A 72,089-nucleotide genomic window follows, 5' to 3' on the forward strand; every position below is an offset into this window, starting at 1 on the left:
CTCTTCTCGCTCTTACATCCCTCCCTATTTAGCTTCCTTTGGGGCAATCAAGAAAACAAGATGTGTCTCCGTTGCTAAGGCAACCGCTGTGCTTTCATCACTGCTTCCTCCTTCCAGCCAACCACACCCCTTTTTCTCCCCCACTTTTTGTACCATTGTTCTCTTCCACAACCTTGGTTTTGGCCACGCCTCTTCTCGCTTTGCACTCCTTCCCTCTCCTTATCCCCCCCTCCCCCTTCCACCTCCCCAAGGAAAGGAGACCCAGAGGTTGTAGGGGGTAACTAGTAAAGGGGTGAAGGCGCGAGCCTTCTCGTCTTCTCGGCGAGGTGACTGTTAACAGAAAAGTGTCAGTCGGTCGGCTGGCACTAAACCTTCAAGCGGCAGCACCGTGGTGGTGGTGGTGCAATCATGTCGGATCTGGGCTCTGAGGAATTAGAGGAAGAAAGGGAGAATTATCTTGGGGTGAGGATGAAACTTCTCAGGATGAGAGAAGAGGTCTAGGGAAGGGCGGGGACATTTGTACCAGCTCACTTTTGGACAATACCACCTCCTCTTTTCTTGGATACTCCCTTGGCTTGTTAAAGGGATAATAACGCTTTTAACTCTGGTTTGCTTTCTGCCTTTCTGACAATTTTCCCTCCTTCCTTCCTCACCTTTTCTGCAACGTTAGTTCTTGTCAGCACTCGTTTGTGAACGTACCCAAAGGATCTCTCTTTGTATCTGTATCTTTTCCCTCAGTAATCTTAACTCAAAGGGATTCAATTTTCAGTTAGGTAAAAAGTATAGTCTTGTACTTTCCCCTTAAGCTTGGAATCTGGGAACCTGAATTTTTATCAGCTACTTGAGACTTTCTTGATCTTGTTCTTTCACTTCTTTGGTTCTCGCTGTGAAAACGTATAAGACCCACTCTTTGGAAGCCCCCCTTAATCATTAGTGACAGGAGTTGGGGAGTGAGAGGGTGGTGTGTGTTGGAACGTATAAGTTTGACTTTTGATTTATCTAAAAGGCCAGTGATTACCACTGACTTCTTTCTTTTACCTTGCCCTTGTTCTCTCCCAATCCCTATTCCCCTTTCTTCCTAAACAATACCCACTTTAAGGCAAAACTTTTAAATTCTGAATTGAAAGTTTTCCCTAATGTGTTGCCAGTAATACCTTCTATTTCCTTAATACTTTAAGGCTTATAAAGTGCATTTTAAAAATAAATATTTTGTTTTCCCCCAATTACATGTAAAAGCACTTTTAATATTTCCCTCCAATTTTTGAGTTCTAAATTCACTGCCTTCTTCCCTTCTATCTCTCACCTGCATTGAAAAGGCAAGCAATTTGACATAGGTTATATATATCCGGTCACGCAAAACATATGTCCATGTAAATCAAATTGTAAAAGAAAACAGACAAGAAAACCTCACCAAAGTGAAGAAAGGGAAAAGTATGCTTCAATTTTCATTCCGACTCCAGTAGTTCTTTCTCTGGAGATGAATGTGGTTTTTCTTCAGAATTGTCCTGGATCATCGAATTGCTGGGAATAACAGAAGTTATTCACAATTGATCTGGCCCCACCCTGAATTTCCAATTCTTTGCTACCACTGAAAGAACTGCTGTAAATATCTTTTTATGTATAGATTCACATTCTCTGTCTCCCTCCCTCTTTTAAAATTTAAGTAAAGCTTTTATTTTTAAAGCATATACATATTTTAACTTTCAACATTCATTCTTGCAAAACCTTGTGTTCCAAATTTTTTTCCTTCCCTTTGCCCCACCCTTTCCTAGATGGCAAATAATACAATATATGTAAAGCATGCACAATTCTTCTATACATATTTCCACAAATATCACGTTGCACAAGAAAAATAAGATCAAAAAGGGAAAAATGAGAAAGAAAACCAAATGCAAGCAAATAACAACAAAAAAGGTGATCCATACTCAGTTCCCATAGTCCTCTCTCTGGATCTCTTTATCTGGGTCTAGTCACAAGACCATTGGAACTGGTCTGAATCAACTCATTGTTGAAGAGAGCCAGGTCCATCAGAATTGATTATTGTATAATCTTGCTGTTGCCATGTATAATGACCTCCTGGTTCTTCTCATTTCACTTAGCATCAGTTCTTGTAAATCTCTCCAGGCCTCTCTGAAATCATCCTGCTGATCATTTTTGTAGAACAATAATATTCCATAATTGTAATGTTCTGTTGTCTCCCAATTATAATCCTTCTCTGGGAGGAGATCTCTTTTCCGTATAATCTTTTCCTCTGTGTGCAAGTTTCTTGGGAGGCTTCTACAGCCTCCAGCCAGAGAGAAGGTAGAATCTCGAATCCTATTCTTCCTGAATCCTGGCTCTGAACCTCCTCAAGCTTCCATGAAGTTCTCTTCCGGAAGTCTTGTTCTTCCTCAATCCAGACTCCTCCTCCAGGCCGCCATCCTAACTCTGGCCCAGACTCGACTCACTTCTCCAGGCCCAACGTTGTCTCTTTTATCCTCCCAGAGAATGGGCGTGGGTTAACTCAGGAGCTTGTGGGAAAAATACTTCAACCAATGAACTTGCTCCTTTTAAAAGTTGTATAAACTCCTTTTCATATGTAAACTCCTCCTCAGAAGTTCAAAGGGGTAAACTCCCCTTAAAGGCCGGAACCAAAAGAGTGTGAACTAGAGAATTGTTAAGTACCAATTTAGCACTTAGTAAGAACCTAACACATAACATTCATATGCCATAGCTTATTTTGTCATTTTCCAATTGATGGGCTTCCACTCAGTTTCCAGTTCCTTGCCACTACAAAAAGGACTGCCACAAACATTTTTTGCACATGTGGGTCCCTTTCCCTCCTTTATGATCTCTTTGGGGTACATGCCTAGTAGAAACACTGTTGGATCAAAGGATACACAGTTTGATAACCCTTTGGGAATAGTTCTAAATTGCTCTCCAGAATGTCCCTCTCTGTTTTTAATCTCTATACAGACCCAGTACTGGAACTGCTGAGTCAATATTTCTATATCTAATCAATATCTAAAGCACAAAGAGTAAAGAAAAGAGAACTTTACACCAATATTGTTAATAGTCATTTTATGAATTTTAAATAAAATCTTGGCAAAAAGACTATAGCAATTTATCCAAAAAATAATTTACTATGATCAAGTTGCATATCAGAGCTGCAAAGCTGATTCATACTGCCTGGTACATTGTAGACACTTAATAAATGCTTGATGACTTCCCAATGCTTTGACCTGTCAGAGCTGGGACTTAAGCACACATTTCTTGAATCCCATGTTGGTATCATTGTTTTTTGCTATTCCCCTTCCCCCATCTTTATGCTTGAACAAATTAGATTACTTTTCTCTAAGAATATTTCCTGTTAAAAAAAAAAAAAAAAGAATATTTCCTGTTACCTGTGTGCCTTAGTTCACAATATTCCTTAGGTTTAAAATGTTCTTCATGCCTACAACTTATCTATTCTTCAAGACTAAGATCAAATGCAAAATCTTCCTGTTGTAATCTAGACAATATTATAAAATTTTAAGACTGTTTAACATGGACACAGAAGACAAGGTTAATCTCAGTCTGATTTTCCTCATTTCCTCAAATGGGAATGATTATCTTAACATTTTCCTCAAAAATTAAAGCACTGTATAAATGTGAATCATTATTTTGAGCTATTATTATTTGTATGTATCTTACCTCTTTTACTGAAAAGCAGAGACCATGTAGGAGAATTTAGTATAGTTAGTCAACATGCATTTATTAAATGCTTACTATGTTCCAGGTATGGTATTAAACATGAGAATAAAAAGAAAAGCAAAAGAGTAGCTGCCTTTCAGGAACTCACAATCCATTGTGGAGACAACATTCAAACAACCATGTACAAATGAGATATATAGCAGGATAACTTAGCAATGATCTACAGAGAGAAGGCACTAATATTAAGGAGCATCATAAAAAGATTGCTTGTAGAAGATGTGATTTTTAGTTGAAACTTATTAAACTATCCCAAACCTTCTAATTATTTGGACTTCCCCCTGATCTCTGATGATGATGGAGTGCAAAAGAGATACAAATATCATCTCTACATATTTAAATTAAACAATTATCCTTGTTTTGTCCCTTTTCATTGTCCATTATTGTTTACCTTTGTACATTTCTCTTGACTTTTGTGTTTGAATTTCACTTTCTCCAAACTTCTGATCTTTTTATCAGGAATGCTTGGAAGTCATCTATTTAATCAAAAATCCTTTTTTTTTTTTTTTTTGCCTTGTAGAATTATACTCAGCTTTACTGGCTAAATTACTATTGGTGCTAAGCCAACCCTACTGTCCATTCCTTCATAATGTTGACTGCTAAATCATGTGGGAGTCTAACTGTGTATTTTGTCTGTAAAGTTTCTGGGAGTATTCTTTCAGGAGGTAACTGATGGATTCTTTCAATTTCTACTGTGTTTTTTGATTTAAAGAAATCTGGGCAGTTTTCTTTTAAGATTTTTTGAAATATGATGTCTAGGTAGCATTCTTAATTTTTTTTTCTCCTTGATTTGTCTTTCAAGACAGTTGTTTTTGGTGCTTTTTAAAAAGTCTTTTGACTTTGGGTTTTTTTTTTATTTTTTATTTTTTGTTGTCTTTTTGGAATTATTGACTTGTTAGGTTCATTCTCATGTTTAGGGGAATTGTTGCTTGGTCAAAATTTTGTATCTCTTGTGCCAAACTATTGATTCCTTTTCCATTTCTTTCCTCTATATCTCTCATTTTAATTTTTCCCCTCTGGCACTCTCATTTCATTTATTAAAAAAATGTAAACTTAAAAGACAAACAAACAAATCTCTTGCTTCAGCTCTTCCAGGAATTCTCTGTTACTGGAGACTTTGTAGATATTCAGGAGTTATTCTCCCCCAGGTTTATATCTTGAGTGTCCCTGTCACCATGATAGCTCTTTACTATGTGTTTCTTTTTTTTTTTCTTTCTGAATTCTTTCAAACTACTTTATTACTTTAGATTTGAGATTAGGACTAGGTTTTGAACACTTCTGGAGGGAAGGTCTGGCCTGGTCATGTAAATGCTTTCCTGGGATTCTGAGTATTGTGTTACTACAGGGTCTCAGGGTCAGCTCAGTTGGATGACCTGCAGACTTTCAGTATTCCCCAAATAGTGTGATCCAGGGCAGGTTTAATGACTCCCCTCCTGATCTGTTCTTTTCAAATCCTTGACCTGGATTTGGGTCAGATATTTCTGTTAGACTCAGTCCCTGTCAATCAGTTGGTTCAGCATGATGGAACATGTAGTCTGGGATTTCCCTGATTATCTTTCTCCAGGCTTCAGACAAGGCTAGAAGCTGAAATTGAGACCCTCTAGAGGCTCCAGAGATCTGAGCCACATTTCTGATGTTTGTTTCCAAACTTTCTTCTCTCTTGGTACTTAGGGTAGGACCTTCTTATCATTTCTTATCTCTGAATACCACCCTAGGTAAGATTTTTTTCCTCAGTCTGTCCCAGATCTATCTAATGGGTGACAAAATTGCCAAATGATATTCATTCCTAGTACACAGCCTTTCCTGTTGGAATGCTTTGATCAAACCCTATTTCCAGTGAACACAAACTTTTCTGTCTGTCTTCCCATTTTGACTTGGGATTTAAAAAAATATTCATTTTGACTTTTTCTTAAAATTGTCCATCAAGATTCAGTCTGGTACATTTTCTAGATCTGTTTGGAGTAATTTTGTTGATGGGGGCTCATTGTAATTCTCCCTGTTTCTTTTAATGATTTTAATAACCTTGAAAGAAAAGCCCATTTAAAAAATACTGATATTCAATTGATTATGTTGCCAAGTCTTCTGTCTCCAAAGAAAATCATTCAAAAAGTGATAGGGATAAGCATTGTGGCAAATTATGACATGTAACAAGGAACCCTAAATAACTAGAATAAAGAATGGAATCATAAATGGTAGGAAAAAATTCAGTTAATTGGTAAGACTGAAGGATAGATAGCTTTTGTACTCCATTGATATGCTTTTTAAAATTATTTTAGTAGTATTTTATTTTCCAAATATATGCAAAGATAGTTTTCAACATTCACCTTTGCAAAACCTGTGCTCCAAATTTTTTTCTCTCTTCCCCTGCTCTCCTCTCCAAGAAAGCAAGCAATCTGATATGGGTTAAATATATGCAGTTCTTGTACAACATAATGCTGCACAAGAAAAATCAGATCAAAGCGGGGTGGGAAACCCAAGCAAACAAACAACAAAAAGGTAAAAATGCTATGCTTTGATCCACATTCAGTCTTCAAAGTTCTCTCTCTGGATGTAGATGGTACTTTCCATCATAAGTTTATTGGAATTGCCTTGAATCATCTTATCGTTGAATAGAACCAAATCCAACTGATATTCTACTTCAATAGAAAGTTGTGAAAGACCTCAGCACATTAGGCAAATCTCATTTGGCAAATGTATGGCCACTCACATACAGGGATAACAACAAATGGGCAGGGATGAATATGCTGTGCTCCGTGTCATAGGAAGAAGTATTTAGTGATCTTTCAGCAGTATGTAGAATGCATTGGAGGAGAGAAAAACTAGGTGGTTTTTCATGCTGCTCTTTTAAAATTACATTACAGAAATTCTCATGCTTAATGGATAGTGGGCTCAGTGGCCAGGTTTGTGTCTCTCTGAATGATCATCCTCAAAAAGAGCCCAAAGTGTTAGCTGTTCTATGGGTGCTCCCTGAATTGGTGTCCTCTCCTTAAATGTATATGGGAATCCATCAATTTGGAAGATTCCTCTAATATTGCAAATCCTTGGATTGATAGTAGGGTGAATAGATAGGACTTGCTTCCAGAGAATGATGCAATTGTAGAGAGTAAACCATGGTTCTAGAATAATCTTTAAATAGAGATGTTCATAGCATTCAAAAGGTGCTAAATCAAATGTTGATAGGTTCAAATGTCAAGTATAAGCTAAAATAAAGATTTCCTAAAAAATATGAATTCCTATATGTCAAAATTCAAGTTTCCACATTTCTTCCCTCAAATGTCCCTAAATTGATAGTATTTTCTAAGTCATGAGAATTTTAGGTTGAAAGTAAGTTTTGATCATTGTAAAGAGGAGATGGTCCTTTACTAGTTGTTGTTGTTTGCAATCTAGAGCCCACTGTTGGGAGTTCCAGGGACTTTTTTAGCTGGGAATTGATATTTCTGTCTGTTTTTGCCTAACTCTAGAAAGAATATAAAAGATGACTTTCATTTCTATCTAATAGCTTGAAAGACTTTTGGACAAGCTAGACCATTGGAAGAGAAATAAGTACAACTTAAAGATTCGGTTCTGGTGCTTTTTATAAATGTTAATTTTTATTGTGAATATTGAAAAAGTTCATATTTTGTAAACTCAGAGACTTAAATATTTAAAAAACTAGATTGCTGTTGTTCTTTTTCAAAGAGAACTAATCACATTATAAATTGGATTTCAGTGAGACAGAGTAATACAAAATCATCAGGCTCACTTGAGTCATCACAGTGCAGGGGCAAGATAAAAGTCAAGATGGCTGGTGATGACCTAGAATGCAATGGAAGACTTTGGTGATTTCAGTGTTTTGAAATAGCTCTCAGCACTCCATAGCACCTGCTTTAGTCATCTTCCTGGCTTTTGGAACAAATTTTCATCCACTCATTCCATTTGAGACAGTCTTCACATGCTTAGAGTAGACATTCCCTTTAATTCACTGAAGGGTTTGAGGGTCAGTTTTCCTTAATCTGGTTTTAGCTTGTTTGAAAAAATAGCTTACTGGGGTATAACTGCTATACATGCTATAGCTTCTTGGAGCCATAGATGAGAGTTGAATGTCTGGTAAACACCAAAGATGGATGAGCAGGCCAGACTCACATCAAAGGCATTCCTAACCATCACATATACCCTTAACAATCAGTAAGTAAGTGTCAAGATTAGAGCCCAGATGTTCCTAACTCCAAGTTCAGCACATAGTCTGTTACATTAAACTGTTTTTTTTTTTTTTTTTTTTTTAACACTTTTGGGGGGAGTTCTTTTGTTTATATGTCAATGGTAACCTATTCCCTTTCACATTTCAGTGGATTCCACAGAACATGTTTTGTAATGTTCCAGTTATTAGTTTGTACAATTTTATCTTTTAATGTGACTTATTTTATCCCTTTTTTTTTAATTGGTCATAGAGTAAGTAGTAGATCTGGGAATTAAATCCAGGTTCTGTGATTCCAAATTCTTTTTTTTTTAATTAATTAATTTATTTTTAACACACATTGCTTTATGAATTGGGAGAAAAAAATCAGAGCACTGTAGCTGTAAGATCTAGTGCTAAGTTTGTCTCATGGAATATTATTGTTCTCTGGAAAATGATGAGCAGGATGCTCTTAGAAAAAAAACAAAACAAAACAGACAAACCTGGAAAGTCCTCCATGAACGAAGTTAAATATACTATATACAAAGGAATAGCAGTGTTCTGGGATGATCAGCTGTGAATGACTTTGTTATTCTCAATAGTACAATCATCCACTCTCCTCAGAAGGACTTAGGAGGGAAAATCCTCTCCACAACTAGAGATCAAGTCTGAAAACAGATCTAAGCATTCTCTATTACTTTCTCTCTCTTTATTTTTGACTTATTTTTTTCTTGAGAGTATTTTCATTAGGGTGAGAGATCAATGTTTTTGTTCAGAACTTTACTTTTATGAATATGTTTTGAATAACTTCACATGTGGTTTCTTAACTATGGGTGGGAATAACTCAAAAATCTTAAAAATAAATGTAAAAAAGTTGTTTTGAATGTAACTGTGGAAAAATATTAAATAAATTAAAAAATAAAAACAGATAAATAAACAAAAATATCTAGTGTCCTAAAGCAACAGAATCCTACTCTGCTGAGCTGAGGCTGGGGCCTGGGCTATGTTGGTATGGCTTGCACTGTGATTGCACCCCTGACTTCTACCCCATTGCCACAGATTTTCTCTATTGACTTTCCAAGGCCTTCCTAGTGTCCCTGGGCTTAGAGGTGGGGCTAGGACCATATCCCAGCTGGGTCTGGGGCCAGGACAAGTCTAGTTATGGGGCTGGGGTTGTGCTGGCACAGACCTTTTCTGTTAACCTTCCAATTCCTCTTTGGTGTGAGGACCTGGGATGAGAGGTCTGGAAGCCACCATCCTGCTGTTGATTCAGAGATCAGGACCAGGGCTGAGGCTGGGATGGTATGATCTACACAAGGACTGCATACCAGGACTGAGGCAAAATACAGTTTTGAGGAGAGTCTGTTTGAGAATACTACAAGCTATTTGTGTCAAAGTTCTCTTTCTCCTACAATGCTCCCACTCTGGTGTCACAGACTTTTTCTGCTATCCTTCTAAGTTGCCTTTGGTTTGAAAATTTTCAACTCTTGGAGTGTTGTGATAATCAAAAATTTATTTAGAGTCATTATTTAAAGGAATTTGGATCAGTTTGGGGAGAGGTTGGGTAAGTTCTAATCTTTACCTCACCATCTTGGATCCACCTCCTTTATTTCTGATTATGGAATAAAATAAACCTTGTATTAATTAAAAGAAATTTCAGGTATCAATTAGCATGTAAAAAAGATATTTTGAGGAATAGGAGAGTCTTCTGAAGATCCCTGAAATTATACCCCATAAGCTACTTCTACCAGCCTTGCTAATATTTTATACAGTCAATATTTTAAAAGTGCTTTTAAATAACATACTTTTCTCTAACTCATCTATTTAATAAATCAATTCACTTTCCTTATCTTATTTCTTTAGGAATATGAAGGAGATCGCAATGAAGCAGGTGAACGACATGGAAAAGGGAAAGCAATGTTGCCCAATGGGGATGTATATGATGGACTATATGAATTTGGTAAAAGACATGGTCAGGTAAGATTAACTTTGTTATACAACTTTTTCTTTTTTAAAGAATGTTCTTTAAATTAGATTCAGAAATGACAAGAACAATATATTTCAGGGAACCTACAGATTTAAGAGTGGTGCTCGATACATTGGAGAATATCAACAAAATAAAAAACATGGTCAAGGCTTGTTTATCTATCCAGATGGATCAAAATATGAAGGTAAAATTGTATTGTTATATATTATTGTTTCAACATAAGAAAATCAGCTTCATTTTTCTTCTATGACTGAACTTATCTGTGAATATTGAAGTAGATGGGAAGCTACACATTCTTATTTCATTCAGCCAAAAATAATTTAGTGAGTGCCTGCTATATATAATATCCACTGTTGGAGATAGTAGGTAAATAAAAATATAATTCCTACCCTCAAGAACTTTGCAAGCTAATCAATAGACAAAACTTTTAAATATAAAAAGATAGCTAGGAGCAAAGGGTAACATTTAATAAAATGCCAAAAAATTGCTTTAAAAATTGATTTTGCATTTGTGTGACCAGAGAAATAAAGGGAAAAACTTGTGTCTCAAGTAAAGGGAATGGCATGAGCAAAAAGTTAGTTGGAAATATTTAAATTATATTTGGAAAGCAATATCAGTCTGACTCTTATCAGTTTGATTGTTTTGAAATAGTCAGAAGAAAAGTTTGAAAGTTAGAAATGGCCTAGAATGGGTCCTTGATTGCAGGTCTGGCACTTTCTGTAGTAGGCAGAGAGGAATAGATAAAGGATTTTGAGCAGTTGATATAATGGAGGAAGAGTTTTAGGCTGATTCTAGGCTAATAGAGGATTGAATTATGAATTTTTAACATGTCAGAAGCTGGTACTGGGGCAAAATACAGTTGTGAGGACAGTCTGAGAACATTACAAGCTACGTATGCTAACATTCTCTTTCTCCTATAAGAAAAGCATCTGGTAAATTCTTAACTTCTTTTTAAAAATTTTTATTTTATTAATTTTTTTAATTATAACTTTTTATTGACAGAATATATGTTTGGGTAATTTTTTACAACATTATCACTTGCACTCACTTCTGTTCTGACTTTTCCCTTTCCTCCTTCCACCCTCTCCCCTAGAAGGCAAGCAGTCTTATACATGTTAATTATGTTATAGTATATCCCAGATACAATATATGTGTGCAGAATTGAACAGTTCTCTTGGTAAATTCTTAACTTCATGATAATTTCCTTTTTTGTTGCAGAAGGTAGAGAAAGTTATAAGGGAAATTACATTGTAAATCTAATTATAACCTCAAAAGAGTAGTTGGTGAAGAAGAAATATCAAGAATCAAGGAAATAACTGTGCTATTTTAAAACTCAACATGATCAAAATATAACTCATTATCTTGACCCTCAACCTTATGAAGGTGCAGGTTTTCTCTTACAATCAAATTCAAGGTCACAAGTTCACAAGCTATATCCAGTCTGCCTTTGCAGTCTCCTTATATGTCATTCCCTTTAAGAGATCAATGTTCTAGCTAAAGTGGTCTTTTGGCTATTTCTTAGAGACTGTTCAACCTATCCTCTCTGCCCCTTTTATGCCTAGGATGCATGTCCTATTGATCTCCACTTCTTTCAATCCAAGGTTTGTCTTCAAAATTCAGCTCAAGCTGCACCTCTTAGATGAGCTTTTTCTTGGAACTCAGTTTCCTAATAGCTCTCATTTCTGCCTTGTATTTACTTTGTGTGTTTGTGTGCATAGTTTATACTTATATAAATGCATGTTTTTCCCTTTAAAATTTTAATTTGCATCTTCTATTTTCATAGCACTCTCATTTCTTTCTTTTTGAATTAAGAAAAATAGGATCCCATTGATTAAGGAAAGGTTAAATAAATTATATGAATGTAATGAAATAGTACTCTGCTGTGAAAATTGAAGAATATGATCAATACAGAGAAGCATGGAAAAACTTACATGAATTGATACAAAGTGAAGTAAGCAGAGCAAGGAAAACAATGTACACAGTTACTACAACAATGTAAATGGAAATAAAAATAGTCACAAAGAAGCAAAAAATAATGTTGCACAATTTTAAAATATTATCTTGGTCTCAAGAGATATAAGAAGATACCTCCTCTCTGAACTGTATCTCTTTGCAGGGGTGGGAGACGTATAAGGGTAGAACATTTTGTGTAATACCAATTTTTCTAATATAATTATTATACCTCTGTGAAGTCCAGGCTAGCTCCCTGGAGGCCTCAGGATCAGCCAGAGTCAGGATAAGTAAAAGTCCTTGGTCTTTAGGAGGAGAATTGAAAGAATCAGGCAAACTGCCACAAGGCTCACCAAAGATGTATCCTGGATTCTCGAGTCCAAAGTCACCAACTTCTCTGCTCCTGTCCTGCCGCAAAGCAAAGTCCCTCTCTCACCCTTCTCTCACCCTGCCCTCAAATCCTTGTCTACAATTATCTTAACACCATTCAGTAAGCACAAAACAGTGAGAAGAGCCATTTATTCAAAACATATGCTAATAAAATCATTGTCTCACAAAAAAGAGGTAATTAGCCTTACCTGCTCCGTTGTCTGATTTAAGCACACCGTTTTCAGAGTTCCAGCCCTTTTCATCCCTCCCTCCTTTCCTCCCTTATTTCTTCCTTCCCTTCTTTTCTCCCTCTCTCTCTCCCTTCTATACTATTTCCCTTTCCTCCTTCTCTCCCTTCCTTCCCCCCTCTCTCCCTCCCTCCCTCCCACCCTCTTTTCCTTTCTTCTTTCCTTCCTTCCCTCTCTCCTTCCCTCCATAAAGCAATCCATAAAGGAGTGCAAGAGGAAGTTGGGGAGAAGATGTGACATATGAGTAAATCCAAATGATGTAGAAAAAAGATATCAAATAAAAATTTATTAAAAAGCATACAAGACATAAGCAACCTTGCATTCCCAGTTAGTTGGAAAAGAGACTTCACTGTGTGAAAGGGATCACTAGATCTACCCTGTTCCTTGGTTGGCTCTCATGCCCAGGAGCTGAGAGTTTCTGTTGTCTTCATGCTTCAGTGTAGGTTCCTCAGGTCTTCTTGAAGAGGGGACCCCAAAACTCTAAAAATCCTTGAAGAAGAAAATCTCCTTGATTTTGAAGAAACTCATTGAATTCCAGTTCAAGCTGAAACCCAGCTTGTGCTGAGTCAACTTGGGCTATCCCAACCCCCACTGGGTCTAACCTGTACATGTTGTGTCAACCTCCATCAAGACACTCAATAGAATTGCTTCCATCAACTAAAGTCTTTGCAGATGGACTTTGGCAGCTCCCTTTGCTGCCAGGACTTTTTGTCCACTGAGAACTGCATTCTCAGTGCAAAACTCCGTTTTCCATAGATCTGCCCACTGGAATAATATTCTTTTCCAGTGTTAACCTCTTTTTACTCTCACCTATTTCCCTAATGAGACTTTATACCTCTCTGTCAGGATTTCTAACCTTACTTCCCAATCCCTATAATTAAATCTCTTTTATCAATCTAGGTTTTTGGGTCTGTAAATTCCTTTACAGAGAATCTCTGTGCTGCCAGAAGGAAATTTCCCAAAACTCCCTATCCTTGTGCTGAATCCCAATTTGGTTCCCTGAACCCCAAACCTGCCACTAGACCTTATCATTTAACTCCCTGACCACCAGAAACCCTAATCTCATTTTGGTTCCCTAAATCTAGACCTTATCACTCTAACAAACTTTTATGGCTAACATCTCTGGAAAAACTAAATTTCTCTATGTGTCTGTGCTCACATTTCTTCTTTCTTCCTTGTTTAACTCTTCTGCCTTCAGTTTCTTTCATCTTCTCCCTATACATTATTTTCCTAAAAGTGAAAGGGTAGACTTAGTAGTTAAGGTCATTATTTATACATTGGTTAGGCCATCAGATGCATATACATTGGTTAGGCCCACAGGTGCGTATAAGTACAATTTGGAGGCCTAGGGCTAGGATTAAGGTTCGGCTGTGGATGCGTTCCTAGTTAGTATTGGCTAAGTAGAATAGTATTGAGGAAGTGAGTCCCTGAACAATTATTAGTACTGTTGCTCCTATAAAGCTAAATGGAGATTGCATGAGGGCAGCAATAATTACTAAACCTATGTGGCTTACAGAGGAGTAGGTGATAGATTTAAGGCCTGTTTGTCACAGGCAAATAGAGCTTGTCATAATTATGCCTCATAGTGAGAGGATTATAAATGGATAACATAGGTTTATTGTTACTGGTTCGGTAAAGATTGTGATTTGTGTAATGTGATAGCCCCCTAGTTTTAGTAGAATGGCAGCTAAAACCAATAACAGCCCACAATAGGGGCCTCCACGTGTGCCTTGGGCAGTCAGAGGTGGAGGCCAAATAGTAGTATTTTTACTCTGAATACTGCTATGCATGCATATCAGGGTAGGGTAATTGATATAGAGGAGTCTAGGGTTGGTGAGATTAGTGACATGGTCAGTATGCGGAGGGAGCCTAGACTGTTATGTAGGTATAATAAGGCTACTAGAAGTGGGAAAGATCCAATTAGTGTATAGAATAGGAAATATAGGCCTGCTTTAAGTCATTAGTTTTTGCTTCCTCATCTTGTGATGATGATTAGGGTGGGGATTAGGGTAGTTTCAAACAGGATATAGAATATAATTAGCTCTGATGAGGTGAAGGCTATGATTAGGAATAGTTGAAGAATAAATATGGTAAGATAGATTTTTTTTCATGGGCCAGGTGATTCTTGCTTGCAGTTATTATCAGTGGAAGAAGCCAACACGATAGGACTAGGAGTGGTCCCCATAGAGAGTCTAGTGAGAAGGAGTTGTTATAATTGTAGCCTAGGTCAGAGCTATGGTAAAGAAAGAGTTAGGCTTCAGATGTTAATTAGGAAGATGTGGGTTGTAGTGTTGATTCATACTCAGGGTTTTTGGAGTGTCAGGGTAATAGGATAAGTATAGAGGTTGATACAAGGATTTTAAGCATTGTAGCAGGTTGAGGTTTTGAATATAGTCATTACCGTGAGTGCCAGAGATTTTGACCAGTAGTGCAAGGCCAACGCCTGCCTCACAAGCTGAGAAAACCAATAGGATTAGAGGGGTTGTGGATATTGAGAATATGTGGTAGTGGGTAATTAGGAGGGTTATAAGGATGAACAGAGACAACATTATATCCGCTAGACATAATTTATCAGTTTCAGATATTAGATGGAACTGATAAATTAGGACTCCTATAAGGGCCAACAGGAAAGCCATGATTAGGTTTAGGTTAATAGGAAGCATAAGATATTCATGGGGTAGAACCATGATTTATTGAGTTGAAAGCAATTATCTTAATCAGATTAAAAACCTATTTGGTTCATTCAAGACTTTTTTGGAACCATTCGTATGCTGTGAGTAGGATGATGAGGGAGTATGATAAGGCAAGCATAGTGTTGGTTGTTGGTAATTGGGTGGCTCAGGGTAGTGGTAAAAAGAGGACAATTTCTAGGTGGAATAGGAGAAATGTAATAGCAATTAGGAAGAATTTTATTGAGAATGGAAGTCTGGCAGGGCTTAGGGGGTCGAACCTGCATTCGTAGAGGCTAGATTTTTCTAGGTATAGGTAGAGTTGAGGTAATCAAAAGGCGATGAGAACTGATTATTGCTAGGGCAGAGTTGATCAGGAGAGCTAGAATCTGGTTTTACTCAGAACTTAATGATTGGAAATCAGTAGTACTAATTATACTAGAAAAATATGAGCCTCATCAGTAAATGGATACATATAGGAATAGTCAGACTATGTCTACAAAGTGTCAGTACCAGGCAGCGGCTTCAAAGCCAAAATGGTGACTAGATGTGAAGTGATAAAAGAGTTGTCGGAGTAGACATGATTAGGGAAAGTGATCTGATGACTATGTGAAGGCCAGGGAAGCCTGTTGCTACAAAGAATGTTGAGCCATAAATGCCATCTGAGATGGTAAATGGTACATCATAGTATTCTATGTCTTGAAGGGTAGTGAAATATAGAAATATAGTGTGTTTTTTGTTTATTTTGTTTTTTCTAGAGAGTCAAATTACAATTTAAAAAAAAGAGTTTTTCGGATGAAGGCTTTAAGGATAGACCATGTTGTAAAAATAAAAAGCATCAACAAAATACTTAAAAGATGCCATTATTTTACTTTCTGAGGATAATTCCTCTGTTCCTCTGTGTGTGTGTGTGTGTGTGTGTGTGTGTGTGTGAGAATACCATAATAAATTATAAACATCCAAAGACAGTCTACATTGGATTGCTTATGTTGGCATATCTTTTGAATTGTTAATTTCAGGAAGCTGGGTGGATGACCAAAGGCATGGCCATGGGGTTTATTACTACCCAAATAATGATACATATACTGGAGAATGGTTTGCTCACCAAAGGTTTGTTGTTGTTTATTTTTATGTATTTATTTATTTTACTGTTTCTTTCGTCTTTTTATTTTATTTAGGCAAGCAAAAACCCTGAGATATCTTTAGACTTATTGCTCTTATTAAGAAAGAAAATTTTGAATAATAAAATCTACAAAATTCATTTCAAGTATATTTGAATTAAAAATAAAGCATTGTGGAAAATACTCAATTCAGTATGAATCTATGGCATCTGTGTTAGAAAACCATGTTCTTGATAATTTATTAAAACATCCTTCCATAGATTTATGTGGGAGAAGTTTTCATCATACAGCTGGAGAAAAAAGCATGTGTATACTACTCTCATTATCCACCAGGCACAGAAGAATCAGTCAGTTAGTTAAGAAATACATATTAAGCACCATGTGCAAGCCACTGCTAGGTTCTGGAATAAAAAAATGTAGGCCCTGAGATTAAGGAGTTTACAATCTATTGAGGAAATATTCCATAAAAATGAGAGATAAAAGGGTAGGTATCTGGCATGAGGACATGATGGAGAAGTAAAAGAAATTCAAAATGAGTATACTTAGAGATCAAATCTAAAATGAATGGAGTGGGAAATGAGTTGTCTGAGGAAAGAAGAATATAGATGTATCATGGCATATATAGAATGCTAGACTTGGATTAAATGAACATAAATTAGGTCAGTGTGATCAGTGCTTCATATGCTAGAATTGGGAGGGTATTTATAACCCTTATATACATCAGCAATGTAGGAAAAACTGTACTTAGAAGCTGGTTCAGGAATGAATTTTAAATTCATCATCTGTAAAATAGAAATAAACAACATATAAATATATATATATAATATATGCATACATGCATATATGTAATAACTTTCTCACAGTGTTGTTTTAAGCCCTAAATAAGGCATATAAATAACTCTGTAAATCTTAGCATGCTACAAAGCATAACTATTGTTATGGAAAAGGTTGTGCAGAAACCTCAGAGAAAAATTGTAGTCCTTTGCTCTGGGGAATATATAACTTCTTTGTGTACCTTTTGGAGTAGTATGCAAAATGACTATAACTAACCATCACATATACATAGCCAGGTGTGATTCCATGTTTGATGCTTCTGTTTAAGATTAAACCCAGGGTTTTTCCTCCTCGTTGGCCAGCATACATGATTTTTGCTATTGCTATTTTGTCACATCACACTCTTTGTGATCCCAGGGATCACATGAAGAGTATGTTCATGAAGTTTTCTTGGCAAGGATACCAAGTGGTTAACTTCTCCAGTAGATTAAGGCAAACTGACTTGTTTAAGGACACACAACTGAGTCTGGATTGAACTCATATTTTCCTGACTCCATTCCCAGAGCTCTACCATTGAGCCATGTACCTGATCTATGTATATGATAGAATTGGGCAAAATATTTCTTGGTTTACAAATATGTAGTTTACCATCTGATGTATCTACACAACTCACTGACAGATTGGTATTTTATATGTTGTACTTTTCAAAAAAAATTTTAATGCATCTATTGAGATAATATATGGCTTTATATGTTTTTGTTTTTAGTATGATTAATTATATTTATTATTTTCCTAATGTTGAAACATCCTTGCATACTTGGTCATAATGTATGATTTCATGGAAGTATTATAGTTTAACAAGAATTCATTAAATTTTAAAAAATCAGTATTCATTAATATCAGTTTCTAGTTCTTCTGAGCTTTATGCTTCCCTAGTTTAACTATCAAGTCTATTTTTGAATGGCAAAAGTCTGATAGAGTTCCTTTTCCTGCCTCAATTTTTGAAAATAATTTGGGCAGAACTGGTCCTATTTTTTCTTTAAAATTTTGATAGAATTCGTGTGAATCCACCAGAATCAGGAGGTTCCTCTCCAGCACTTTTTCCCCTTTGGTAATTCTATTTCCTTTTCTGAAAAAGATCTCTATTTGTTTTTCAGTTAGTTTGGATATTTTAGAAAATATCCTTATATTTCTTATGTATCCTCAGTTTTATGTACAAACATATGAATTTTTATAAGCATGAAGCTACATAATAGATTCTGACAATTCTGGCTTTGTTGTGATTTCACCTGGTCCTTTGCTATTTTGTTGATTTGATTTTCTTCCTTTTTCATATGTGATTGGTTAAAGATATACATTTTTATTAATCTTTTCAAAGATCCAGTTTTTAGTTTTGTTTGTCATTTCTATAGTATTTTTAGTTTCCAGTTTTTCTATTTTTCCCCTCTAATTTTGATTATCTCCTCTGCTTATTTGTTGACTTTCTAATTTTAAGAATTATGTAGTTCAGTTAATTAATATTCTTTTCCATATTGTCATTATATGTTTTGGTGATATATTTTTGCCTCAAGGACTTCTTTAGCTGCATCCCAGACATTTTGGCATGTAATTTTCTTTTAGAAAATTACAAATTGTTTGTAATTTTGATTACTCATTGTTTAAGATTTTATTTTTATGTCTCCATTTGGGTCTGTGTCTTGTTTTGCTCTAAACTGAGTTCTGTTTTTCTTGTAGTAGGGTCTATAAAAATACTATTTATTTGCAATATCACTGTATTATAACATCATTTACTTTTATAAAAAGTTTTGATTTCTTAAACAAATTCAAATTGTTTTCTTCCGTATAGCTTGCTCTCTTTAATGACTTTGTAGCTCATAAGTTAGCAGGATCAGGTCCTCTACTTTTAAATTCTTTCCATATACCCCAGAGAAAAGGACCTTGCAATGGACACTTTTTTCTTAATGTACACTTTCTCTTCAGTCTCATTTTTTTGTAATTTTAACTCACTGATCTGGGCATGTGCTCCTATTCCTCAAGAAACTGTATTGTTGCGGAAATTGCCTCCATAAGAATGTATCCCTTTCAGATCTCAGATTAAGGCCACAAAGGGTAAGGATAGAAAGAACGAGATATAAGGGTGTGAATCTGTAATTTATCATGAATCAGAGATTTTCAGTAACCCATTGGTATAGGAAATAATGTTATTTTATAGATTGCCTCCTCATCTTTTCATACCACCTATTTTGGTAGGCTGACTGGAGAAACCCCAGAACTTTTTGATTATTATTGGGTAAACGACCATTGATTTCTTGGTTATAACAGAAGATTTAGGAAACCATGGTAATAGGGGACCCAGCCTAAACCAAAGAGTTTGTTAGAAACTAAGACTGAACCATTGTTTTTTCAAGTTCTTCCTGGGAGAGGGCAAACATCATAGGGAGCTGGAACCAGAAGGGTTGGTGAAGGCTACAACTGTCAATGAGCAGCAAGCAGAGCAGATAGACCTATTCAGCATAGACATTATACACTGTCTGCAAATCACCAGAGAATGGGTAGTGTTCTCAAATCCTTGATAAATTTATGTGATTTCAACAGGATCATGGGGATTTTGAGAGATTGATATTGGGAAAATGATATATTGACTCATGGAATTTTAGAAATATACAATAGTAAAAGATAGAGAGAAATTTAATTTTGGTGGCTCTCTGTTGCATGAAAAAATGGCAAAATTGGTTGAGCAATTTAAAAAAAATTATAGAAGGATGAGGTATTTTGGCTGCAAAAGTAGAATATGATATGTGTCCAATGAAGAACTCACAAAATCCACATTATGGACTCCAGGTATTTTCAAGATGAGTCATAGAAAATTACTCTTTTTGTGAAAGGTTGCTTAGCTTTCCATCTTACAGGGCATGGATGGATCAAAAAATTGGACTTCTTGGGCTTGTTCTTTGATGGCAGAATAACCTACAGCTTCAAACCAGCTGCAAATAAGTATTTTCAGAAACTGCAGAGAATGACTTTCAATTAGCTAAGGAGAGTGACTGAGAGCAGAATAGCAGCAAGGATGAAAAAAAGAATATCAGATTGAATAAAATTCATGGAAAGAAACTGCATTAAGTTAAAGGAGGAGAGGAAGAGAGACACCGATCCACAGAGAAGAGAGGGGCAGACAGACACACAAACAGGCAGACAAGAGACAGAGACAGAGACAGAAAGACAGAAAGAATGAAAATTGTATGTTTAAAAAGAGTAGCAAAAGGTTTCAGTCAGAAATGTCCAGCCTAGGAGTAAGTGATACAAAATACTTCCAGCATGCAGATCAAAGTTGTGTGCTTAGTAGCATTGTTATTAGAGATTGGATGAAGGATACCTAGAGCTTTTGGCTGTCTTACTCTGACCTTTGACTGGCATGATTTGTATCAAGAGGGCAACATTCAAACCATATTCTAGATAAGGAACTGAAAATTTTCATTTTACTTGCACTAGCTGAAATTTCTGAACACAGAACTCCACACCCATAGGAGGCAATTGTAAAATCCCCATATAAATAGTTTGAGACCAAATAAAGCACCACTAGTCTTCCAGAAGAAATTAGAATCCGGCCTTGACGCAAAGTCCTCATTAATGAAGTAAGGTTAGAAAAATAGTGAGCAGAAGAAGGTAATGACCATAAAGAGGTCATCCAGAGATGTATGAAATAAAAATCCAGGAGAAAATCCACAACATCTATAAGCAAAATCTCAAACAAAAAGATTGCTTTACTACAAGCATTAATGAAATCCCTGAAAGAAATGATGCAAGAGCTTAAAAATAATATTACAAATTAAATGAAAGCTCTAGGGAAAATAATTTAAAATGAAATGAAAGCTTTAGAGGAAAGAATAGAAAGTATAATGAATAACTTAGTATAGGAGGTACTAAAACCTAGCCAAATGCACAGCTTCCTTGATAGTTAGAAGAATGAGTCAAAAAGAAATCTGTGACTCCATGAAGAACAACAAAAAACAAAACCAGAAAGAGAAGAGATCCTTACTTAGATGTAGCAAGAGTTTTTCCCATTCTCTTTCTGAACAAAAAAACCCAAAAAACAAAACAAAACAAAACAAAGAAAAACTCTAGACTGATACATCCAGATTTTTTTTAATAGATATGGTGCAAGTTATCTATATTTTAGCAAAATATTTGACAAAAACTCTTGTATTTTTATTGTGGATTTAGGCTAGAAATTAATCTATTTGCTGGATTTTGAACTACTTGAATGACTATATTCAAAAACTGTTAAAAGCTAATGTCAAATTGGGGTAGAGCCAAGATGGGAGAGTGAAGTGTCACAACTGTCACACTTCCCCCAAAAACTCTCTTATGAAATGAGCACAGAAAACACCGAATCAAATTCTGAGCAGAAAAGTCAACAAAAAATTAGAATAAATCTCTGTTCTGGTCCAAAACAGTTTAGATAGACAGAGAAGGAAGTCTGCAGATACTAGGGTGGGCATGTAAGTTCCACCAGCTGGGGGCTTTGCAGGTAGAAGCTGCAGCATCAGAAGCAGAATTACTGGTATACCCAATGCACAGGAATGGTAAGGTGACTGATTAGCTGGTCAGAAAGAGATTCTAGGAGACCCTTGTGCTATCCCTGGGCATAGAACTTGCAACATTTAGCAGCTAAAAAGCCCATCACCCAGTTCTGAGTACCAATTTTGGGGCTAAAAGGAGTGGTCCCAATCACAAGGAAGCAGGATTCCTACCTGGGTTATCAACATACAGAGAGGGAGGGCAGTGACTAGATCTCTCCATAGATCACACTACCTGGAAGCACTGAAAACCCATAGGCTGCTCTACAGAAACTCAGGCCAGCTATCCACCTCACAAGTGATCAGAGCTCAACTCAAACATAAAGTTAAAAAAAATAGTCTGGACAAATGAATAAACAATAAAAATCCTGGCCATAAAAATCTTCTATAGTGACAGGGAAGTTTAAGACACAAATTTTAAAGAGCAAATCAAAATAGTAGAGGGGAAATTGGGGAAAGAAATGAAAACAATCAAGAAAACTATGAAAAGAGAACAGTTAAAAAGAGGTATAAAACCTTACTGAAGAAAATAACTCCTTAAATATTAGACTTATCAAGTGGAAGTTAATAATTCTGAGACATCAAGAAACAACGAAGAAAAACTTAATATTAAGTTGAATGAATGTTTCTATTACAGTATTCTAGGGATCTGACATTGTCTTTATTAAGCACATACTTTGTGCTAGTTACTATGCTAAGTCCTAGGGATATGAAAAAAAGCAAATGACTGGCCCTACTTTGAAGGCACTCATAGTTTAATAAGGGGAACGGTATTCAAACAACTGTGTCCAAAGAAAATAATGCTGAATCAATTAGAGATTATCATTTGAATGAAGGTGCTAAAATAAGAGGTTTCAGGAAAGACTTCATATAGAATAAGAAAATTTATCTGAGGTTTGATAGAAGCTAGGAGGGCTCAAATTTATTTAACATTTTTGTCAATGACTTGAATAGATAAATACATAGTCTCATTGTTAAACTTTCAGGAACCACAAAGCTGTAAGGAAAAGTTAACTAATGACTGAAAAATTCAAGATAAATTTGAAAGACTAAAATGTTGGGTCTAATTTAATAAAATGTCAAGGATTTATAATTTCTTTAGTATAGAATTTCCTCTACTGATGCAGATGCAACCTTATCTATAACTGACATTTTAAAAAAATTTCTCAGACTGAGAGGTTAATGGACTTTTCTATTTTCATACAATTAATAAATAGGTCAGAATTTGCACCAATGTAAATAATGTAAATAAATAAGCATCAGGATATTATCCATTATATATTCTATTTCTTACAAGATGAAATTTTAAAATAGGATTAAATATAGCATTTTACACTTGATTTAAACCCCCCCCCAACAATTTGAGAAGTAAAAGATGAGAGAAATATGACTAGATAATAATTCATCTGAAAAATCTCTGACAGTTTTAGTGGATTATAAACTTAAGTTTATAAGTATCCATCAAAGGGGAAGATCATCAGACAAGTCAAAGTTTTACTTGGATTTAAAGCTAGAGTACATACTGGATAGTACTGAATGTACAAACAAGCCAATTTAGTATGAGGCTATTTTTAAGAGAGTCATAGGATTAAGCTAACACTACAGAAATGATAATCCTATTGCATTCTTCCTTGGTCAGACCATATTTAGATTATAGCATTAATTCTGGGTTCCCACATTTTAGGAAGAATATTGATAAGCTAGAGAATGACCATAGCAATGTGGCTATTAGTGCCTTGAGATCATGTTTTATGAGGATCACTGAAAGGAATGAGGGATATTTATCTAGCAGAGCATAGTAGTAATGTCTTGAAGTATTAAGTATTTGCAAGAGATATTAGACTTGTTTTCTTAGTCCTAGAAGGCATAATTCTGTATCAGAAGTAGATGTTTCAAAGGCAGATTAAAATCTTGATAAAAGGAAAGGCTTCCTAATAGTATAGTGGATATTTTGTTGAAGATACTCTTGTTCAGTTCTTGGTTGGTTTAGATGCCATCTTAGAATTCTCTTCAACTCTTGAGATTCAAAGATGTTTCTAAGCCTCCAACAAAAGACTTTTAGCTATTTCATAGATTTGTTTTTATTTAAAGTTAGAAAAGACTTTAGATATTACTTGGTTCTGCTATATAAAAGTAAAGTAGAAATGGATCCATCTATGTCCTATATTGACTTAGAAAATGATCAATTAGCATCATCTATGTTGAATTATATTTTTATTTTTATTAAACAATTCCCAATTATGTTTTAATCTGATTCTCACCCTACATTGGACTTTTTCTGGTCATATCCAGATTTTGATACCTTTGATACAGTCCAATCAACTTACTTTGTAGATTTGTATAATATTCAGGCTAGCTTTCTGGAAGTCCTTTGGACAGGCCTTGGTCTCAGCGGGATAGACATTATGAGAATGGTCAGGAATACAGTCTAGTCTTTATTCTGGCCCAGTCTTGAGCTTAGTGGAGGAGTGCAGGAGGCAGGAGAGCCACCAGGAGGATGGTCAAAAATGGAATGTCTCATTTCCCGTCCTTCTCAACCCTTAAATACCCTGGTATGATTACATCATTACAGCATACTACGTAAGTGCGAACTAGAAAACCATTACATAACCATGCTAAGTACTAATTATATGTATACTAAAGAACCATCATCTTATCAATTCCACTGAGTTAACACCTTGTTGTAAGTATCCTTGTTTCAAGTATACTTCTCCAAAGTTTCTGCCCTTTACAGATTAGGAAACTGGGGTCCATAGTCTATTGCTCACATATCTACTTGCTCAAATACAAAATGAAGAGGTTGAACTAGGTGATCAACAAGGTCCCTTTGACCTTTAAATTTACAGTGATTTGCCCAAGGTCAAACAATAGGTAATAGAGTCACAAAATTAACCCAAATCATTTGACTTCTATTCCCATGCTCCTTTTCTCTAAACCTTGGAATTTAGCTTTATCTTGCTTTTTTTTTCTTTTTTCTTTTAACCTGTATATCTTTATTTCCTAATCAGGTTTTAAATTTTAAAAAATTAACTTATACCAAGTTAAAACCTTTTCAATCTTAACACAGGCAAGGGCAAGGCACATATCTCTATGCTGAGACTGGCACTAAATATGTTGGTAGTTGGTTAAATGGACAACAGGAGGGAGCAGGAGAATTCATTCATCTCAACCACAGATACCAGGGCAAGTTCGTAAATAAAATTGTAAGTAATTTTTTAAAAGTACTAATAAGTACATTAAAATACTCTCATTAAGTATTCTTTAATATATTTAAATTATAAAATAAAAATACTAAAAACTGAAAAAATTTTAAACTATTTTTTTTCAAAATAGTTTTTTTTAGTTTTCAAAATACATACAAAGATAGTTTTCAACATTCACCCTTGCAAAACCTTGTGTTCCAAATTTTTCTTTCTTTCCTTCCTTCCTCCACCCCACAGCAAATAATCAATATAGGTTAAACATGTGCAATTCTTCTAAATATATTTCCATATTTGCCATGCTGCATAAGAAAAATGAGACCAAGAAGGAAAAAATTAGAAAGATAAAAGCAAACAAATAAACAACAATAGCAAAAGTGAAAATATTATACTTTGACATTCAGTCTCTAGTATTTTCTTTGAATGCAGATGGGTCTTTCCATCACAAGCCTATTGGAATTGCCTTGAATCACCTCATTTTGAAAACAGCCAAGTCATCACAGTTGACCATCACATCATTTTGTTGTTGCTGTGTACAGTGTACTCACATTACTTAGCATCAGTTCATGTAATTTTTTCCAGGCTTTTTTCAAATCAGCTTGCTCATCATTTCTTTTAGAACAATAATATTTCATTATGCTATAACTTATTCAGCCATTCTCCAATTAATGGGCATCCACTCAATTTCTAGTTCCTTGCACATGTGTTTCTTTTCTCTTTTTTATGATCTCTTTGGAATACAGATCCAGTAAACTTAAGAATTTTTAAAAATATGGAACCACCCTGTGAAATGACAGTATGATATGATGTATGAAACATTAAGACTTTCTGCCTCATTTTGTGGATCATTATCTTGCCATTTCTATATTATTGATAGAGAAACAAGATGTGGAGTGAGACTTTATAACATCTCAATAACATTTTTCTTACTTTCCTTTTCTTTCTACTTCATTATACCACTTCAAAGACATTAGTCAAGTATTTTACTTTAAATAAATGTTTTCTTCTAAAAAATTGGGAAGTCAAATCTTTATTTTTCATAAAAGATTCTTACACATAAATAATTATAAGTAAACTTTTTAAGTAGTTATTTTATTTTTCCTAATACATGCAAAGATAGTTTTCAACTTTCATTTTTGCAAAACCTTGTGTTCCAATTTTTTTTTCCCTCTCTATCCTCTCTTTTCGCAACACAGCAAGCAATCTGATAATAGGTTAAACATGGGTAATTCTTCTCAACATATTTCCCTATTCATCATGCTTTGCAAGAAAAATCAGAACAAAAGGAGAAAAAAGAGAAAGAAAAAAACAAACAACAGCATAAAAGGTGAAAATACTATGCTTTGATCTATATTCAGTCTTTATAGTTTTCTCTTTGGATGAGGATAGCACTTTCCATTCCAGGTCTATTGGAATTGCCTGAAAATAAACTTTTTTATTTCCCTTATATTCTTTGAAAATCAGCATCTCTCAGGGATGTTCCCAATTTTGTGACAGACTGAGTGACCACAGCAAAATAAAACAAATAAAATAATCACAATAAAAAAGCTATGGAAAAAACATTCACATAAACTCAAAAAGTCTTCTGAAATAGCAGCAGAAGACTCAATGATTTCACTCCCCTTATTGCACTCAGTGCATCTGATTCTTTTAAGTTTTGGCTGAAAGTATCTTCAACCTCATTCCTCTTGACAGTAACTCAGTCTGATCCTTTCATGCCCATTCCTTAATGGAGGAAGTAGAATAAATCTGCCCAGCTTTGAAATAAAGAAAGAAACCAATTAGGGATATAAAAGAGACTGAACAGTACAACGCCAAATAGAGAAGAAGGGAATGTATATGTAGAGATGTGATCATCTTTCTCATTTGAAGTTTTTCTGTAGTATGCATCCAGATAGAATCTGTACCTACTTCATAATGAGGTCATTGCAGATGTCTACCCTCTATGATATGAGCAGGAAAAAATCAATGATAGTAGATCTGAAAGGCATCAAAGAGCAAAAGAGCCAGGCTCACTGGTGCATGAAACAGAATAGGCTCAAAGAAAAAAGAGTAAGGGTAGATAATAAATTTAGTTGTATACAGTTAAACTACTAATACAATTCACAAAGAGGGAAAAATTAGCAATCTGGATACAATCAATATGCAATGAAAGAGGAAAATCTTCAACGAAAAAAAAGTGAGAACATAATACTTTTGGAATGTCCTGAAATAATGGAGCAATAACCGGAAAAATTAATATTCCAAAGAAGAAATAAAGATGAAATTAATACAGAGAACAAAGCTATCAAAAAAGAAAGAAAATTTGAAACACAGCAAGGAGAATCTCTTCAAAAGCATAAAGGCTTTGAAAAAGAAAATGGGTAGGTTTGAAATTCAAAAATCCAGGAATGGAAGATAATTTGAACAGAATCAAAAGATAATAGGGGAAAATGTGATCTCCTTAACTATCCAGAAAAACTGACTTTGAAGGTAGAATGTATAAGGTAACCATAGATTGCCTGGAACAATACAATGAATATACTGAATATCACCCTGCAGGAAATAATAAAAGAAAATTGCTCAAAAGTGTTAGAAATGGGGCAGAAGTATAGATAAAAAGAATCTCTAGTTCACTAAAAGAGGGAAACACAAATTTGTATAAGGATTGTGTTAATTAAATGTTAGAATTTCAATGTTTAAATAATTGTGAATTTTCAGTTAGAAAATTTCATTTTTTGGGTCTCAGTTAATCAAGTCAAAGTTACTACAATGCTTTACTATTTAAAGATAATTCCTCTTCCTTTTGGATCTCATGTAAGCTCTCCTACATCACCAGGACTTTCCTCCCTTATTTTGTGTCCCATTGGAATCTAAATCTAAAGCTACTTTTGTCATTGAATGCATAATTCTGACATTTACTTGGGAAGCTCCGTGTTAGAGAGTTTTGAAGTGAGCATTTTGTTCCAATCAAACACTGAATCAGTTTTTAATAGTCAACAGACAGTAAATACAACTTGAACTTGTGTTCTATGTACCTTTCAGTGATTTGTGGCTCTAAAAATATAATCACCTCATAGAATTTCATTGTGAAAGACTGTCTGTTTTCTTCTTATATTATTATTTGTCATGAGGTATATATATATATATATATATATATATATGTGTGTGTGTGTGTGTGTGTGTGTGTGTGTGTGTGTATATATGTATGTGTGTCTATACAAACGCATATGAACATATATATCTATGTGAGTAGATTATTCTCATCAAGATTTTTTTAGAAATGAGAAAGCAGGTATGAATTAGTAATTGATTTCTATTTTGTTCCTTTCTTAAAATTGCAAAATCACCTGCAACCCCTCACCCTCATTTGCTATTTTTTTCTCTTTTACTCCTCAGCTTCTTTAACATTTAGTCACCTCAAGCATAGATTTCCCCTGTATATTTGGTTTGTTCCAGCTACTAGAATGCCATCTTTGTTTTATTTAATGCCACTGATATTATTTCATATAATACTAATAATAGCTAATATTTATATAATACTTTAAGGTATCCAAAATACTTTATACATATTATCTCATTTGATCATATTGAGCTGTGATATTAGAATTTAAAGATTGTATATTGTAACATGCCCTCCTAGCAGTTACAATTACTAGTCTATCCTATGACCAACAGAGTACCTTTGACCACTGACCTTTGCAGTGTCAACTCTACCTGGCTCACCTCATCTGAGGCCTTCAAAGGTCTCTGGCCACTATTTCTTGAACCTATAGTTTAATAACTGGTAGTACTCTCAAGAACAGCCATGTGTAATCTTAAAAGCCTTTATTATACCTACTCACATAATGCCCTGACTTGTGAGCTCCCTAGTGAACACGTGGTCTGAAGAGCCACGTGTTCACTACCAAACTCCTTACCTCTCTGGCTATCCATCAGCTTGGCTCAGCTACCCCAGGGTAGGGAGCCAGGTTAAAGAGAGCGACTGGCTGCAAGCAGTGGGCTTTAAAGGACTTGTGAGGTCACACACACAGCCAACCAGCGAGAGAGCCATTGCCCATAATGAAGCTATCTTAATATGGCCAGGATCCCACCCACAGGGCAGTCCTATATCCACAGAGATTACTTCTGGGCCATTCAAATCTCCTGTTGCACTGTGGCTGTCCATTTAAAGGACCCTTACAGTATATGTCTTCCATTGTATAGATAAAGAAAATATTGGCAGACATATTGACAGGTCTTTTATACCTTTTGGCAGGTTTATTTTTCCAATTAGTTTTATAATTAGATGTTCTTTGTATGATCTTTACTGTCTAGATCTCATGAAAATTTGGATAAAATTCTTTACAGATAATTTGTCAAATTCCTTTGCTGATTGCAAAATAAATATAAAAACATTAAGTCTATTTAATGGTTACAAAGTAGTAATGATGAGAGTTAGCATTTATGTCACTTAAAGGTTATATTATATTTATATTGTATTTTCAGAAAGACTTTGGAAGACAGGTTCTATTATTATTTTCAAAATGTTTCATAAAGAAATATTATATTGTATCATTTATTGCATGATTGTTCTTCAAGTGTCTCAAATACAGATTTGGCATTTTGCACATTTTTTTCCTTTTTCTCTAGATTTTGAACTTTAATATAAAATATAGAAATCCTTAGTAATTCTGAACCTCTTAGTCTGAAAATCATGATCTTTTAATCATGTGATAAAATTGAACTTTACAATCAGTTAGTTGCAGAAAATATTTGCTTAGAAAATCAATGGTGTCAAGATTATTTAGGACACATCTTATTTATTTGATAAAACTGTGTTTTGAAATCTTCTTAAATATATATATATATATATATATATATATATATATATACACATTTTTAAAAAGGGGTGTCTAGGTATACCAGCCCTGGAGTCAGGAGGACCTGAATTCAAATCTGACCTCAGACATTTAATGTAGTTGCTGTGTGACCCTGGGCAAGTCACTTAACCCCAATTGCCTCAGCAAAAAAAAAAAAAAAAAAAAAAAAAAAAAAAAAAAAAAAAAAAAAAAAAAGAAAAGAAAAGAAAAGAAAAGAAAAGAAAAAGATGTACATTAGTCCTATCCATTTACTTAGTAAAGAATTCAATTTTGTGACAAACATTAATTAATAAAAGTAACCAATATTTAAGATCTTACCTCTCCTAATTGTTCCAGATTGTTAAAATTGTGCTATGGTATGTTCTAGGAGAGGCAGTGTGATACAGGGAATAGAAAGGGTCAGCCTTGTAGTTATAATGTCTAGGGCTCAAGTTCTGCCTTTCACACCAAATGACTATATGAACATGGTTAAGTCACTTAATCTATTGGTGTCCCCGGCAACTCTCTAAGACCATATAGATAAGAAATTTCTACATTGAAGAAATTACAAGTCTGGGCAAAAACAATTATAAAGTATACATTATTTACGTTGTAAATTGAACCATCATAATTGTAGCTAATTTTTTTTTATCTTTTCTGCATAGCCACTAGGCCCTGGAAAGTATATTTTTGATATTGGATGTGAACAGCATGGTGAATATAAACTTTCAGATATGGTAAGTTATATAGCAGAATGTAATTAATTAATACATTTTTAGGTAACACAGAATGCCTAGGTATAGTGCTTCCATAAAATCAGAAGTGGTAAGACTAAAAACCTTAAGACAACTTTGGGAAACAGCCCACCTTTTAGTTTATTTTAATTTAGAAATAGAAAATTAAGATATTTATGATATTAACAAACACCTATAGTTTGTTGTTAAAATCCAATCTGTCTTGCATGTCAAAATTAAGCAATCAATATTTATCAGAAAAAGTTTGAGTATTAAGTCTTTGAAGATTCAAATGAAATTTTCAATTATTTATTTCACCATTATTGCTCTGTTAATTGGTACTAATCATTTCAAGACTCTAAGTGATGACATATCAAAACATCCATTTATTTTTCATAAATAGTAAGAATTAGTCAGACTGATGCAGCCAATAATTAAAATTATCCAGCTACTATATTTCAGAGTTAAATTTGTCTTGTGTATGTATTGCATGCATACTATATTTAATATAATTCATATCTATGTAGTTAATATCTATCATATCTTGGTACCATATTGATCATTTTCCCAGCCTGTTAACTTTTTTTATTTAACCAATGTCACTAAATTATTCAATCAACAACTCCTTGTATAGAGAAGGTAGTATTTACAGGGAAGATAAACCAGAAATCCTTTCAGTAAGATGAAGGGTAAAGCAATATATCTATTATTGACACATTTTTAGAGGCAGATCTAATTCAAGTAATTTCTTATAGTTCTGGTTAGAGGTTTTTTTTTTTTTTTGACAAAATGAGGCACTCATTTTGGATCATTGAACAGTAATTGAAAAAGAGATTTACTCTGTCATAATACAATAAGAATTTGAAGCAAAAATACAGGAGCAATTTGGTACATTTAGCCTCTTTTTTTCTTATGGAAAAATGTCTGGGACAATAGGACAAAGTTACTTCCGTAATCTTGAGCATCCATGAAGTCCAAGAGCACTAAGTCTCCTTATGCTCTTAGGTGACTAGAAACTATCAGGGAAACTTGGCCAATCAGGTCCTTGAAGCAACTTTGTTATCTTTTAGGAAAAGTGAATACCTGTCAAAACAAAGGAGGAAGAGTCTGGGCTTACCTCATGTTGTGGGGGAATACTGATTCACACCATTACGATATATGTAACTAGAAATGTTGGATGTAGCAATGAGATAATTGAAAGAATAAATATAGAAACAGAGAAAACAGGCAGCCACATGGCTCAATGGATAGAATGCTAGCCCTAGAGTCAGGAGAACTTGAGTTCAAATCTTGTCTCAGACACTAGCCATGTGACCTTGGCAAATCATTTAATCCAGTTTATCTTAGTCTCCTTACCTATAAAATGAATTGGAAAAGAAAATGTATCTTTGCCAAGAAAACCCAAATGGGGTTATGAAGAGTCAGACCTGACTAATCCATTAAACAATGGAAGAGTTGCTTTTTTCAGATGATAGTCTACTTAGAGAACCCTAGCAAATCAACTGAAATTTGTTGAAACAATCTTAGCATACAGATCTTTTGAGTCATTAGCATTTCTGTCTATTATATTCCATAAAATCCAGTAGGAAGAAATATGAAGAGAAATTCTATTCTAAGTAATTATAGAATGTATAATATATTTTCCAACTGACATAGAAAAACTATAAATACAACAACAGGATACTCTTTACCCAAATAAGGACAGACTTATCTAATTGAAGAAACATTAATTGCTTGTGGATAGAAGAGAATATAAAAATCATGACAATGTCACATAAATTAATTTGTTTATCCAATATCATGTCAATCAAACTGCCAAAGGACTACTTTGAAATAATAAGAAATAATAACAAAAGTAGTATGTAGAAACAAAAGATAAAGTATCTCAAAGAAAATAATGAAAAAAAAAGTTTGTAGGAAGAGATCTTAGAATACTTAGTCTCAAATAATACTACAAAGTGATAATCATCAAGATGATGTGCTGTTTAAAAAATATACAAACAAATATAGTGGCATACTGTTTGATCATTCCACATACCTCAGCTACTGCAATAGTTATTCATTTGATTAAAAACTATTAGAAAAACTGGCCTGACAGAAATTAGGTCTAGACCAATAGCTACTTCTGGACATCAAATTAAATTATAAATGCATATATAATCTAAACAGCATAAAAATTAAATAAGCAAAAGAAAAAATACCTTTCTTCTCTATGACTTGAAGAATTCATGAGCAAAAAAAGGCATAAGAGAAAATCATAGGAGATTAAATGGACAATATTAATTACATAAAATTAGCAGGTTTTCTTCAAACAGAACCATACAACTAAAATTATAAAGAAACTGTGAAATAACATTTGGAGCAGGATTTTCTGATAAAGGTTTCATTTCCAAGAAACATTTATTCAAAAATTTTAAGAGCCATTTTGGAGTCAGAAAAACATGTTAGAATCCAACCCCAGACACATATTAGCTTTGTGACCATGGACAAGATATTTAACTTGTGTCTACCATATTTTATATTCCCTTTTTCATTTGTAATATGCAGCTAATGACATCTACTTCATAGATTGTTGTGAGGATAAAATCAATATTTATAAGTGCTTTGAAAACTTTGAAGCACTATATTAATGCTAGATATTTATTATTACTGTAAAATTGAGTAATGGCCAAAGAATATGAAAAGGCAAGATTCTTTCCCAAAATTTTTTACAAAAGAAAAAACCCTCCCTTGTCCCACCCCCCAGCCAAAAGCAATACAGATCCTTACATTAGCCATGTCCAAAAAAGTTATCTGTCTTTCAACATATGGTTCCATTGCCTTTTTTGTTAGAAGGTGAGCAACATGTCTTGTTCTCTGAAGTTGTAGTTACTGTATTTTTAATAATTCTTAAGAGTTTCAGAGTTGTTTTTCTTTTTCCATTGTAATTTTATTCTCCTGGTTTTCCTCATTTCACTCTGAATCCGTTCACACTAGTATTTCTATTTCCCTGAATTCCATTCTTTTTATCTTTTCTTACTGAAAATTTCTCTACATTTATCTGCCATAATTTATTTAATAATTATCCAAATAACAGGTATCCCTTTATTTTTCCTTATTTTTAAAAAGTGCTGCTATGGATATTTTTGTGCATATGGGTCCTTTTTCCATCTTTAAACCCTTTTTTTTGGGGGGGGTATGAACCTGACAATAATAGTTAAGTCAAAGGATATATACAATGTATAATTTTTTGAGTATCATTCTAAATTGCTTTCAGAACAAATGTGCTATTTCATAGCTCCACCAACTATGCATTAGCACATGTTCTCCAACAATTTCTATTTTCCTTTGCTTAAATGATGAGTATAAAATAGGGAACTTAGAGATTTCAGGTTCTCAGCATATTTGGACTAAGATCAAGTTAAGTAAGACAAATTTATTGCCTCAAAAATTTTATTATATATTCCACAACTAAAGAAAAATAATAAGCTTTTATGGTTGCATATATTTACTTTCATAAATATTTTTCTGCCACGGTTAAATAGAATTTTCTAGAATTAAAAAAATAAGCATTTATAAAAATTGAGATTTTTTTTTTACATTTCCCTTATAATCTTCCTTCTCTTTCTTCTACCCTTTTCCTTAGAATTATCTAAATAATGTGACTTCATAACTCAGTAATGCCATAAAATCCCATGAAGTAAACTATCTAAAAGTTAACCATTTTTGTTTCCTTTTTAAGACTTTATAACTGCCCAAAGACTTTATTTCAATAAGTACTTGTTGCCATTACTTTGTTGAGCAGTGGGGAGGAGAGAACTAGTATCTTTTTCTAGATCTTATTCTTTTGTAGTTAAAATAATATATATATTTCAATTTAAATTAGGAAAGAGTAGAAGAGGAAGAAGAAGAGGAAGCTTCAATTGCTGTTCCAAAATGGAAAGCTAAAAGCATTACCCCATTAGAACTCTGGAAGCCAACACCTGTTGAAGAACCCCCACAACTTGATGTGCCACCACTACCAGAAGAGGCACATACTTTGTCAGAAGGTAATTAATGTGCCCAAATTAGTAAAGTTAGGGAAACAGTTTTCAAACTCTTCAGAAATCCATCAAAATCCTGTAGCCTGCTCTGAAAAGCAGCATAATCTGGTTTTATATCAATTATATTTTTTCTGTCATTATATTACAGTAGGTGAAACAGTTGAAGATATGCAACCTCTTACTGATTATTCGGAAACAGATGACCTTGAAACACTAATAAAACAGGGAGAAGAAATTGAAGAAACAAGGGATGAAAGCAGAGAAGAAAGTAAGAGTTGAAATAAGAAATTCTTATAGATCCTAGAAATAAAAAAAGCAGTTAGTTATCACTAGTTATTAAAGGCTAGCTATTATCACTTACATTATGATCTTAATCACTAATATTATGATCCTAATTATGATTATTAATATTATGATCTTAAAATGAAAAGAAATTCTTTTAAGCATACTATCATTGACAGATATTACATATAGTTGTTTCTTTAGTTCCATCTACTTGTATGACTTCCCTTTCCTTGTGTCCACCAGGGACTCCATTTGTCTGTTGAATGCTAGCTGTGGTCTGAAAACAGCTTTAGTCTCTCTTACTAATAGGTGATATCTTCTGAGAATGTTCATCTTTACCCAGACTTACTGTTTCCAATTCTCCCTAATTTAAATTGAAATATATATTCTCTCAAATATGGTGCCTTCTTCAGTGAGAGCTTAAAGCAGAGAAAAAGCATCCCTTCAGGAAGATTAAAAAAATGATGTGCCATTAGGCTCTTAGCAGAAACAATGGGAAGCATATTGGGAAAATTGCACAAAAAGCAAGGAGATAGTTGGAGGAAGCAAACTGAGCTACAGCTATTGTATGATTCTGTGGGAACATAAATCATGTTTAAAGGGAAGTGATAAGAAATAAAGTTGGACTAATACATTGTTGGTGGAATTGTGAACTGATTCAACCATTCTGGAGAGCAATTTGGAACTATGCCCAAAGAGTTATCAAACTCTGCATACCCTTTGATCTGGCAGTGTCTCTACTGGGCTTATATCCTAAAGAGATCTTTGAGGGAAGGGGACCCACATGTGCAAAAATGTTTGTGCCAGTCCTTTTTGTAGTGGCCAGAAACTGGAAACTGAGAGGATGGCTGAATAAATTATGGCATATGAATATTAAGAAATATTATTGTTCTACAAGAATAATCAGCAGGATGATTTCAGAGAGGCCTGGAGAGACTTACATAAATGATGCTTTGTGAAATAAGTAGAACCAGGAGATCATTATACACAGCAACAACAAGACTATATACAATGATCAATTCTGATGGACATGGCTCTTTCCAACAATGAGATAATTCAGACCAATTCCAATAATCTTGTGACAAAGAGAACCATCTGCACCCAGAGAGAGGATTGTGGGGACTGAGTGTGGATCACAACATAGGAATTTCACTCTTTTTGTTGTGATTTGTTTGAATTGTATTTTTTCTCATTTTTTCTTTTACTTTTTGATATGATTTTTCTTATGCAGCAAGATAATTGTATAAATATGTATGCATATATTGAATTTAACATATATTTTTACCATGTTTAACATATATTGGATTACATGCCATATAGGGTAGGAGGTGAGAAGGAAAAATTGGAACACAAGGTTTTTCAAGGGTCAGTATTGACAAAATTATCTTTGCATATGTTTTGAAAATAAAAAACTTCAATAATTTTTTTAAAAATTGGTAGAGTAGGCTAGAACCAGATTATGATTAATGCTAGGCTAAGGAATATGAACTTCATTCTTTAGTGGGAGAGAGCTATCAAAAGTTTTTAGATAAGGGAGAGGCTTGACCAGGAATTTTTTTTTTTTTTTTTTAATGATGTGAAAGTTGGATTAGAGAGGAGAAAGTCTTAAAGAAGAGATACATCATATTCTTGTTTCCCATGGCTGGAATGTACTCCCTCTTCTTCTCTCTGGCTTCCTTCAAGCCTTAGTTAAAAAAAAAATCACCTTTCACCAAAGCCTGTCCTGGTTTTCTTTAATGCAAGTGCCTTCTCTTTGAAATTATTTCCAATTTGTGTATAGAGGGCCCTCTCCAGGATTGCTAATCTATATATTTCCCACTAAATCCAGATGGCTTCTCTAGCCCTCCTCTCACATAAATCTAATTCACCAACAACAATTTTGCTTATATATAGTTGTTTGCATATTGCCTCCTCACTCAGCTTTAAATTCCTTGAGGAAAAGGGATTTTTTTTTTTTTGGTCTGTTAGTACTTAGCATGGTACCTGGCATAGAATAAATAATAAATGGTTAGTGATTGACAGAGATATCAATTAGAAGGCCATTAAGTAGTCCAGGAGAAAAGTAATGAAGCCTTACTAGGATTATACCTGTGAAAGTAGAGAGAAAAGATAAGTGTAAGAAAATTTTTTTGAAAGGTAATTGGGCTTAAATGACTTGCCCAAAATCACATAGCTAATAAGGATTAGGGGATTGAGGTTGGATTTAAACTCAGTTCCTCTTGACTCCAAGACCAGTGCTCTAATCACTGCATCATCTAGCTGCTCCTAGGAAATGTTTTAAGATCACATTGACAAAACTTGGCAATCACATTGTGAAAGAAAGAAAATATTTGAGGCTGCCCATAGGTTAATCCAGATTACTGGGAGGATAGAATTAGAAAAGTTGAGTATATGAGAGAAAAAGGGTGCCTAATTGTAGACATAGAGTTGTGTTAATAGAGAGCATTTACCTGGAGACATATTGCAGGGCTGAATGTATTTCTGTTCAAAGAGATTGGACATTGGAGTGAAAGGAGCTTTGTAGAACTACATTACTTTTATTTAAATTTTAAAGGCATTATTTTTGTTATAAAAACAAAACCAAAACTTTTTATTTTGTATTATCAAAACCATTCAATTTCTTTTTATAATTTTTTAATGAAAAGAAATCCACCTCTTTTTCTTCTTACCTTCACCCCTAAATTTAGAAAGAAAGAAAAGCAAAATCTTTGTTACAAACTTGCATAGTCAAATAAAGCAAAATTCTACATTGTCTATGTCTAAAAATAAATATTTCACTCTATACTCTAAATTCATTATATATCAGGATATGGGTAAGTATTTGGTCTTGAATCCTCTGGAATTGTGGTTAGACATTGCATTGATCAAAGTTAAGTCAAAGTTATTTGTATAATTTTTTTTCAAATTAGGATATGCTTTTTTCCTCTCTTACCTCTATCTTCCTATTAAGAAATCTCAAGAGAAATAAAATCTTGTTATATGTATATTCAAGCAAGATAAATTCCTGCATTTTCTATTTTTAAAATACCTTATTTTCCACCAATTATATGTAAATCATTTTTTAACATTAAAAAAAATCTCAACTTCTAAATTTCATCCTTCCCTCTCTCCCTTCCTCCCCACACTGAGAAGATAAACAATTTGATATAGGTAATATAAAAATGATCAAGAGAGACAAAGCCTGGGGGGGGGGAGAGGGAGCAGATCATAAATTAGGTTCTGACAAGTGAGGACCATAAATTCTTGAAAACTTGATAACTTAGGAGCCAGGTTATCTGAAATAGAAGATTTCCCCCTTAACTGAGATTAAACATTTACAGTTTATGGCCCTAGAGTAGCCAGCCCTAAATTATATCAGTCCAATAGTCAGGAAGGGGAAGTTGCAATCAGGGGGACTGAGGCAGAACAATTCAGGTAAACTGAAGTAGAACAATTTAGGGAAACTGAGGCAGAACAATTAAAGGAAATTGTGGCATAACAAGTATACAATATTGGTGCTACTATGTACAATGTTCTCCTAGTTCTGCTCTTTTTACTTTGTATATTTTCACATATGTCTGATTCTAGTTTTTTCTGGAACCATCCTGTGTTTCTTATGGTACAATAATATTCCATTATACTCATATACCACAGTTTGTTTAGCCATATCCCAATGTGGACATTGCTTCATTTTCCAATTTTTTGCCACCATAAAAATTGCTGTTATAAATGTTTTCTCTTCCCTTCCCCACCCCCAGCCATTTGAAAAAAATCTCTTTGGAATATAGAACTAGTACTAGTGTTTTTTTTTTTTTTTTTTTTTTAAAGGCAATTGGGGTTAAATGACTTGCCCAGGGTCATATAGCTAATAAGTGTTAAATATCTGACTCAGGGCCAGAGCTTTATCCACTATACCATCTAGTTGCCCTAGTTTTACAATCCTATAACATTTTTTTATCCTGTGTCCTACTTTGACTGTGTCTCATAAATTTTGATATGTTGTCTCATTGTTGTCATTCTCTTTAATTAAATTACTGGTTGTTTCTATGATTTATTCTTTGACCTAACTATTTTTTAGGATTAGAGTATTTAGTTTCCAAAGAATTCTTAATCTATATTTCCACTTCCCTTTATTAAATATAATTTTATTGAATTATGATATGAAAAGAATGCATTTAGTATTTCTGCTTTTCTGCACTTGATTATGAGGTTTTTGTGTCCTAATACGTGGTCAGTTTTTGCATAGGTGCCATGTACTGCTGAGATAAAGGTATATTTATTTCTTTTCCCATTCAATTTTTTTCTAGCATATCTAACTTAAAAAAAAATTCTATTCATCTTTTGTTGTTGTTGTTGTTGTTAGATTTGTCTAGTTCTGCCAGGAGGAAAGTTGAGTGGCCCCACTAATATAGCTTTATTATCTGTTTCTTCCTATAACTCATGTAACATTATCTTTTAAAATGTAGATACTATACTATTTGCTGGATATAGACTTAGTACTGATATGACTTCATGTACCTTTTATATGTGCTTTTATTTTTAGCAAGATAATCTTACCTTATCTCTTTTCCCCTCCTCTTTATCTCCTTTAATGAACTATTTTTTGCTTTTGCTTTATCAAAGATCATGGTTACTACCTGTTTTTTTTTTTTTTTTAATCTTCAACTGAACCATAATTAATACTATTCCAACCCCTTACTTTTACTCTGTATGTATCTACCTTTCAAATGTGTTTCTTGTAAACAGCATATTGTAGGATTTTGCTCCCTGCTTCTATTTTTTGGGTAAGTTCAACCTATTCACATTTATAGCTATCATAACAATCTATTTCCCTCCATCCTATTTTCCCTTTCTTCCTTCTCTCTCTTACCTTTTACCCCATTCTTTCTCACAAGTGTTTTATTTATGATCACTACTTCCCCCAATTTGCCCTCCCTTCTATCAGTAATCTCCACCTCCTATTCTTATTCCCATCCCTTTTTACTTCCCTATAGGGTAAGATTTCTATGTCCAACTGACTATACATATTATTCCCTTTTTGAGCCAATTCTGATTACAGTAAGCTTCAAGTATTGCCTGTCACCTTCACACTTTTTTCTCCATTGTAATTGTAATTTCATGTGTAAAAATTTATCCCATTCTTTCTCCCCCTGCACTCTTCTCCCAGTGCAATACTCTTTATCACACCCTATGTCTATATATACTCTTTCTAATTGTCATTGTAGTGATAAAGTCCTTAACTGGTCCTTCTCAAGGCTGCATATTTAAGCCTATTACTCTGCCCTGGAATGGAAAACAAATTCAAGAATTTGATCCTCCTCTGAGGGCCCACTGCCAGCAGGATCCCAGAAGTTCTGCTATTATACTTATCAGATATTTGCTCACTCCTTCTCCTGTATAGCTGCAGCCTGGACTGCACCTGGTTAGCACTTCTGGCCCTGGCATGCAGTGACTGGAGAGGATCCTTCAGACTTCCCCAGCTCAGCTGTCTACCCTCAAACTGTTCCTAGAGTGAAAATTTCTACTGAGGAGATTGTTGCCTATCCCCTGTTCCCTACCACCTCCCCCCTCCCCCTTGTTTTCTGTTTATTCAGCAGAGTTTATCTTTAATCAGGTCAAACTTCTGCCCTTATAGGTTGGACCTTAAGATCCTTCCCAGTTGTCTTAAGAGGACAAATGCTTTACTCTGACTTTTAATTATTTCTGTAGCTTAAAATTTTGTGGCAATATTTTTATTGTGTTTGTGGGAGAATTTTGGAGAACCTGGTTTTTCCTGTCTTACTCCACCATCTTCTCAGAATCTTTTCTCTGCCTGTTTCTTTTCTAAGTTTTTTTTCTTCACTGATTTTATTTATGTACAAATTTTTGATTTTAGATAATCCAAACTGTTTATTTTACCTTCTATGATCTTCTCTATTGTTTGTTTGGTCATGATTTCTGCTGCTATCTATAGATCTGAAAGAATTTTCCTGTCATACTCTTGATTTTTTTTTTTTTGTATGATGTTCTGTGTTTATGTCTTTTATGTCCTTCTGCTGAAGCCTATAGGTTTTAGATGTTTTCAAAGTGGTGTGATTGAGGAAGAAATCCATTCACTTTTTTGGTCTGTGACCTTCAAATTCCTGAATTATATTGGGATCTATTGGTTTGTGTGTGATTGAATTTCCATAAACTGCTACTGGATTCAGTCACAGATTGCTGGGAGGTTCTGCAGGTTTATAGTGACTGAACTGCTGGCATCCTCTTAGCCTGCCCTTAGTCTACTGTAGGTTTATGTGAACCATTAAAAGTTAGAACTGACCTCACTCTTCATCCCCTTGGGCTCAGAGCCACACAGCTAAGCTCTTTGAATTTATCTTATTCTTTACCCAGTTCTTTGTGACCAAGACTATAACTGATTCTGCCCTGGAACTGGGTAATGGGTGACAGAGCTGGGATGCTCTTTTAACCAGCCCTTACCCCATTATCTGTAGACTTTTCTGTCTGTCTAAGATACCTTGGATGGGAAAAATGACTCACTGTGGCTTTTCTTAGCTTTCCTAATCAGAATTTGGTCTGGCATCCTTTCTAGGGTTATAGTAGAGGAACTAAGGCAAAAAAAAAAAAAAAAAAAATGCTGCCTCCCACTTTATCTTGATTCTGTCCTGCTCTGGGTGATTGAAGGATCATACCAATGACTTGTAACCTAACCCCCCAATATCATGTACTATCGTCTTTATATACTCACTAGTAATCAAAAAGCCTTGTCAGTGGTTTGTGTACTAGTCTCCTAGACCAATGAGAAATTCTCAGGGACAATTTCCCTGCTTCTTAAGGAAAAATTATACTAGTTTACATAGTAGGTACCCTTGAAATTATTGCTGTTGCTACGGTGATGTATATTTAGAAACAGATTTTGTGTATGTGTATTTATCTGCCTTCAACTTTTTCTTTTGGCAAATTTGAGTTCTTTAGTTTAATGGGTAGGAGATGTTCATTTTATCTTCATGTCTCCAGCACTTAGTGCTTGGTAGTGCAATATTTTTTTAATTGAATTGAAATTCAAACTGTCCTTACTAGATGGCTGTGAGAACATAACTAACGTTCATATTTACATATACACATACATGTATACATATATGTGTATACATGTCTGCATCTGTATATATGTGTGTTCTTTTCTGTCTTTTAAAACAGCATACTATTTTATGAACTTTATACCTTGTTCCTTTTATATAGTCTTGGTAAGTAATCACCAATGTCTTGCTAAATAATTTAAGAATTTGAAACAGTTTAAAATTAAACTGTGTCTCACTTTATTTATTTTCCAGTAATAAATGAGGAGGAAGAAGAGGAAGGAAGATGATCAGCATCATCAGATTAAAATAACAGACCAACAGAAAAAGAAAGCATATATTGGACCTATATAGCAATTGAATTTTATCTAGTTTGTAAAATTGGTTTAAATAGTCTAATAAACAGTTTAATGATTAATGATCAGTTGTTTTTGAAATCTTTTTTTTTTTTTTTGCACATTCTTTAAGCTGAAATGTCTTGAATTGATTTTTACAGGCAGCCTATTATGATGATAGGAGCCAACTTGGAATCAGAAGACATGATGTTAAATCCTCTCCCTGCCACCCACAATACAATCTGTTCTCTGGGGCTTTTTGGTTGACCCTCACTTGTATATACAGATCAGGTCTTCTGCCATTTAAAAGAGAACCCTGAGATTCTGAGCTTTTCTAGTACTGGCATTCAGGAGTTTTTGTGTGTTTCCCATTGCTTATAGCAGAATTAATTAGCTTTTATTAAAGGTATTTACTAAGTAGGTATATCAAGAACAGTTACAGAAACAATTCTTCCTCTGACCTGGGAGAACACTATCTTTGTACACACAAGATCCCTGAAGAAGATGGGTTCAAATTTAAAACAGAAAAGTAGTAAGACAAAAATGCAGTGTAATATAGTAATAGAATACTGAGCCCAAAGTCAGGAAGACCTGATTTCAAATCCTTCCATAAATCTGAGGAGCTGTATGATCCCAAACAAGTCACTTACTTCTATCTGCCTTAGTTTCTACATCTATAAAATAGGGGTGATAACAATAAAATTTATCGTCCAGAATTATTGTGAGAATAAGTTGAGATATTTGTGAAGTACTTTGAAAATTTTAAAATGCTATATAAATGTGATAAAGGGGCAGAAGTGTGCTACAAAATGGTTGATAATTGGGAAAAATGTATACATGACATACTATTAAATTTTCATTATTGACATTTTCTCCAACACTTTTGAGTCTAGATAATTAACAAAACAATAGTTCAAATACAGATTTTTTTTTTCCAATACTGATTTGTAAGGTTTGCAAGTTTACAAGACAAAATGATCACATTGAAAATTTAATTGATTTTTTTGAACTAATATAAGCTGACTTCCCCACTTCCCTGTAAAGAGGTAACCCAACGGATAGTGGGCAGTGGATAGAATACTGGTCCTAAAGTTAGGAGGATCTGAATTCAAATTTGACCTCAGCTGGGCAAGGCACTTAACCCTAATTGCTTCAAAAAAAAAAAAAAAAGAAAAAAAAAAAAAAGAAAAAGGTAACTCTGATCTTGCTAACTGGAAGTCCTTTTCACTTTTTGCAGAATCTTCATGAAGAAAAATTTCCCTCATGTTTAGCTCCCTGATGGACTCCAAGGTTTGGTTCCTTCGTAGAAATCTATACTTTTCTACTCATTAAGGTCACATTTCCTGAAGTGATTTTCATCCTTGTGTCTGTTGTTGAGTTGTTCCCTAATGCCAATTCTTTGTGACCCCAAGGATCATTGTGTATCAGTACTGTCCATCTTGGCAAAGATATTGGAGTGATTTCTCATTTTTTTTCTTCAGGGGATGAAAGTAAATGGGTTAAGTCACTTGCCCAGAGTCAATCAGATATGAATACTGGTCTTCTTGACTCTAGTCTCAGAACTCTTTAGATTGAGCTGCCCCTTAGTCACCCAGTGTGTCTAGTTGGCTCTTAATGGAAGCCTTACCTCTTAACACAGATACAATCATCAGCCACTGCTATTCCTGGTACAGAGGTAACTTTCCAAGGTCATAAGAACATTGCTATCTTTCCTCATAAGTAGGAAAGGGAAGAGAGAATAAGAAATTCTTTCTACCCCTTCAGAGCATTTATCTCTGGTGTCCTTTATTACTGGTTTTGACCATTAGACTGAGCAAATCATTTAACTGTTCTGAAATGCATTTCATTTGCAAAACAGGAATAATCCTTTCTCTAATAAGCCTAGCTGACAGGATTATTATTAGACTTGCCTAACTATGGTAAAACATCCTGTAAACTTTAAAGTGCTTATTATTAGTAGTAGTGTTATTATTATGGATTTTTTTTTTCTTATTTTGTCTCATACTCTAGGAAAGTTTTCACTCAAGTTCTGTAAGATGGATGTTTCAATGTGGTGTCAAGGGGAGCTTTGGTTCTGTAGAGCTATACCAATGAAGCACAAGGTTGTCCTACCAACCTGGAAAGGCTTCAAATATGTAAAATGTGTCAGATTTTCAATTCAATCTGGAAAGTAATTAAAGATGGTCATCTTAAGACTGCACCAGGCAGTGAAGAAAGCATTCAAATTATGGAAATTGTGTATCTTTTGGAGTTGCAAAGGAAAAAGTTCAAAGTGAATCTGTAAAAGATAGGTGCCAAGAAAGGAAGTCAGAGAAATAGCTTAATAACTTGCTAGCTTAAATTATACACCAATTGTTATTTTAGAGAATTGCAATGCATAAACTAATGGTATTTTATGCTCAATTGATTATATCTTGGTCTTAATTGTTATTTTAACAGAAAATTCCTTCCTAGTTATTACCAATAAAGATATTATGATATTAAGATATCAGATATTAAGTTAAACTCATAATATCTTTAGCTTTAGTCATAATAGGGGAAGCTAGATCTTGTGCTTTCACATGTGGCATTGCCAAATAATTATATGGTCACTGTAAGTGATCAGAAAGATGGTCCTAAACTATATGTTATCTATTTAGTGCTTAGTATAATTGTTTACTTACTTTTTCAAGTAAGTGATCATTTTTACTCACCTGACTAGATAGTTTTGAATCAAAGCAAAAAGATGTATGATGATTTATTTCAGTCTGTTTAAAATTAATAGTCCTTTTTTCTCTCCTTGGAATACACCTTCCCCATAAAAAATTGCAACTGGGAAAAATTATAGTTGCATATAGAATTATGTATGGAAAATGTTTCTAAATATCTAAAACTCAATAAATTTAAAAGCAACCAAAAAATTGAGAAGAAACAGGAAAGACTAATCATAAAAGACAACTATAAAGTCGCTTCATTAATTTTATTTAGTATAATCTACATCTCATACTTAATATTATAGTTTAAAATATGTTGCATATTTATTCTAGATTTTAAATGTCAGTTAGGAAGGCATTTTTAATATTTCATATTTTTTATATCTCCCTTAATAATTAGTGCAGTGTTCTGCATGTAGAAAAATGCTTACTATTTTATTGAAGTGAATCCATGCATTATGTGATTAAGATCTTGACTAAAGTTATGGTAATGTGAGAGTAGAAAAAATGTGAAATATTTGAAGGAAAATTTAAAAAGATATGCTGAATATAAAAGATTTTGGAAACCGTTAAGTCAAAAATGGAATAATTACCTTGGAAGAAAATGGAAATAGGATTTTTTTAAGTGCAACAAACACCAAACACAAATATTTAATGTAAAGTCAGAGAGAGAAAAAAAATCTATTTTTCATGTATTTTATGGAACTTCTGAGGGAAGAATAATAAAAGGGGAAAAAAAGGAAAATGAGGAGAAACAATGAAAAAAATTTTTAAAATCTTTTAAATATTTAATAGTGGAAATATTTAATTTGATCTTGTCTTAGTCTTTTTTTCCACATCAGAGACTTGCTTCTAAGTTATTACCTCCAGAAGTTATTAACCTGAATTCATAATGATATCTTTTACATTAGACATAAAAGAGGAAGTGTTAAAAAACAGAAAATATAACATTGAAGTTTACAATATATTAGGTGTTTAAAAATATATATGTACTATTCCACTCAACATCTTTTGTTGGAATTCTAATTTAAACAGACAATTCAAATTATATATGTTTATGCTTATCTAAAATGGCAGATTCAAAACCATATTGGATAATGATATAAGAATTTCTAATTGAAATAATTATTTCAAGATACATTTATTTTAAAATAGTATATACAGCACTAAAATTAATCCTGACTTCACCACTCATTGCCTGTGTGACCTTGGAGAAATCATTTAACTTCTGAATCTCACTTTCCTTATTCATAAAATGATAGGGTTCTCTTAGGTCTATAATTTTGTCACGTATACAAGCTACAAATGCTTACTTAATAACCAAGAGGTCACATTTCTTAATCTTTCACGTCAAATTTTTGTCATCTCTCCTTTTGTAAATACATCAGCATGGCATATTAATAGTTCCCCAAAATCCTCTAAATTTAAACTAAAATTTTAGTTGCTACAAATTGTATCTATGCATTATCACATTAAGGGATAGGCAATTTAGCTGTACCTCCCTTTCCATTCCTCATTCTACCCATTACCATTTTCCAGCTCATTGGTTTGAAGAGAAAAGTTTCAGATGAGTACTCATAAATTATAAATAGTAAAATTATATTGTAATAATCTTACAAAAGAGGTGATGAGGGCCTGAACTAAGGTATGTGGTGAAACAATTAGATGAAAAAAATGCTGTGAAAATAGAAATGGTAAAATCTGACAACTGATTAGAGAGGTGGAAAGAGAGAATGTGATTCTAGCTATGTATCAATGAAAAGATTTTCTAAATTGTGGGTTGCTTACACCTGTGAAGCTACAAGTTTAATAACTCCCTTTACCTACTTTAAAAATATCTTTAGAACTAGGAAACTTGCCATCACCATTAAGTGAATACATTTTGAAATCAACCTTATATTCTGTGTCTAAACCATATCAAGCATCACAAACTATTTTGGGAAAAGATCTTTTTAAAAGTACAACCACAAACCACCTAGAAGCAGACTCCATTTACCTCATATTTGATCCTTTTGCCTGATATTTCTGGGAGGGGTGGACAAGAAGAATAATATTTAATAACAGACTTCTTTCAGGTCAACTGGATGGTAGAGTGCTGGGCCTGAAGTCTTACTGAGTTAAAATCTTGCCTCAGACACTAACGATGTGACCCTGGGCAAATCACTTCACTCTGTTTGCTTCAGTTTCCTTATCTGTAAAATGAGCTGGAGAAGAAAATGGCAAACTTTACCAAGAAAACCCCAACACAGCAAAAATGATTGAAAAATGACAACATTTCTTTAGTGACAATCTGCAAAATCAGTTTTGTCTTTTAATGAGTTCAGGCAATTTTCCTTAATTTAATTTCATTGACAAAGGCTGTCTTCCATACTCCACTGTTGACAACATATTTGGTTTGTGATATATTTACATTGATTTTCATTGATTATTCTTTCTAAAAGCACTCTATGAGCCTCTATATAAATGATAAGGAATGATGGATCTGAAGAGCTGGGTCAAGATCATGAAAGTGAATAACAATGAAGAAAAGAAAAAAGGTAGGAATAAATGCTGCAATGTTTCTATTCTGATTGTGCAACCTCTATAAAGGAAGGAAAGTAACAGAAGAGGAACATTTATTGCATTCTGAACAATGACAAAGACCCTTAATACCTGATAAATTGAAGGAGACAATGTTGTGTAATATGTAGAGTACAGGGGTGTAAGGTATATTCAGGGAAGACCATTAACTCTGGTGTGCCAGCTGATGACCCTCTTCAGGGCTGCTCACTCATCTTAGGGCCCACCTTCATTAACTCTCATCTGTGGTTCCAAGAATCTATAACCCAAACATTGGCCCCACCCTGGTAAATTGTTTTCACAGATTAAAAACCAAGTTGAAGATAACTAAAGGGGCTCAAACCCTTTGGTGAATTAGTAGAATTCCCCAGCAGAAAGGGCAAAAGAGAACAATTTGTTCCAATGGCTGTAATGTGCTGTTGTCTCCAGAAGCTGCTGATCGCTCTCTGGGAGGAGATCTGCTGTGTCAACTCAAATCTCTTGGACAGATTCTTCTTCCTGTAGAGAACTGTTGTCTCCAGACAGTTGCCGTTAACTCTGGTCCAGAGAAGTGATTTCCCTTCCTGCAGAGAGCTGCTTCAAGTCTGGTTTAGAGCAGAGACTCCCTTTTCCTCCAGAGCTGCCCTCTTTTATCCTCCCAGAGAATGGGCCTGGGGTAATGCAAGGGCTTCTGGGAAGAGTTACTTCAACCAATGAACTTGCTCCTCCTAAGCATGCAAGCTCCTCCCCAGGAATTCACAAGTCAAACTCCCAGGAAAGGCCAGAACTAGAAAATTGTTAAGTCCCGACTTAGCACTTAGTAAAAACCTAATATCTCATTATCTCATTAGCACTTAGTAAGAACCTAACAAATGGCCATGAAGGTGGCTGAAGCAGGTCCTGTGGAACACTTAGAGCTTGATCAAACATCAAGGATGCCAAAATCATTCACTGTATCCCAGGTCATTGTTAGTCATCTTGACTTTTTTTTTATTAAAAGTTTTTTTTTTATATTCAAAACATAAGCATGTATAATTTTTCAACATTAACCCTTGCAAAACCTTGTGTTCCAATTCTCCCTCCCCTTTCCTCACCCCCTCCCTTAGATCACAAGTAATCTAATATATGTTTAAAATGGTACAAATATATGTTAATCCAATATATGAATACATATTTATATAATTTTCATGTTGCACAAGACAAATCAAGTCAAACAGGGAAAAAATGAGAAAGAAAATAAAATGCAAGGAAACAACAACAAAAAGTGAAAATGTGAACCACAGTCATTTCCCATAGTCAGAAGACTGTGGGTGTAGATGTATCTCTTCATCACAATATCATTGGAACTGGTCTGAATCATCTCATTGTTGAAGAGTCAGTCATCAGAATTGATCATTGTATAATCTTGACTTTTGTTTTGCCACTGGATTTTGATGACTAGAAGAGAGAGTGAGGCTGGCAACTTTGTGCCTTACTTCAATCCAATTTGTGTTTGAAACAAAAGTTATCATTTACCATTTTACCATTTTTGCCTACCTCAAAATCCTGCGACAAGCAGCAAGTGACAAAGTAGCAAGTATGGATACAATGGGAACTATTGTCACAACAGGCAGCCCAGGGTCTGTCATTGAACTGAAACAGTAATAGAATTCAGCAGCTCTCTGAGTGTTTGAGCTGCCTTTTTAAGTAAGGCTCTTGCTGCTCACTTGCTAGCAAGAGGAAAGGACTAGAAAAGGTACCCTGAAAAATATCTGTTTCACTTAATCCTGGTCTGCTTACCATGACAGCAGTTCAAAAGAAATGTGAAATGCACAAATTTCGAGACTTCTCTATTCCAAATGTTTATATAGACTATTTGTGCTCAACCTGTGGTAGAGTCTTCTGAGTTCATATTAGTCTTATCAGCAATAGTCAGACACGCTGTTCCTTGATGACTACAACATCATGATGCCATTTTGGTCTTTTTAGACAACAAAGTTGTCTAATCAATCAACCAACCACACACACACACCACTGAATTTGAGGCCCAAAGACCTGGATTCTCATAGCAGTTCTGCATTAAATAATTGTGCCTTTATAAGCATAAATTAAATAAAATGATTTCTAATATCTCTTCTTTCTCTAAAATTAGGTGATCCTGCACAATTGGGTATAGGGAGGGAAGATGTTAAATTCCTCAGCTCCCACAGTCCCATGTATGGGGTGTTGTTCCAAGAAAAAGTTCCAAAATCTAAAATAGCTTTAGAAAGAATTAGTTCCTATTGTAGAGGAGAATAAGCTGGAAGGGATATAATAAGCTCTCATCCAGCCTTGGAAAGTTTACATTATATATGATTAAGACTACAGGTATTTTACAGTCATTTCAGGTATATGTGACTCTTCATGTCCCCATCTGGGTTTGTGTGTGTGTGTGTGTGTGTGTGTGTGTGTGTGTGTGTGTGTGTATGTATGTAAAACTGGAGTGGAATGGTTTGTTGTAATGTTCATTTTCCTTCTACTCATTTTGACAGATAAAGAAACTGAAGCAAATAGAGTTAAGTGACTTACTAGTATCTGAGGCCAGATTTGAATTCAAGAAGATAACCTTCCTGACTCCAGATCTGGCCCTCTAATTACTGCACTCCTCAGTTTCCCTTAGACAAGGATACCTGCACACAAATCACATGAACACAATTAAGAAATTCTGATTTGAGAGAACAATTTGACATCCTGATAGACTGAGAAGGATATGAGTAAATATAAACATTCCAATAAAATATGGGCAAAGCTGAAACACAAGGGAAACCCAAAACATAAGCTTGGGTGCATTCAAAATAAGACATAGATGTGAAGACCAAAAGTTTTGGGTTATTTCAGGATTTGTGGGAACCCAAAATTCCTTGTGACCTTTGCAGCATTCCTGTAAATTTCAGAATGTGGGGATTAAAATTATTCCCTCTACAATAAAAGAGAGTAAGATAGAGTTCTGAGCCAATGGCACTTTGTTGAAGGGTCCATGGTTTTCTCTAGTGAAGTAGACCTCAGATATTCTTCATGACCTGAAATGCCTCTTCCTTCCAGGGTCCTATTTTTATAGAGTTTGATGTCCAGTCATAGTGGAATAGCTATAACAAATACAGAATAATTCCACTGAATAAGCAAAATAATGTCATCAAGAACACAAATTGGGGTGAAGCGACAAATATCTCCATATAAGATGGACAGGCTTCTCCTTAATTTGGGCAGGAGGAAATGGCACCAGCTATCACATCAGTGACCTAAATGGTCATAAGATAGTCATCTGTTCCTATGGTTTGGGAGTACATAAACATTTGGGGAAGATTTTCCACATAATTATGATTTCTACTACAAAAGGCAAAACAAGGGTGGAGGATCTTTAGTTAACTTCCTATAGTTAAACAAGTAAACTTAGAATCTGCAGCTTTTATTTGATATGGTTTCTATCAAATTGATTAAAACTAATTGGAATAGAGTAGGTTCCAAATGAATTATTTCTCTCAAGAAATCCGAGTGATATTCTAGATTCAAACAAGATCTAGTTAGATTTAAACAGCATAACAAATTTTTTAAACAATATAATAAAACATTTTCCACAGTAGAGAAGCTGGAGATTGTTGATTGAGATACCCCTTCTGGAGCTACTTGAAGACATGCAGAGAGATCAGAAAAAAACACATCATATATTCCCTGCCTCTAGAATTTTGAAACAAGTAAAATCAGACTAAAGAAAACATTAAATGGGCATCTTCAAATGGAAAAAAAAAATTACAAAAGGGTAGCATGAAACTTGGCTAGGGTAGTTAACTCCACTATTTGAGGTAATCAATGGAAGGGGAGGATTTCTTCAATGGAAGGGGAGGATTTCTTACTCTACTGGCTAACTCACCTTCTTCCACCACTATTTTTTGTATTGAAATGGTAAAATGTGTATTGAATGTGCATATGTAAACTAGAAATTAATGAAGTAGTCCATGAGAGTAATGCCCATGTAAAGAAAGAGGCCTTCCCTTAGTGAGAGATTATCATGTGGGGTTCCAAAGGAGACAGAATAGATATTTTTAGCCTCTTCTTCCCACCCTTTTTGGAGGGAGATTTTCATTCCTTCCAGGACCGGAAAAGGAAGTTGGGGCCAGAGTCCAGTCTGCTCTTCTTAAGGAGAGCTGGAATTTTATCCTTCTCTTAAGTATTATTCATCTAGGGGTTATGATCAAGTTCGTTCTAACTTCTGATAGTTTTGTCATTTGGAAGGTGGGAAAGGAAGACACTAAGCTTTATATCCAGGTATTGACTCCTTTCCTATTTAATACAAGTTCTACAATGAACATACCTAGAATATAGCAAAGTAACCCATTTATCCAAATCACAGAAAACTAGAAATCAGAGAAGATATCCATAGGAGAATATAAATCAGACAATACATAGTAAAGGAATTTTCCTACTGGGATCAAAATAATCTGATGCATCTAAGAGAGAGATTTCTAGATCTCACTTAAGGAGAAATTCACCCAAAGTTCTAGTGTAGTGAGCTGGGGATAGTGACATGATGGATATTGTCAGCTCCTCCCAGGTCTTCCCAGAGTTGTTTTTTTTTTTTTTTTCCATAACTTAAAATTATGTGCCCAAAGTTACTTAGTATCAGGAAGAAGACTCCCCAAAGGAGACTAAAAGGAGAATGGCTGAAGCTTGAACTCTCTCATCTCTCAGCAACTCCAATTCTCCTATCATGCAGGCCAGGGCCTTCATCTTCACCATTCAGTAGCAATGATACCAATGGGCTTTGGGACATCAGTTATACCTATGAAGCTCAAACTTAAGGTCCAGATGATGAAAAAAGAGATCTAAATCATTCTATCAGTGAAACTTAATGATCATAAATCATTTAGTTCAATTTACTTGAAAAGTGATCAGATAATCTTTGTTATCTAATTTATAAAGTCATATTGTTTGTTAGATGCATGGCACAATGCACAAAGAACAATATTCTAGGAAGAGAACACTTAGGATCTAATGTAGACTCTGTCACTTAATATCATATTGTTTGTTAGATGCATGGTACAATGTATAAATAATACTCTAGGAAGTATACAATCTTGGGTTAGCAGACTTCTTTGCACTTTAGTTTCTTTATCAAGTAAAATGATGAAATAGACAAGAATAAATACAGAAAATATTTTAAGAAAAATAATATTTAGTATTTGCATAGCTCTTTAAGATTTGCAAAAAAACTTTGTATATATTAAATAAGTCGATGAACTAGTTGATATTATTTCCATTTTACAGATGAGGAAACTAAGGACCAAAGGAAATTGAGTGACTGTTCAGGGACACAGTGAGTGTCTGAGGCTAGTTTCTAATTCAGCTATTTCTGATTCCTGGAACTAGCACAACAACCTGGTATACACTAGAGGTATCTAGTCATCTAAACATTTTAACACAATGTCTAAGGCAGAATGATAACACTAAGAAATTACAGGCAAAATGGAATCTTGAGATCTTTCTTGCCCCCCTTTTTTTGGGGTGTTCAGGCAGGAAACAGGACTTTTGAATTAATGTGATAAAGGAAAATCCATCCATGTAGGCTGATAACTGCTGATTTTGAGGCCTTAGAGAGTTTCTTGGGTTTGAGTCAAGGAAAATCTGTTTGACCAGCATGGCCCACCTCTGTTGTTACCCCTACAGCCTCATCAGTCTTTTGTTGGAATGCTATTATAAGATTTAAGCCTCCTACTTCCCTACTCCTCATTCCCTACTCTTTAGTAGAAAATTTCAATTTAAAAAAAAATTTAATTTTTTTGTAATTTGATAAAGGGTAATTTTTAAAATATCATTTTATTGGAACTACAGATAACAGGACAGTCTCCCATTGGTATCATACTGACTCTGTCTCCAATGATATATAAGTTTGTCTTCATCTGGGGTGATATGCAGAAAACCTTCCTGAGACATAGGTAGCCCTAAGGCCCAGGGGCAGCACAGGGTCACATTTGAACCATTATAAAGACATCAAAATTATCTTCAGACTCCAGGTTTCATTTGGTGATTGACCAGGAAGTAAATGAATAACAGTTAAGAGTTAGAGCAGAGCTGCCATTTGATAAGAACAATTTTTTTCTCCCTTTTTGTGATTTTTATTTTAGAGGAATGCTAAATAGTTCTCCTTTGCAAAAGAAGCCTGGATAAATCTGTTCCCAGGAATAGTACAGTTACAAATGATTTAGAGCTTCATTTTTTGATGCAGCTGTTAAGAAACTGAGATTTTAGACCTTTGTTGGAGTAGGTGGGCTCAACTGCTCAGCAGTTTTGATTCTGTCTTTTAATTTCAAATCCATTTAGTAAGTGTACTCTAACCTAATATGGGTATTTAGTTCTTTGTGGATCCCTAGAAGCTGGGAAAGACATTAGAATCTTAATGGTGATGGGAGCAGGCAGTCCAAGTAAGTTATGATAATCTATATAATTATTCTCTCCAAAGCAAACAAAATGAGATAGAAATAGCATTGATTTCTAAGGTGGGAGATGGGGACCCAGAATGGTCTGGTCTAATCTGTGCAAAGGGAAGGAGCTACAATAGCTCAAAATTTGAGCATCATCTCGAGGCTCACATAAACATTACATTTGACACAACTACTAATATAAAAGAAGTCACTCCTGTGGAGAGTGACATATACCTATGGCTATACACCATACATTACAGTAGGGTTTGGTACATTTAAGGTGGTTAGATGGCACAGTGGATGGAGTGCTATGATTGAAGTTAAAAATATCTGAGTTCAAATCTACTCTTAGACACTTAATTGTTTGAGCCTGGGTAGATTACTTAATATTGTTGCTTCAGTTCTATTTTCTGTAAAATGAACTAGACAAGGAAGTGGCAAATCATACCAGTATCTTTGTTAAGAAAATCCCTAAAAGGAGTCACAAAGTGTGGAACACAATTGAAATGACTAAACAACAAAATGATGGCATATGTCAATCACAATCTCTCTGTTGGCTTAAATACATTTAGGAATATATTTTGTTTTTGGATACTTTGCTACAATAAAAAGAGCTGCTACTAATGTTTTTGCACATGTTGGTCCCTCCTTTATGATTCCCTTGGGATAAAGACCCAATAGTGGTACAAAGAAGTAATATTAAATGTCCTCAATATAAACAAAACAGACTGATCTTGAAGAAAGGATGTAAAACAAATACCCAGGCAGCCTCTGCAGGAGACACAATGGAAAATAGGGTCTGTATGTAGAAAATAGTCCTCCAGGCAGCCCACAGAAAAGTTATAGCAAAAGGCAAGGTCAGTAATGGGCTATTCTGGCAGTTTGCTTAGTAGGACACAAGTACCATAGTAGGATACAGGGAAGGTAATTAGGCATTCTGTGCCAGGACTGTATCAGGAGACAGGGCTTGCAGGAGACTTGCTACTGATGCACTTGATAACATCCAGCTTTGTCAGGGTCATAGCAAGGAATGGAACCAACTCTAAGTTGGGGACTACAAGAAAGACATGGACAAGAGGAAAGGGCTAAAACCCTTGTTGAGCTTCAGGAGATGGAGGCAGAAGGCAAGAATTTCCATAGAAGGTGGATTCTGTGAGACCTAAATCCTCCATATAGAATGTCAGAGGCAATAGCATTCAGACTTCAGAAGAGACACAACCAAGCAGGACTTTATCATCCAAACTAAGACACTGAGAGAAAGAAACAGAGAGAATATAGTCTGAACTGGGCACAAAATCTCAACTAGAAACTAATCCTGGAGATATGAGTAAACAGAAACAACAACAAAACACTGAACATGATTTAAAAAAAAATACTAGGAGTTGAAAAGAAGTCCAAAATACATACCCAGAAGAAAAAAGTAACCACATAAATTCAAGAAGATTCTAGATATGGGTCATAAAGAATCTTAGAATATGTAGAAGAAACTTTTAAAAAAAAATTATGTATGAGCTCTATTTAAAATTGTACATCTAAGTGGAATAGTTGATAAAGCCCTGGGCTAGGAATAAGGATGACATATTTCTGAGTTTGGCTTAAGACACAAGCTGTGTGATCTTGGGCAAGTCACTTAATCACTTAACTTTGTTGAGCTGGAGAATACGTAGTAATTCCTGAGAAATCCTAAGGCTACCAGTCCTTGGGAGTACCCCCAACTAATGCTGGCTATAAGAGAACAACTTATTGGTCAGTAAGCCATGGAATCCAATAATGGGAATTACCTCACTCCTACCATTTCTCAACAACACCTCTAAGCCATAGAATTAGCATAACAATCTAATCTTTGTTCCTCTATCCTATAAAATTAAGTTCTTATTTCTATCTCTTTGCTAGATTCCCTTGGAACTTTAGTCTGTTTTGTTGCAATCATAATAAATCTTTGCCCCTTAACTTGGAGATTAACTGAGTGTGTGAATTCTTTTACCATACTCATAACACCAACGAGGTGACCCTGATATTATTGGGGTATTTTTTTGCCTCAACAAAACTACTCCAGCATTCTTGCCAAGAAAACCCTAAATGGAATCATGAAAAAATCAGACATAATTGAAAAACTAACAAGAGGGGGGAAAAGACATTTAAAAATTTAAAGAAGAAATAACAGGAAAAAAGGGTAGAAAATCTTATAAAAGTAACAATTTAAAAAAAAGAACAGAGCAATTAGAACCAAATGACTCCCTGAATCAATAAGAAAAAAAAGATCAAAAGACTTTGTGAGAACACAGTGAGAAAGATAGACTTCAAATATCAACAAATGACAATCAAGATTACACAAGACTATTTTATAGAGAAAATCTTGGTTATTCAATATTCTAAAAGGCAAGAAACAAAGGCTTATAACTATAAAAATATTGACCTGAAAAATCTGGATATAAATCCACAGGGTAAAAAAAAAAAAAAAAAAAAAAAAAAAGGATCTTTAACAGAACAGAGAACTTTCAAATATTGCTAATACCAGTATAAGAACAAGTCAGAATTCTTGAAATGCAAACACAATAAAGAGAAAAGTAGGAAAGGTAAATATAGTTTAGCAATAAAGAAAGATGAAATTTCTCCTTCAGATACTTGACAATTACAAGCTGTGTTTTCCTGAGCAAATCTTGCCTGGCCAAAAAACAGCCAAACAAAAATAATCATGGACTTAGAAGTGGCTTGTTTCCATACTGCTGTGATGTAAATTGTGTCCCCTTTAACCTTTGGTGGGGGGCCCTAAAACTGTGTCCTCTTTAATATGTGGGAGAAGGGAGAAGGGTGATTTGGGGTCTGAAACATTCCTTTAGAAGGAACATACCATTCTGTCCATAGGGGTAACACCCAGATAAATAATCTCATTCAATTTTGAATTGAATTGAATTGAAAATCAGTCTCTTAGATTCATCTTGAGTTGGCCCCCACCCTGAGGTTAAGATATTTTCTTCTCAGTGCAAACCCATCTCTGCAATAGTCCTGACAGAACCTTGCCCACTAAGAAAACTGTCTTCTTAGCAAAACCATCCTGCCAGGATTCTTTGCCTACTAAGAAAATTCATCACTTGGTTGTAAGAGAGGTAAGAAAGGAGACAGAAAAATCTTATATACCAGGGATGAAATGAGGAAGAAAGGGTAGGAACTTTTTTCATAATTGCCATTCATAAGAATATACAAAGGTGGATGAGGAGGGGAATCATCTCTAGAATGTTAGTCTTATCTACAGTAGGAAAAGGAGAACTGGACATAGACACAAATTGTTTTGATGTGGTTGGGATAGCAATACCTTATTCAAAATAAACATATGACAAACTCACAATAGCCATTCTCTTTGACAAAAGATAGATTTATTTAGGGGAATAGGTTACAGATAAAATGAAGGAATACAATAGACACTAGAAATGATAAATATGCAATAGAGTTTGGAGAGTGTCTCGTTAGAGAGGAAAAGAATTTGGAAGAATCCAATAAAAGAATATGTCATGAGACTTAAGCATACTATTGATTGGCAGGTTAGACTGACCACAGAATTAGCCAGAGTAAGGAGGAAAGTGCTATTAGAGGTGATGAGGGGACCCCAAAACTCTCTGAAAAGTCCTTCAAGGAGAAGTTGTCCTTGAACCCTTTCTCTCTGTGAGACCTGCCCCAGGAACCAAGATAAAGTGGTTTTTCTTGGTGGGACTAGTTGAAGTAATCTCATTTAGCTAGATATCTAGATTTCTATTGACTCCTATTGTTGGCTCAAAAGCACTCCCAGTAAATGGTCTCTTCTAGGCCTAGGGCAGTGACAGCATTGAGAAAATCTCCTTCGATTGAAATTTCTGTCTCAGATTACTTTATAAAAATGGCAACTTGGGGTTCAGTCCTTGCAGAGGACCTAACATGCCATGCAATGCATAGCAGCAACCTCTGCCTGCTGGAATGATATTCTCTTTATCCTCACCCATTTCCCTAACAAGATTTTGTACTTCTCTGTCAGAATTTCTCTACTAGAAACTTTACTTCTCTGTCAGGACCTTGCCACCAAGAAATTCAGTTTTTCTATTCATGCATAGCAAAGGCTGATTTCCCAATGCCAATAATAAACTTCTTTTTATCAGTCTAGCTTTTTGGGACAGTCAATTCCTCTGTGCTTCCAGAAGGGGGCTCCTGCAACTCCCTACCCATATGCCAAATCCTAAAGGGGATTTAGGGGAGCCAAACCTCTTCATTTGATTCCCTGAACCCCAAACCTGCCATCATCTCATCATTTAACTCCCTGACCACCAGGAACCCTAATCTCATCATTTTGATTCCCTGAATCTAATCTCATCAGAGGGAAGGCACTATGAGAAAGTAGAGAGAATAACCTCATTATGGGTTCAGTCAACCTGCTCTCAAGGAACTAACAAACTGTTTACAGAAGCAATATGCAACCAATAGTGTGGAGGTGAGGCAGGATAAATTGGAGATGATCTTAGAGGGATAGCATTAGCTTTGAAAGAGTAGAGGAAAAAGCTTCCCTCTCAAAAAAGGGTAGGATTTTAGCTGGGATTTGAAGGAAGCTGGGGAACTTAGGAGATAGATATGAGGAAGTTTAGTGGTTATTTTCAAAGCTTAGTCTCTGGGGGCTATCAGAGTACACAGCTGCTCCTGAAGCAAGAAAATATCTCAGACACCATTCTTTCCCATTCCCTTTGCCTAGTTTGGAAAAAGAGGCAAATATTTAATGGGGGATGTTTTATGGATATATGGAGATAGCTATGATCTATTCTGTGGTACTCACCCTTTTATAATGACTTTAAATACCAGAAGATATGGTCTGTTCAGCTGTATTGGGCAGTACTTCCTTTCAAAATGACTTCTCCATTTAGAATGAAATGGCTACACACTGAAATGGCTAAATACCAAAGACAAAAATTTGTAGCCTGATTTTGTTAATAATAGCTGACATTTACATAACACTTACTATGAGTATGCTAAGTAAATTATATCTTATTCAATTCTCATAACAATCCTGTTATTGTCTTTATTTTACAGGTCCATACATTTAGTAAATGAGACTAGATTTGAACTCAGAACTTCCTGATTCCAATGCTACATCCACTGTGCCACTTCTTATGGAAGAGAATATTCTGTACAATGTCTTGTTGAAGCAACTTATTACAAAACAACTCCCCCCCACCAAAACAAATGATTTAAGAAAGAAACTCGGTATATAAAAAAACTTCAAATCCATGTGATCTTCATGAAGCAAACCAGCATCATCCTGTGACTTTAAGTCCACTTTTTTCTTTACTAGCCAGCTGACTGAATCCCTTCTCACCAAGAAAGGATGAGTTGTCATGGAATACAAAAGCTTTTCTATTTCAAAGATTATTAATTTTTTTAATTGAGAAGTCATCCCTTTATACCGCCCCCCTCAATGCACAGAATAGGTAATGAAAACCATCATTTTATTACTATAAGAATTGATTAGTAGAATCATTCCATGAAGACTCTTTCATGCCTGCCCCATCTCTCTCTCTCTCTCTCTCTCTCTCTCTCTCTCTCTCTCTCTCTCTCTCTCTCTCTCTCTCTCTCCCGTTTCTGTCTCTCTGTCTCTTTTTCTGTCTCTTTCCCTCTTTCCTTCCTTCCTCCCTCCCTCCCTACTTTCCTTCCTTCCTTCCTTCCTTCCTCTATCCTTTCCTCCTTCCCTCTATCCATCCTTCCTTCCTTCCTTCCTTCCTTCCCTCTATCCTTCCTTCTTTCCTTCCTTCCTTCCTTCCTTCCTTCCTTCCTTCCTTCCTTCCTTCCTTCCTTCCTTCCTTCCTTCCTTCCTTCCTTCCTTCCTTCCTTCCTTCCTTCCTTCCTTTTTTTCTTTCTTTCTTCCTTTCTTTCTTTCTTTCTTTCTTTCTTTCTTTCTTTCTTTCTTTCTTTCTTTCTTTCTTTCTTTCTTTCTTTCTTTCTTTCTTTCTTTCTTTCTTTCTTTCTTTCTTTCTTTCTTTCTTTCTTTCTTTCTTTCTTTCTTTCTTTCTTTCTTTCTTCCTTTCTTTCTTTCTTTCTTCCTTTCTTTCTTTCTTTCTTTCTTTCTTCCTTTCTTTCTTATTCCTCTGAGGGAGCCAAGGATGGTGAATAGAAAGATTACACATGAGGGGAACAGTAGGGTATAGAATAACTCTGCACACATGGGAAGAACCATCTAAAAGTGAGTAGATAGTTTTACTGGTAAATGACTCAACCCCCAGTCATTGGCAGTTCTGGGATTTAACATTTACTTTAATAGCAATGACTTTCCTTAATATAGTTGATCTAATTCTAGTTCTTTCAATTCCTCTATTTCTCTCAATGTCATTATCCATATTTTCCTCCATTGTTAAAGGAAAAAAATGACCCTCCTCATTGCCAGAAGCGATACCTCCATCTGAAGGCTTGTTTCCATTTTCTTGTCTTCTACCTTCAATCATTCCATCTATTTTTCTTTCTATTCTTCATTTTTAGTCTTTCCCTTTCTATGAGGGAGAGTTTTATTTTCTTCACCAACTAACTTGTTCATACTTCCTCTATCCAAAATTAAAATTTAGAATATTTGTGTATCCTAAATACACAAAATTCCTTCCTTTATCACTTACCCTTTCTTTTTTCCCCGTCACTAGTACTTAATCTTCCCAAATACACATAAAGATAATTTCCAAGATTAATTTTGTAAAATTTTGTGTTTCAAATTTTTCTCACTCCCATATTTACCTCCTACCTCCCCAAGAGAGCAAACAGTCTGATATTGATTAAACATATTTTTATCCTTTTAAACATATTTCCATATTTGTCATGTTATGCAAGAAAAATCAGACCAAAGAGGGAAAAAAAAAACCTAGGAGTAAGAAAAAGGAAATGAACAAACAAAAAGTGAAAATATTGGGCTTTGATCTATATCCAATAGTCATAGTTTTCTCTCTGAATGTGGATGACATTTTCCATTCTAAGTCTATTCTAAGAATCACTGCATTGCTGAGAAGACTCAAGTCTATCAGTTGAACACCACATAAAATTGCTGTTACTGTGTACAATGTTCTCTTGGTTTTGCTTACTTCACTCAGCATTAGTTCTATAAATCTTTCCAGGTTTTTCTGAAATCAGCCTGCTCATCATTTCTTATAGAATAGTTACATTCCATTCCACTCACATCGTATAACTTATTTACCCATTCTCCAGCTGATGAGTATCCACTCAATTTCCATTTCCTTGTCATTACAGAAAGAACTGCTACAGACTTTTTTGCACTTTATTTTGCATTTTACTTCTTTTATGATCTCTTTGGGATACAGATCTAGTAGTGACACTGCTGGATCAAAGGGTACGCACAATTTTACAGCCCCTTGAAAAAAGTTCAAAATTGCTCTTCAGAATGGGATCAGTATACAACTCTACCTACAAATGTACTAGTGTCCCAGTTTTCCCATCCCCCCCTCCAACGTTCACCATTATCTTTTCCTGTCATCTTAGCCAAACTGAGAGGTGTGAAGTGGCACCTCTTAATTTCTTTTTTATAGCATCATATTGAAGTCACCTTATCCCTACTCCCTCTAACTGCCCTGACAAAGATAGAATTCTCAAAAGTTACAAGTATCATCTTCCCATGTAAAGATATAAAAAGTTTACCCCTTTTTTTATTAATTTTTATAATTATAACATTTTCTTTGACAGTACATATTCATAGTTAATTTTTTTTTTTTTACAACATTATGCCTTGTATTTCCTTCTATTCTGAATTTTTCCCCTCCTTCCCTCTACCCCCCTCCCCTAGATGGCGGGCATTCCCATACATATTAAATATCTTATAGTATATCCTAGGTACAATATATATGTGCAGAACTGAATTTTGTTGTTGTTGTTGTTGTTGCAAAGGAAGGATTGTATTCTTAAGCTAAAAATAATCTGGGAAGAAAAACAAAACAAAACAAAACAAAACAAAACAAAACAAAACAAAACAAAACAGTACTCATAGTTTATACTCATTTCCCAATGTTCCTTTTCTGGATGTAGCTGATTCTGTCCATCATTGATTAATTGGAATTCGATTAGCTCTTCTCTATATTGAAGATATCCACTTCCATCAGAATACATCCTCATATAGTATCATTGTTGAAGTGTATAATGATCTCCTAGTTCTGCTCGTTTCACTTAGCATCAGTTGATGTAAGTCTCTCCAAGCCTCTCTGTATTCCTCCTGTTGGTCATTTCTTACAGAACAATAATATTCCATAACATTCATATACCATAATTTACCCAACCATTCTCCAATTGATGGACATCCATTCATTTTCCAGTTTCTAGCCACTATGAAAAGGGCTGCCACAAACATTTTGGCACATACAGGTCCCTTTCCCTTCTTTAGTATTTCCTTGGGATATAAGCCCAGTAGTAGCACTGCTGGATCAAAGGGTATGTACATTTTGATAACTTTTTGGGCATAATTCCAGATTGCTCTCCAGAATGGTTGGATTCTTTCACAACTCCACCAACAATGCATCAGTGTCCTAGTTTTCCCACAGCCCCTCCAACATTCATTGTTATTTGTTCCTGTCATCTTAGCCAATCTGACAGGTGTGTAATGGTATCTCAGAGTTGTCTTAATTTGCATTTCTCTGATCAGTAGTGATTTGGAACACTCTTTCATATGAGTGGAAATAGTTTCAATTTCATCATCTGAAAATTGTCTGTTCATATCCTTTGACCATTTATCAATTGGAGAATGGCTTGATTTCTTATAAATTAAAGTCAATTCTCTGTATATTTTGGAGATGAGGCCTTTATCAGAACCTTTAACTAAAAGTTTACCCTTTAAAAACATTTTTCACTTCATGTTTACTTTTTATGCCTTATTTACCTCTTGAATTTTCTCTTCTGCTCTGTTCTTTTCATTTGAAATGATTGAAAACCACCAATTTCATTAAATATCCATCTTTACCCCCCCCAAAAAAAAAAGTTGTCACTTTTGCTAGGTAGTTGATTTTAGTTGCAATCCAATCTCCTTTGCCCTCCCTACTCCAGGTTCTCTGATCCTTTAATGTGGAAGCTGCTAGGTCCTGGGTAATCTTGATTGTGGCTCCTCATAATATGAATTGTTTCTTTCTGGCTGTTTGCAGTATCTTCTCGTTGATTTGATAATTCTGGAATTTAGCTACAATATTCCTAGAAGTTTTCATTTTTAGGGTCTCATTCAGGAGGTGATAAGTAGATTCTTTTAGTGACTATTTTACCTTCTGGTTCTAGAATGTCAGAAAAGTTTTTCTTGATAATTTTTTGAAAGATGGTGCCCAGGCTCTTTTTGATCATGAATTTCAGGTGATCCAATAATTCTTAGACTATTTGTTCTGGATCTATGTTCTGGGTCAATTGTTTTCTCCAAGAGTTTATTTTACCTTTCCTTCTATTTTTTTCATTTTTGAAAATTTAGTTTGACTTACTTTTCATGTCTCATTGAGTCATTCACTTCCATTTATCCAATACTAGATTTTAATGAATTATTTTCTTCAGTTAGCTTTTTAAATCTCCTTTTTCACTTAGCCTATTGTACTTTTAAAGGACTTGTTTTGTTCTCTGATTATCCCCCCATTTCTCCAATTCTGTTTTTAAAGGCCTTGTTTTCTTCAGTATATATATTTCCCCCATTCTGCCAAATCTATTTTTAAGAATTTTTTTTAATCAATTTCTGTAATTCCTTTTCCAAGTTGTAGGCTCTTCCCCACCCCTGCAAGCTTTCATAATTCCCCCTCATAGCTCTCACTTCTTTTCCCCATTTTTTTTTTCTCTCTCTTTTAAAATTCTTTTTGAGTTTTTCCAAAAGTACCTTTTGAGCTTGAGAGCTGTTCACATCTCCCTTAGAGGCTTCACATGTAAGCATTTTGCCATTGATGTTCTCTTCTGGGTTTGTGTTCTGATCTCCCGTCTCCATAGTAGCTTTCTGTTATAAGGGCTCTTTTTGTTTTTGTTTTTGTTTTTTTTCTTTCTTATTTTAAAAACTTGAGCTCTGCTCTTAGTGCACAGGGAAGATTTGCCCAAGCTGTTTTTGTTTGTTTGTTTGTTTGTTTTTTGTTTGGCAAAGGAACAGGGCCTCTCTGATATAGATTTTTTCACTGTGCTGGTTGACCAAGTCTAGTTCTGCCTGTTATGCTGAGTTTTGGAGGCTCATAATGCTTTCTGTGATTGGGTTGGAGATTTCAAGCTGGTCTGCTGAATCACTGGTCCTCTGAATTGGGACAGAGTGGCCAATGCTACTATATTTTGGCTAAGAGCCTTCCATTAGATTCTCTACTCCTTGTTTCATGTGTGCTGGGCGGTGTTGCACCCCTGCCCAAGTAAGACAGATCTTTCCTGAAGTCCTTCTGCAATACTTAATCTGGAAAACTGTTTCATTCTGAATGTTTATGGGTTCTGTCACTCTAAAATCTGTTGAGAAGCTTGATCTAGCATTGATTCTGAGAAAAACTGGGGATAGTTTAGTTAATGTCCTTTGCCTATTTTGGCTCTATCACCTACCCTTTCAAACTATTCTGTGATTTCTCCTTTTCTCTTTCACTGCTAAACATCTAGGAGAAATAATTTCTTTTTACCAATTTTATTTTCTTGATACCCTCTCATTCCTTGTAAAAAGTAGCTAAGTAAAAATTATAATCAGTTATACATGTGTAGAGTGAAGGAAATGTTCATACTAAATTGCTGGGGTTGTTTGAATGAATCAAAGATATTTTATTGTAAACATATTCTTATATTACTCACAATTATAGATGAAAATGTATTTCTTCTTGTTCCCATAACTCTGTTGAAAAAGTTCCTCACACATGTTCTAATAACTTTTTTTATTGCTTAATATAACTGGATTTTTTTTGTCCTTATCCTCCTTTATCTCAGGGGCATTTGCAAGTGTAAATCACCTTTCCATATTACCCTCCCTTCTTTTCTCTCTCATTATACAATATATTCTCATGTCTCTTCTCTGACCTTTCCAATTACTTTTCTCTCCTTTTTTCTTCCTTATCCTTTATCCTTTAATGTAGATCTTTCTCAAGGATATCTTTAATTCTTTTAAAAATTTTCTATACTACCCTTTTCTCAGAGATCTTTTCTGCTAACATATCACCTCTATGAAGAAGGCTTACAAATTGATATCTCCACCCATAAACTTCTCCCCATAGTAGAAGTTTCATATTTCTAGCTGCCCCTAAATACCTTCAGCTATGTGACATAATCAGCACCACAAATTCAGCACATCCAAAAAAATCCTCAACTTTCCTCCAAAGCCCACATCTAGCCCTTGACTCTTTGACTTTTGTGACTATGACCATCATGTTTTCTGTGACCCTGAATATAAACCATAGAGCCAACTTTAATTCTTAGTCTCTCTTGCTCCCTACATCTCACCAGTTGCTAATTCTGATCAATTCTACCTTAATATTATTTCTGATAGTATTTTGATATCTTTTTTCTATTCTCACTTCTATCACCTCATTCAGGTTCTCATCTAAGTTATCCCACAATAATAATTTCCCAAATGATTTTTATTCCAGCAGTATCTCCTACCCAATTAATCCTTCACTCCACTGCTTTAGAATTTTTTCTAATGTGCTATGCTCTAATAGCTAGCCAAGTCATTTGTCTGTCTCAATGAAGATAATATGATCTATATATCTATATAATTATATAATCTAATCTCATATTAATGATTACATATTAACATAATATAATTTTATATAAATCTAAATCTTAGTTATGATGATAAAGTGAGATATTTATAAAAGTTTTTGCAAATTTTAAAGTGCCATTAAATTCTAGATATTATTAGCTATTACTATAATATATATATATATCCTTTCTGTATGTAAACATTTTCAGTGGTTCAGGAATTTAAAACTCCTGATCATAGTATAATGATTAGATTCCCCCATAATCTGTCTCTAGATTTTGAAGCCTTATTTCATACCACTCTAGATTTCAAATAACCTAGACTATTTTCCAGCCCTATGTTTCCAGATAGGGGATATAGGCTATTTCTAGGTCTGCATACAAACCCTTTCTCAGTTGGTTCAAGTGACCTGCCAGAGCTTATACTTTTCTGAAAAACACTTAGGATCATCTCCACATCATGCTGATGTATCCAAGAAGGACTCTGATAGAGCATAAGTTCAATTCATATTAATAGATGAGGGAAAAAATATTGTCATGAAATACTCCAAAATATTCATGTTTGTGCTGTATAGTCAAATACTCTTTTGTACAGTTGATTATAAAGATAGGAAACATATATGTATCACAAGGCAAACCACATCCTCACTAAAATATATTGCATTGGGCACATGACTCACAAAATAGAATATGGGGCATGTGTTTCAGAAAGGATGGCTGAAATGATTCTATGGTGCTCCTTGGAGAAGAGACCAAAGCAAAGGAGGTCTATTCCTGTTAGACATGTAGATTTGTGAGTTGTATATTTGTCTAGTCCCATGGACCCATGGGAACAGATCCAAACTTATCTTGGCTCCCTATCAAATAGCTGGTCATTTCACAATGTTGTCATTTTGTACTCATACAGTACAGGAATGTCAAGAGTCTAACCCAAGCTACATTTTAGGTTGGAAAGAAGCATGTATTCCAAGAAAACATAAAGTTGCCTTAAATTGTCTGATTTTTCTATGTTAAATTTTTTAAAAAGCTCTTTCTTAGGAAAAGAAAAAAAAAGTAAATATACAATGAAATAAATGAATAAATACATGAAAAACATTCGTTTAAGTGCTGATTCTGCACTAAAAAGGTGCTAAGTGTTAGGGATATAAAGAAGAGCAAGGAAGATTTTACCTTCTGATAGGGTAAGACTTTACCTGCATGCTGGCCAGGGATGGCTGTTGGGTAGTGTTGATTTGATTGCTGTCTTCAGAGTCAGAGCTGGAAATCATGGGGCAGAAGTGGTTCAGATAGGAAGTAAGATAGAATAAGAATACATCTGCAGCAGTATGATGTGAAGACAAGTAGGGAAAAAGCAGGGGGAGCTCTCCAATAACATTCTCAGCATCTAAGGAATGACAATAGTTTGACATGGAGGTTGAAGTGCAAGAATATGGTCAAGAAGTAGTCTGATAGAGATATCTCCTAGTTAGATGTGGTAACATTATCCCTTCTATACCATGACTTTTCCCATTGTGGTTTTAATAGATTGCAAGTCAGCATAAGACATTGAATGAGAATTTTGGGAGGAGTTTTGCAGAAGTCACAGATGACATGTGAAGGCCATTAGATGACACAGAAAAGCTTTAGAAACTCGGAAATGCTCTAAAATATATTAATAGCACAGTATAATGTCACACCATAATAATTCCATTCCATTACCAGTTAATACCATGCCATTACTATTAAAACCATAATAATTCAGACTTTTTTTTTGGCATGAAGGGAAGGTCAAAAATCATATACAAATTTTCCAGATCACAGGGGCTCCACACTCCTAAACCCTGTAATATGGGAGGGATAACTGTACTAGGTTAGATATGGAGAAAAGATCATAGAAGAAGGTCAGGGAGTAGCAAGGTAGATCTGAGTCCAGTCTAAAATGATAGTTCTGTGTTTTAAACTAAACCAATTGGGGGGAAAAAGAAAAAAACCTCTTATAAAGATATGCATAGTCAGACAAGACAAATTCCCACATTGGCCATGTCCAAAAATATATGTCTAATTCTGAATCTTGAGTCTACCACTTCTCTCAGGAGGTGCTAGGATGCATCATTGTTAGTTATTTAGAGATATAATTAGTCATTGCATTGATCAGAGCTCTTAACTCTTTCAAAGTCTTAAAAATGTTGTTAATATATAAATCTTTTCCAGGTTATGGTACTTCACATCAGTTCATACAATTCTTCCCAAGTTTCTCCAAAATTTTCTCCTTCATCATTTGTTACAGCACAATGATATTCTATTACATCTATATTCCATCATTTGTTCATTCATTTTCCAAATGATGGATCCTTCCAGTTAGTTTCCAGTTTCTTGCCACCACAAAACTGCTGTAAATATATTTATTTGTACATATGAAATTTTTTCCTCTTTTTTTTATCTCTTTGGAGTTATAGCACTAGAAGGGATATAGCTGAGTCAAAGATATGCAGCTTTTTTTTTAAAATAACTCTATGTTCACAGTTCTAAATTACCTTTCATAACAGATGGACCAGTTTATAGCTTCATCAACAATGCGTCAATATGTCTTGGGACTAAATATAGTGACTATTTACCAATCAGAACACCAGAGTCCCAAGGTAGGATCTTGTAATATCGGGTCTGAGGTAAGCAATTATAGCCCAGGAACAAAAGCCAGGAAGTTACCTGGATAATTTGGGTACTGATAAATTAATTAATACATTGTTATTGGATGTGTAAATAGGTTTAACCACAATGGAAAGTGACCTGGAATTGAGCTAGGAGAGTGATTAAGTGTCAATATCCTTTGACTCAGAAATACACTAGACATATCCTACAATGATTCCAATGATGGAAAGGTCTCCCATGCATACCAATATTGTACAAGAAGAAATAGGAATATACAGAGAAGTATGAGGAGACACAAAAAGTGAAATAAATAGAATTAGGAAAACGAAAGAAAAATTATCTATGGCCCATAGTCATCTGTTTCCAAAGAGGAACTTCTGAACTTAGACCTTGATCATGGAAAATAGAAGGGGTACTACAAGATTAAAGAAGGATAAATGTTGTTCTTATTGTTTGTGTGTGTGTATGTGTGTGTGTGTGTGTGTGTGTGTGTGTGTGTGTGTGTGTGTAAGAAAGAGACAGAGACACACAGAGAGAAACAAAAACACACACACAGAGACACAGAAATTGAGAAATAAAGACAGAGAAACAGTTATGTTAGTTATGTTATAGACCAGTAAGATTGACTTCAGTTCTTGGGAAAATAATTGTATAGATCACTAAAGAGATGCTTGGTGAATATCAAGCAAAGGCAAAAGAGGCAGCATGGCTTTGTAAATACAGGTCATGTTAGATTCACTGTATTTTTATATTTTTTCCCTTTGAGTACTAAGATGAGGAAGATGCTAAGGATAATAGCTTACCTGCCTTTTAGCAAAGCTTTTTTTTTTTAAACTAATAGGTTTTCCTTTTTCAAAATACATGCAAAAATAATTTTCAACATTCATCCTTGCAAAACCTTGTGTTCCAAATTTTTCTCCCTTTCCCTTCTCCTCCTCCTCCCTTCTCCCTCCCCTCTAGACAGAAAGCAATCCAATATAGATTAAACATGTGCTATTCTTCCAAGGATATTTCCACATTTATCATGCTGCACAAGAAAAATCAGATCAAAAAGGAAACAAAATGAGAAAGAAAAAAATAGCAAGCAAACAACAACAAAAAGGTGAAAATACTATGTTGTGATCTACATTCAGTCCCCATAGTTCTCTCTCTGGATGCAGATGACTCTCTCCATCACAAGTCTATTGAAATTGCCCTGAATCACCTCATTGTTGAAAAGTCACATCCATCACAGCTGATCATCACATAATCTTGTTGCTGTGTATAATGTTCTTTTGGTTTTACTCACTTCACTTAGCATTAGTTCATGAAAATCTCTCTAGGCCTTTCAGAAATCATTCTTCTGATGGTTTCTTATAGAACAATAATATTCCATTATATTCATATTCCATAACTTATTCATCCATTCCCCAACTGATGAGCATCCATTCAGATTCTAGTTTCTTGCCATTACAAAAAAGGCTGTTCAGCAAAGCTTTTAATGAAGTTTTATATTATTATTGTGGAGAAGGTAGAGAGATGTGCATAAGATAATCATGCAATCATGTAGAGATTTAGAATTGGTTGGAAGGTCAGACTCTAAAAATTATTAATTTTCCTGAGTCATGTGTCAAAAGATCATCACCAATGTGCCTCTAAAGATCTACACTTGATCTTGTATTAATTTAATATTTTTATCAATACATTTTAGATGGTATCCTCATCAAATTTGCTGATGACATAAAGCTAGGAGGGGTTAATTAACACTGCATTACAATCAGAGTTCAAAAGAATCTTGACATACTAGAATGTTGAACTCAATCTAATAAGATTATATTTATTAGAAATAAATAAAATGTCTTGTGGCTTGGATTAAAAAACCCCAAACACTTCCAGATATAGGTAAACCTGGTTAGATGGCAATTATTCTGAAATAATTGTGGCTGTTTTAGGGAATGTAAATCAATATGAGTCAGCAGTGTGAAAACTGCAGTCAAAATAACAAATATGATTTTGTGCTATATTAAGAAGGGCATAACTTTTAGGAGTAAAGGAGGCAATGATTTCATTCTATTCTTCTCTCATTATACTTCCTCTGTTATTTGTGTCTAATTCTGGATGCTACAGTTTAAGAAAGACATTAATCAGGTGGAGAGTTTCTAGGAAGACAACTAGGAAGTTTATATCATTAGAAAATTGTTTGAAAGAACTGAGCATTCCAAAAAACTATAAAACTTTAAATACCCATCTACCTAGTCTATTATTATTAGATCTATGCCTCCAAGAAATCAAAGAAAGAGGGAATTTATATAAAAATATCTATATCAGATTTCTTTTTGTTGGCAAAGAATTAGAAACTGAAGGAATGGCTGAACAAGTTATGATATATGGTTGTGATTGAATACTATTGTGCTAAAAGAAATGATGTAGGTAATGGTTTCAAAAAAACCTGGTAAGACTTGTATGAACTGAGGAAAAGTGGAGTGAGCAGAACCAGGAGAACAATTTACACAATAACAATATATAAAGATAATTAGTTTTAGAAGACATAAAAACTCTGATCAATACAATGACCAACCACAGATGAAAATAACTCATGATGAAATATGTTATCCTCTTTTAGAAAGAGAAGTAATGGACTCAGAGTGCTGACTGAAGCATACTTTTTCATTTCTTTTCTTTTCCTATTTTTCCCTTTTTTTCTTCCTTCCCTCCCTCCCTCCCTCCCTCTCTTCCTTCCTTCCTTCCTTCCTTCCTTCCTTCCTTCCTTCCTTCCTTCCTTCCTTCCTTCCTTCCTTCCTTCCTTCCTTCCTTCCTTCCTTCCTTCCTTCCTCTTCCTCTTACTCCTCCTCCTCCTCCTCCTCCTCCTCCTCCTCCTCCTCCTCTTTCTCCTCCTCCTTAACAGGTGGGGTACAAAAGAGGAGAAAGGGAGAGAATTTAAAACTGAAAAGAAAAGAAAATTATTTTTTTAAAGAAAAAATCTGGACATGTTTAGTCTGGAAAAAAGAAGACTCATGTTGACCATGATACCTATCCTCAAGTATTTGTAGAGCTGTCATGTGGTGAAGACTGGTCCCACAAAAGAGAACAAGTTTCAATGGGCTGAAGTTGCAAAGATGCTAATTGGAAGTCTGAATGTCCATTTGTTAGGCATATTAAAGTAGGTATTGTTTCATGTATGGATTGAGTCAGATTGTTGCTGAGCATCCTTAGAATTCAAATTCTAAACTCTGTGATTGAAGCAGAACCTAAATTCACTCCTAGGGAGTCTATTCCATTAAGCAACAGGATCAAGTTCTTATCACAATCTTTGGCTCATTATTCTACTACCTGGAGTGATTCCAGGCAAATATTCTTAATGCTAAAATCTGATTGACATTTAGGAGCTCTACAAAATGGATTAAGAAGTTTCTTTTAGAAAATTACTCAATGTGTCCAATAATAGTAAGTGTAGAACATCTATTTATTTCTTCCATCACAAAAGACTCGTAAACAGACATTGACAAATACTTAAAATATGAAATAATAACTCAACTCTCCCATTATTCTCTCCTGGAAGGTAGGAAAGAGTCCGGAAGACTTGTGGGACTATAGAAGACATTTTATTTTATTTTAATCTATTTAATGCAAGTAGAAGTTCTGGACATGCAGGCATGTGTGGCTCATCCTCTGGGCAGTGTCAATTTTCTCTTTGAGAAGGAACAGAATTTCAAGAAGTACCTTCTGTTGCCTGCTCTTAATGACTACAGACCTCTAGCTCTTATGAAGTAACTATTTGTACCCAAAAGCAAAACTAAGAGCATCTACCTCAGGATCACTATTTGGTCATTTGAACTCAGGGAGAAAAAACCCAAAGATACAGGTAGATATTCAAGATGCACTTTTAAGCAAGCAGTCCCAAATTATGCTGGAGAAAAGGGAAAGGAAAAAAAGATTCCTCTTTCTACACCCTTGTTGGAAATTCCAGTGGAGATCTGTCAGAGTTCCAAGCCACAAGAGAAAGGAAGAGAAGGGCAGAAACTTTGGCTTCTCCATTTAATCAATCATTGAATGACTAAAACAGGGAGCTAATGAATAGGCATCAGACTTGTTAGCTGATGCAACCTCTCTTGGGGAAGAAACAGGGAAGCCTGCTTCTAAACA

At 34.7% G+C, this 72,089-nt stretch overlaps 1 protein-coding gene across 1 annotated transcript; it reads left to right on the top strand.

Moving 5' to 3' along the window:
- Positions 1-253: 253 nt before the first annotated feature.
- On the top strand, positions 254-42,093 carry RSPH1 (radial spoke head component 1). The gene is made up of 9 exons (XM_074300783.1): positions 254-462; positions 9,746-9,859; positions 9,948-10,053; positions 16,125-16,215; positions 24,645-24,780; positions 30,263-30,334; positions 34,197-34,359; positions 34,502-34,621; positions 41,928-42,093. The coding sequence occupies exons 1-9, from the start codon at positions 409-411 to the stop codon at positions 41,960-41,962; spliced, it is 891 nt and encodes a 296-aa protein (XP_074156884.1). The 5' UTR covers positions 254-408; the 3' UTR covers positions 41,963-42,093.
- Positions 42,094-72,089: the final 29,996 nt, after the last annotated feature.

The sequence above is a fragment of the Sminthopsis crassicaudata genome, chromosome 3, assembly GCF_048593235.1.
Source record: "Sminthopsis crassicaudata isolate SCR6 chromosome 3, ASM4859323v1, whole genome shotgun sequence".
NCBI classification, from domain to species: domain Eukaryota; kingdom Metazoa; phylum Chordata; class Mammalia; order Dasyuromorphia; family Dasyuridae; genus Sminthopsis; species Sminthopsis crassicaudata.

Coding starts and splice junctions, on each gene's coding strand:
- RSPH1 (XM_074300783.1), top strand. CDS start 409: ATGTCGGATCTGGGCTCTGAGGAATTAGAGGAAGAAAGGGAGAATTAT. Junction 10,054..16,124: donor AGATGGATCAAAATATGAAG/GTAAAATTGTAT, acceptor TGTTAATTTCAG/GAAGCTGGGTGGATGACCAA. Junction 34,360..34,501: donor GGCACATACTTTGTCAGAAG/GTAATTAATGTG, acceptor ATTATATTACAG/TAGGTGAAACAGTTGAAGAT.